This window comes from Peromyscus maniculatus, chromosome 21 (genome assembly GCF_049852395.1).
Source record: "Peromyscus maniculatus bairdii isolate BWxNUB_F1_BW_parent chromosome 21, HU_Pman_BW_mat_3.1, whole genome shotgun sequence".
Taxonomy (NCBI): domain Eukaryota; kingdom Metazoa; phylum Chordata; class Mammalia; order Rodentia; family Cricetidae; genus Peromyscus; species Peromyscus maniculatus.
The window spans coordinates 7,738,346-7,802,964 of record NC_134872.1 but is presented as its reverse complement, the minus strand read 5'-3'; the positions used below and the strand labels follow the sequence as shown (position 1 = coordinate 7,802,964).

General features: G+C 50.1%; 2 protein-coding genes across 4 annotated transcripts in view; both read right to left on the bottom strand.

The window, feature by feature from the left end:
• Positions 1 to 4,133: 4,133 nt before the first annotated feature.
• Positions 4,134 to 30,948, bottom strand: Rnf8 (ring finger protein 8). Of its 3 annotated transcripts, none has more exons than XM_006983078.4 (8): positions 30,666 to 30,948; positions 25,815 to 25,943; positions 19,035 to 19,754; positions 17,009 to 17,068; positions 13,996 to 14,085; positions 11,030 to 11,137; positions 10,385 to 10,589; positions 4,134 to 4,563 (listed from the first exon to the last, which is right to left on the bottom strand). In XM_006983078.4, exons 1-8 carry the CDS (start codon positions 30,774 to 30,776, stop codon positions 4,547 to 4,549), a joined length of 1,440 nt encoding a protein of 479 aa, XP_006983140.2. In that variant the 5' UTR covers positions 30,777 to 30,948; the 3' UTR covers positions 4,134 to 4,546. The 3 variants fall into 3 exon arrangements, with proteins under 3 accessions (XP_006983140.2, XP_042121590.2, XP_076414531.1); XM_042265656.2 differs by lacking the exon at positions 30,666 to 30,948 and adding an exon at positions 30,221 to 30,471; XM_076558416.1 differs by lacking the exon at positions 17,009 to 17,068 and having other exon boundaries at positions 30,666 to 30,926.
• Positions 30,949 to 43,790: 12,842 nt separating this feature from the next.
• Tbc1d22b (TBC1 domain family member 22B) overlaps positions 43,791 to 64,619 on the bottom strand; it is a 58,660-nt gene continuing 37,831 nt past the window's right edge. The window contains exons 9-13 of the mRNA XM_006983079.4: positions 54,874 to 54,980; positions 53,949 to 54,024; positions 51,440 to 51,567; positions 51,145 to 51,240; positions 43,791 to 45,976 (exon numbers count right to left, since the gene is read on the bottom strand). Of these exons, the coding sequence (XP_006983141.1) occupies positions 45,848 to 45,976; positions 51,145 to 51,240; positions 51,440 to 51,567; positions 53,949 to 54,024; positions 54,874 to 54,980 (536 nt within the window). The 3' untranslated portion in view covers positions 43,791 to 45,847. The remainder of the gene's footprint in view (positions 45,977 to 51,144; positions 51,241 to 51,439; positions 51,568 to 53,948; positions 54,025 to 54,873; positions 54,981 to 64,619) is intronic.

Below are 64,619 nucleotides of genomic sequence, written 5' to 3'. Positions count from 1 at the left end.
GAGAAGAATTTCATGAAGCAACAGAAAGCAGGCGAGACTACTTGCTACTTGAGCTCAGGTAGGCCATCACGGAGGGATGGCCTGTGGACAGTATCAACTCAGACACACCGTCTAGGTGTCTGCCGAGCATCTATCAGAAGCCCAGACTGTTGCTATGATCGGCAGGCTTTCCTGAACCCAAGAACTGGCTGAACAGGACAGTTCGTTATTTTTCACCCACAAACTTCTTCAGAGAAGCCACCCGGTCCTACTGCAACTCTCGTTTGCAAAATAAATAAAAGTAAAATTTAGCAAAGTAAGCTTTTAGGCCCTTACCTCCTATCCAGACTGTAGTCCCGGGGTAGGGGTTCCCAGTGTCTCCTCCTAACCAGACTGTAGTCCTGGGGTAGGGATTCCCAGTGTCTCCTCATCTTGGGTTCTTCTTAGATCAAGGTCACATTGGAAGTTAGAGATCCTCTTGATTTCTGGATCAAATGCAAATCCTGGCATTCATCAGGCGCCTGCTAGAATAGATGCCATCTGAGCACCCCTGGGGCACCCCACACTTCTGGCTTATCCCCAGATGAGGGGTGGACAGTCTAGTTGCAGATTAAAGCTATGAAAAGCAATCGAGCAGCTGGAGACAGCTGCCCTGTCTAAGCACCCCCGTAGTCATGGTGACCCCTGGGTCAGGGTGACTGGAGTTCTGTGACGGATGGTCATTCACAGAGGAGGAAAAGGTAGTGAAGAGCGAGGCTCCAACTAATGAGGGAGTTTGAGGGCTTTTTCTTTAACAACAGTGGCTTCCAATCAGAAAAACGGATGATGGACATCCAGCTCTTCCACCCACAAAGGGCAAAGTCTCCTGCCTGGACAGTCTGTTTGCTGGGGGGAGGCAAGCCTAAGGGGAGGGGGAGCCTTTCCCAGGCTAATGTAGCCAGATGGACATGGGACACCTGCCACTCAGGGCAGTGCACCTCACCCGGCGGGCTGCATTGTCTGCTTAGTGATTCCCGAATGTGAGACACGCCCTCTTCACCCAGTTTCTCAGCACCCAGGTGGAGTTTAAGTAGAGGGCTGCACAGCGGCTGCCTCCGCGAGGTCATGCCAGTGCCACGGGGCACAAGAGCTAGCCCGTCTCCTGAGCGAGCACCATGCAGGTGGTGGTTAGTATCCGCCTCTCCCCAGGGAAAGAACATTCTGGGACTCAAAAATGGAAGGTTAGGTGAATTTTTGCAACTTTAAAAAAGAGAACATTCTGTGGAGTGGAGTATGGCGCATGCTTTAATCCCAGCACTCGGGAGGCAGAGGCAGGCGGATCTCTGTTGAGTTCAAAGCCAGCCTGGGCTACAGAGTGAGTTCCAGGACAGTCAGTGCTGTGTACTGAAACATTGTTGCAAAACAAACAAAACCAAAACAAAAAAGAATACTCTGGTTTGTGAGCAGTGCAACCTGGGAGATAATTTAGGCCTCACTTTGTAATAATGTAGAGGTGGGGACCCACTTAGAGACCGACTACCAAGAGGTGGAAAAACATGTCCAAGGTTATACCGTTATAATCAGCAGGACTGGGATTCGAACCTAGCAGTCTGCCTTAAATTAGTTTTCATTAATTCTTTGTTTGCCACAGCTTGCTCCTGGAAACTGTAATTCGTGGTCAGTCTAGATTAGTCTCTGTAGATGGAACTCGTTCGAGTGGAGGTGTTGTTCAGGCCTTTCCTGGGACGATACATGCACAACAGTGTTGATTGGTTTAAGAGGTAGAGGTTTGGGGCTGTGTGGGAGCCCACAGAGGTCTCCTAATGAGATCTGAGCTTGCTTTACCAGCAGGGCTGCATAAGAGGATGAAGGGACCACGGACCTGGGTACCAAGTGTTTAGAAGGGTCTACACCTGGATGTATCTAGCAAGGGGGAGGTCTTTTCCCTTGCCCGGTGGCATTGTTACAAAAAGCCCTTTTGAATAAAGTTCTGGGACGCTGGGTCCTCCAGAAGCTATCCTGTGTTTCTGTCTTTCCTCTCATCAGCTTGGCCTATCATTCTACCTGATATTTTCTTATCCCTCTCTCCTCAAGAGTACCCAGGGAAAGGTGGGGGCAGGTCCCCCACAGGGCTGGAGAGGGGTCTCAGTGGTTAGGAGCACCATCTGCTCCTTCACAGGTGTCTTGTGGTTAGGAGCTCTATCTGCTCCTTCAGAGGCCCAGGGCTTGTATCACAGCACCACATGGCAGCTCACAACCACCTATTAACTCCAGATCCAGGGCATCTGGTGCCCTCTTCTGGCTTCTGTGGGCTCCTGCACACACATGGTGCACAGACATACACTCACACACACCCATAAAATATTTTTAAAAAGGAGATTTGAGACAACCTAGATTTCTACCAATAACAGCCAGAAGCTTGGCCTAGTGGTATACTCCATAAAATGTGTACCTATACTCTTTTTTTTTTTAAAGATTTATTTATTATGTATACGGAAGAGGGTGCCAGATCTCATTACATATGGCTGTGAGCCACCATGTGGGTGCTGGGAATTGAACTCAGGTCCTCTGGAAGAGCAGCCAGTGCTCTTAACCTCTGAGCCATCTCTCCAGCCCATGTACCTGTACTCTTAAAGGAGAATTACCATGCATAAAAAAAGACAGACTACAGAGGCTGGAGAGATGGCTTCGTGGTTAAAAGTATTGCTGCTCTTAGAGAGGACGGGGTTCGGTTCCCAGCACCCACAGCAGGTTGCTCACAACTGCCTGTAACTCCAGCTCCCGGGGATCCGAAGGCACCCGTGAGCTTGTGGTGCACAGACAGAAAGCAGGCACACACACGCACAGAAAAATGTAAAAGGACGGACTATGCGCTGCGCAGGGATGGTAACATAGCAATACTGGTTTTTCCGTTCTCCAATGTTCCAGAAATTTTGTGAGATGGTTCTTTTTCAAGTTCAGCCTTGCTTCTCGACTCTGCCAGTCTTTGTTTCTTCTGGTGCTGGATATCGAACCCAGGGCCTTACACAGCACGTGCTATCCAAGTGTCTGCCACTGTTCTTCTAAAAAGTTGTCCACAGTTCCCAACCATCAACAAGGAACAAACCTAAAGAGATGGATCGAGAACCCAGTCCATAAAGTATCCGCCATGCAAGCTTGAAGACCCACGTCTGAGCCCCCAAGTCACACTCAACTCCAGGCACGGTGGTACACGCATGCCTATGATCCCGGCACCGGGAGGCGGAGACAGCGAGCTCTCTGGGACTCACTGGCTAGCCAGGCCTGCTTGGCAAGCTCCAGGCTAATAAGACTCTGTCTCGAAAAACAACGTGGAGGCCACGCACTGCGGGACACACCTTTAATCCCAGTATTTGGGAGGCAGTGGGAGGTGGATCTCTCTGAGTTCAAGGCCAGCCTGGTCTACAGAGTGAGTCATGTACAGCGGGGTTACATAGAGAGACCTGGTCTCAAAACAACTTAAAAAAAAAAAACAAAGACAAGGGCCACTTGGGCTGCTGACCTCTGGAACACACATGCACTCTGACCTCCTACCCGAAGAGTTTTAAAAGAATGCTTCTCTGGGCAGAAGGGCGTCAAGTCACTACATGATGTAACAGTTTTGCATTCCTACTACAGGCACAGGGTCCCGGGCTCCCCTCTCAGCTAACACTGGTGGCACAGCTGTGACCCCAGCACTCAGGAGGCAGAGGTAGGAGTCGGCAAAGGGCAAGGTCTCCCTCAGTCACACACTGTTTGGGGCTAGCCTGAGCTATATGAAACAGTATCAAGGGGGTTAAAGAAAAAAGTGTGGAAAAAGATGGCAGGCAAAACCAACCAACCAAGAAACCCACAGCTTTTAAAGGAAGAGGAGAGATGTGTCAATTTCTCATTAAATCACCGCTTGTTCAGGAAAGAGAGCTGGAAGTAGCCCTGAATGGCATCTGAATGAAAATACCCCCCGAAAAAGGACAGCAGTGACACCCCAGAATGAAAACAGAATCCTGAGAGCCCAGCAGGCGCGGCCGTGAACTTGAGCTCCGGGGCTGACGTTGCTGGCAGTCTATCACGGACAGCCTCTCTCCCGGCTGCAGTCTATGAGCTGCCAGTGTTTACCTGGGAGACCATCTGGGAGCCAGAGGCAAAGGCAGGCAAACACACCGAAGCCCGCGAGCAACTGGCGGGTTTTACATTTTATTTCTAAGAAATGACATCTTGTTTTCACAAAGAAAGGTAAACCAGACTCCAAACGCACGCTGCCTTCAGGGCAGCCATAGGGTGCACCCAGCTGTCCAGGATGATGTCAACAGGGTGCATGAGGTACCAAAGTCAACCAACACATCCGGAAATGTACAACTCAACTCATTCATCATGTAGTGAAGCAGTCGGTGGGGGAGTCCCGTGGTCCCTTAGACGATGGTGTCGGTAGGGTTGGCAGATGGAAGGCCAGTGATACAGGCTTCCTAACTCAGTCTCTGCCACACGTGACCTCCCAGGTGATGTCCAGAGCAGCCTGAGGGAATCCAGGAATCCTCTAGGTCACTCCAAGACGCCTTCCCCTAGTGTCTCTCACATGTCCTTGGTGTGACCTTCATGACAGTCTCTTTGCTTTGGAGAGAAAGACAGACACATGAAGGAGGAGCCCATGTTCCATCCCCCACACCCCTCCTATCGTTTTTCCCTCTTCGCTTTTTCCCCACAACCACCAGAGTAAAGGGAGAAAGTGAGCCAGCTCGTGCCACGGCTTGAAGCTTGGTCCTGGTGGAAGCTGGGCTCTGGGCTGACGGCACTGCCCAAGCGCCTCCAGCAGCTAGAGGATCCCACCTGGCACAGCAAGCCGTCTTCACCTTCAAGACATGGCAGGCTCAGGAGCCACTGACTGCAGCGCGAGACCACGCGAGGTCTCTGTTTAAATGTGAGGTGGACAGGTATTCAAGGTCAGCCCAGGACCGCTACTGAGCACTGCGTGGCTCTCTCGAACACAGCTGTCTATGTGGCTGGGTGGATGGAAGAGGACTCAGGGCACTTGGGAAAGCCATCCTCTATCCCGGGTAGCCGCTTCTGGTGACAAGGCAAAGAGTCTCCTACAGAGCTAAGTCAGAACAGTGTCTGCAATCACAGGGACCACAGACTCGAGAAGTCGGAGGTGCCAGGACTCGGGGTCGCTACTTCATCCAGTCAACCCCAGAGCTGGCCACCACAATGGACAGTCCTTTCTCCCACAGTTCCCGTGATGCCACCGTCATCTCTCTGAACGGATGCATGCAGGGGAGCATCACGGCTGCGCATGTGAGTGGGGGGACAGCCGACCTTAGGGTCCCTCCTCGGCTGTCCACCCAGCTCTTTGAGACAGTCTCTCATTGCAACCTGAGGCCACTGAGGAAGCTCCCAGGGAGCCCCAAGAACATGCCTGTCCCCACTTCCCCAGCCCTGGGATTTTAGGAGCCTCCAGGCCCAGCTTTCTAAGTGGTTCAGGAATCACACTCAGGTCCTCACCCCACCTTTCCTGTTTTCTCAAACGGTATCGTGACTCATCAATCGAGGATGAAAAGGGAAACAGAGGAAACTTTCAATGACGAGGAAAGGAACAGAAGACCGGGAAAAGGGGCAGGAACGAAGAAATGCCTCTAGTAATGACTGTTCGTTGTCATCCTGTGATGATTTTACAAAACAGATTTTTAAAAATCAAAAACTTATAGCTAGGCATGGTGGAAGTAGGGAGGCAGAGGCAGGTGAATCTCTGAGTTTGAGCTTAGCTTGGTTGACACAGCAGACCCTGCCTCAATCAATCAATCAATCAATCAATCAATCAATCAATCAATCAAGTGTAGTTCTGCACATTCTGAGTGCAACCTTACCAAGCCATTTTCCTTAGGCAAACGGACAGACAGGAACTCCATGCTGTCTTCATGTAAATGACAGTCTCTGAGGACAGTGCTGAGTCACAGAAGTAGCTGCTGTCTAATGGTGATTTGCTAGGTATCACCTGGCTGCTAACCACCCCACCAAATACTTCTTTCAAGGCTGTCTTCTGAGAAAGGAGATGGGCAACATCAGAGAGGCTTCCAGGGGAGCAGACAGACCTCTTCAGAGTCAGGACCCTGCCAGCTTCTCTGGACCACTTCCTCTTAGCTAACTGAAGGGGCAGAAGTCACAGGCCAGATGGTTCTGAACAGCTCATGTCGTACAGACTCACAATGCCCTCTGCACCACACATGCTCATCAGAAGCTTCAATTCAGTGATACAGCAGGAAGGGGTTGGGAGGATGTGATCTGAAGAAACCAGAGCGGAAAGTAGTGTACCTCCAGCTGCTTGGGGTTTCTATACTGCCCGCCTCCGGAGCTGGGTGAGGATGCTCACCAGCCGGCTACATCTCTAGACCTGCTTCTTTCATTTAGGAAACTGTGGGGAAGCAGGGCGCAGTGCAAAGCCTAAGATCCTGACACTTGGGAGGGTCCCAAAGGACAGCTTCGAGTTCCAGCTTGTCCTACAGAGGAAGACTGTCTCAAACCCACCCCTAAACCACCACAGAACCAGGGAAAAAACTGCGGGGGAAACCAGAGCGTGAGCAACCTTGTCAGCTAATTCACTTAATTAAGAGAAGGAAAGGTGGAGAGGAAGTTTCTGGCAGAAGAATTTTCCTGACGGGGTTAGCAGCCCTCGCCTTTAGTCCCAGAGGCAGAGGCAGGTGGATCTTCAAAAAAAGAAAGGATGGGGCTGGAGAGATGGCTCAGCGGTTAAGAGCACTGGCTGCTCTTCCAGAGGTCCTGAGTTCAATTCCCAGCAACCACATGGTGGCTCACGACCACCTGTAATGAGATCTGGTGTCCTCTTCTGGCCTGCAGGTGTACATGCAGGCAGAACACTATACATAATAAATATATCTTTAAAAAAAAAAAGAGAGAGAGAGAGAAATCTTGTGTCAGGCATGGTGGTCCATGCCTTTCTTTAATCCCAGCAAACAGGAAGCAGAGGCAGGTGGATCTCTGAGAGTTTGAGGCCAGTTTGGTCTAAATACTGAGTTCCAGGACTGCCAGAGCCATACAGTAGAACCCTGTCTGAAAAAAAAAGTAAATAAATAAACAATAAAAAACAAATTAAGGGCTGGAGAGATGGCTCAGAGGTTAAGAGCACTCACTGGCTGCTCTTCCAGAGGTCCTGAGTTCAATTCCCAGCACCCACATGGTGGCTCACAACCATCTGTAATGAGATCTGGTGTCCTCTTCTGTGTACATAATAAATAAATAAATCTTAAAAAAAAAAAAAAAGGTGTGTGCCAATGTGCCCTGCTTGGTATTATTATTTAAAAAAAAAAATTAAAAAGAAATCTTTTAAAAAAAGAAAAAAAAAAGAAAGGAAAGTTCCCTCCCTCCCTTCACCAGCTCGGGCTGTGTCAACACTACACACAGCCACAGTGATCCCTGGTACAAATACCTGACCTAAATGTACGTTATCCACCCCAGCTTCAGGGCATGCTTCTTTAATTCTGGATCCAGCTTCCTCATACCCGCTCCTCTCCTCAGGCTTCTCAGTCAGGAGGTGCCTTTCCCCCTGAGAACCCGCCAGTGAGGGAGGCTGAGAAGGGCACTGCTCTCGGTGAGGTGAGAACACGGACATCTGCACGGGGAAACAACCCAACGCCTGCCATTTTCGGAGCCTAAGCTCTTTGGACTTGATTTGATTGATTGATTGATTGATTGATTGATTGATTGATTGATTGATGTGTATGGGCGTTTTATCTACATGTATCTACGTGCACCGTGTGCACACCTGGTGCCTGAGCTGTCGGATCCCCTGGAACTGGAGTTACCGTGAGCCACTATGTGGGTGCTGGGACTTGAACTCATGTCCTCTGGAAGAGCAGCAAGTGCACTAGACCACTGAACCATCTCTCCAGCCCCAGATCCTAAGTTCTTTTTTTAAAATTCCCATGCAAGCTGGAAGGTGGTGGTGCACACCTTTAATTCTAGCACTCGGGAGGCAGAGGCAGTGGATCTCTGAGTTTGAGGCCAGCCTGGTCTACAGAGCAAGTTCCAGAACAGCCAGAGCTACACAGAGAAACCCTGTCTTGAAAATCCAAAAAAAAAAAAAAAAAAAGAAAAAGAAAAAGAAAAAAAAAAAGAAAAAGAAAAAAATTCCCATGCACTAAGGATTAAACCAGCTTTCAAATGGCACCAGAACATTCAAAGAGAGCTGGCATTTTAAGTTAGAATTTTCTCTAGCCCCCACACTGCAGCCCAGCAGAGCTGCTGATGGCTCTGGACTGGAAGCTTCAGTCTGTCTAGAGACAAGCCCAGAGCTGCACTTGTGTGAGAACTGCAGACAGTGGGTGGACCCGGCTGCCAGAAGTGCATGCAGCAGAGATCTCTTCCCTGTGCCGTCACTCCCGTGGCCAGAGAGGCCCAGGTAGCCTCGTATCCTCTGCAGAGAATGGGAGAGGACTGGGGTATTTACTCTACACAAGCACCTCTACAGCAGAGGAGACAGAGATGGACGTGGGACGTGGGCTCTTCTGAAGTCATCAGCCGTGAGTGGACTCAGGAGAACATAGGCATGCCCTGGGCAAATCAAACTCTCATAGGTGCCCCACACTGACGCAGACAACACAGGCCAGCTCAAAGGTCATAACCTGACCCTGATCAAATCTGGCTCCCGGGCCAGGACCACTGTCCTCTCAGAAGGGAAGCAAGATGACAAAACGAACTTCTAGGCACCAGCAGACCCTCCCAGTCCTGGCTGTTCCGCAAGGTGAGTGCCATGTCCTCTGGCTGGAAAACGAGCATCCAGGAAGCCATGAAACTTGGCCCACACGTCACTTCCTTTAGAGGATCCTCTCACTGCCCCCTGCCCAGGCCAGCGTAAGCAGTCCTTCCTGTGATGCCGCCCAGCACCCTGCTGCGGAGTCCTGGCCGGTCTGTCCCCCAGCAGATGAGAAGAGCTGGGAGCACTCAGGGGAGGACGGGCATTGCTCTCCACCCAGGGCCAGTGTGTGCTCTTATGGAATGACAAGGCGGAAATGGCGAGAATGGGGAGAGCCACAGGCAGAGGTAACATCCGGGGGGCTCCACACTGGGCACACAATCCTCCAGCAGCTACCAGGGAAGCAACCAAGAACCCTCCCTTTCAAGCTTCGGACCACATTCCTCGAGAGCCACTGGCTAAGACACGCTTCCCACTCGGCTTCCACACCACCAGCTCTAGGAGGGGCCTGCTGCCTGCCCGGTTTCCCATCACAGCTGTGTGTGAGTCACAAGATTCCTGTCCCTACTTGAAACAGCTGCTACCTGTAGCAGGGCTGGGGGAGGAGAAAGCGACAAACAGAACACCCAATTCTTGTCAACAGCACTGGGCCCCGTAGGCTGCCCAGCATCTCCGGACTTAGGAGTACGACCACGGTGTGTGGCCAGCGGGCCGTTACGGCCAGCAGCTTCTGGTTAATTTCCAGTTCCCAGAGGGTAGTGACGGCACGACACAGCCATCCCCACTCTGCCTTTTGCACAACGGATCTCTACTCACCAACCAATACATCCTACCCAGGAGCTTCCTTGATTTGCTCTGAAAATCTGCAGTGCCACCACCAAGAGAAGTGGCCCTCTGCAGGCCTTAACACGGCAAGTCCCAGGTGGGCATGGTCACTTAAATCAGTGGTCCCAACCTGCAGGTCACAACCCCAAAAGACGATCGGAAAATACAGCTATTTACGTCATGGTTCGTAACAGCAGCAAAACTGCAGTTGTGAAGTAGCAATGAAAATAATTCCATCCTTGGGGGTCACCACAGCATGAGGAACTGTATTAGAGTCACAGCATTGGGAAGGTTGAGAACCGGACTTCAATGAACATTCTCTCCCCAATCTTTTCATCCAAAGTCTTCCGACTGGGAGACAGAACAGGTGCACGCATGTGGAATATCCATCCCTGGGGGCCGAACCCAGGGCCTTGTGCATACCAGGGAAGTACTGCTGAGCTAGGCCCGGCCATAAGCCACGGCTCTTACAAACAGAGCTCGTATGTTTCCCCAGGTACTCTCCACATCGTGAATCCGACTTAAACACATCTTATTTCTAATCTGTCAACCCAAGCTGCAGAACCAAGCTGTCTTCAGCAACAGCGCCATCTGGTGGTCCATATGGCAAACCATCTGCCTGTCTTCTGGTCACAGCTTTCCTTTACTGCCCTCCAAGGAAGGACCAGGACATACACAGTTAAGCTTCCCATCCCTTGGATGCTCAAATTACAGGTTAATTCTAATTCAGTCCTTTCCTACGTGGTTGTCTGAATTCCCTTTAACTCCCTTTTCTCCTGCCTGACCTTAATTAAAAAATCATTTACTAAACTCTATTCCCCACCTCCACCCCCAAAGAGTACTTGATGTGGTTCAGAAGTAATGAAGTCCTTTGATGATGAGGAGTTCTCAGAAGCCACTCACCTTTCCGTTCTCTAAGAAGGCTATTCCGTCTCTCTTTCACTTCTGAGCTCAGATTGTCCACCATCTTATTAATGCAATTGTCCAGAACCAGGGAGTGGGTTTTGGACTCAATGTCCTTCCGACAAATGGGACACTCGATTTTCCGTTTCATCCATTCACTGATACAGAAGGAGCAAAAACTGTGGGCACAGTTCAGGGTGACGGCCTACAATGTGAAAGGACACACAGCTAACACTCGCCACTCTTACTTTCTCCAAGGCCCACAGGAAAGTTCCCCAATCCCATCTTACAAAGACATTCTGAGATGCGGGGAGGTGGTGGCGCACATCTTTAATCCCAGCGCTCGGGAGGCAGAGGCAGGCGGATCTCTGTGAGTTCGAGGCCAGCCTGGTTTAGAGTGAGATCTGGGACAGGCACCAAAACTACACAGAGAAACCCTGTCTCAAAAACCCAAAAACAAACACAAAAGCAGGGTGAAGCCTGCACGATGTAATGAGAAGTGGCTGCCTTCAGACATCATCTTGAGCACATACAGCACTAGGTTGCTGAATAAATTCTTTCCAGTGATTCCTGCAGCAGCAGCAGCAGCAGCCGCCCGTGGGCTGGCGCACCCCGCGGGGTGGGGCGAGCACTGCGAGCACTTACCTCGATGAAGTACTCGGAGCAGATGATGCACTGAAGCTCGTTCTCCAGCACGTCATTCATGTGGCTGAGGACCTCCTCCTTCTGTGCTTGGACCTTCTCCTTTTCTTCCTGCAAAGACACAAGGCCACCTGTCACCCGGGGCAACAAACCAGAACGCAGGACAGGACGAGAGCAAGGTTAGCCGAGGGGAGCAGGATCCGGTGCAGCTCCCTGGGGTCACCCTTTCCCAGGGACGCTAGCTCCTGTCTCCCCTTCTCTCCCCGGCTGTTGTGGTCAGTTCCCACTGAACGCTGACCTGCAGTGGGACAGCATGAAGGGGGAGGCCCTTAGGTGGCTAGGACGGGCGGGCGGGACAGGAGTGGCCCAGGACAAAGCCTGCAGGAGCCGGCCCTGCTCTTCTCCCATGTGAAGACACGGAGACAAGGCATCATCTGTGAACCAAAACCGTGTCCTTGCCAGACTCCACGTCTGCCAGCACCTTCTTGGGACTTCCCAGCCTGCAGAACTTTGAAAAGTAGCCAGAGCGGAGGGGAGGGGGGCACTAAAATATTCTCTAGCAAGCTGCAGCCTGAGTAGTCAAGTGTCCCCTAAACTAAAACTTCACAGGACAGGATAGAAAGAGCACTCGAGAGGCAGGGGCTTGACTAAGGCGTTGTCGGCAGCCGTCTCTTGATGACCGAAGGATAACACCCTTCTTCCGGAGGCATGGCTGGAAAGACGGACTCCCCCGGGACTTTTAGGCGCTAAACTGTATGGAGCTTGCCGCCTCCCGCTTCTGCTCCCACGCTCTCCCCAAGGTCTGAGCACCTGTGGTGCTGTCCTTAGGAAGGACCTTCAGGATGCTCTTTGGAAATCCTAAGTTAGTTCTATCACCCCCAAACAGAAAGGAACAGGAGCCTAAGAAAGGGAGGAAAATCCACTCACAATAGATCTAAGCAGTCGGTTCATTGTTCCTCTTTTTCTTTTCTAATCAAAACAGACTATCAAATCACACAGGGGAAAAGGAGGATCCAGGCTCATTTCTCTGACAATTTTTTTTTTTTTAGATTTGTTTTATGTGTATGGGTGTTTTGTCTACATGCATGGCTATGCACCATGTATGTCCTGGTAACAGGTTGGTAACTCCCCCTGAAACTGGAGTTATAGATGGTTGTGAGTCACCATGTGGAGGGCTAGGGATTGAACCTGGGTCCCCTGAAAAGCAACAAGTGTTCTTAACCACTGAGCCACCTCACCAGCCTACTCTGAGGATTTTTAAATTCTTGGGTTTCAAAATATGTGGTAAAGCAAAGAGATAGCCACGGGAGTTAGAAAGGGAGGATCAAGAGTTTATGTGGAGGGGCTGGAGAGACGGCTCAGTGGTGAAGAGCATGGGCTGCTCTGCCAGATGACCCAGGTTCGATTCTTCGTACCCACAAGGAAGTTTACAACTGTCTGTAACGCCAGTTCCAGGGGATCCAACATCCCCTTCTGGCCTCTTCAGGCACTACACACATATGTGGTGCAAAGACATACAGGCAAATTACTTTTTTAAAAAATATTTATTATGTGTACAGTGTTCTGCCTGCATGTGTCCCTGCAGGCCAGAAGAGGGCACCAGATCTCATTACAGATGGTTGTGAGCCACCATGTGGTTGCTGAGAATTGAACTCAGGACCTCTGGAAGAGCAGCCAGTGCTCTTAACCCCTGAGCCATCCCTCCAGCGCTGGCAAATTACTTGTATGTTCAAAATAATAAAAAATATTTTAAGAGAGAAAATGAGTTCAAGGTCATTTTTGGCTACACAGTAAGTGTGAGGCCAGCCTGCACTATGAGACCCACCTCAAAAAAAACAAAAGAAAAGTTGTGGGAGCCCCATGTGGGTGGTGCCTGACAGCAGCGCTAGTATTGGCTAGGTAGAAGTAGATCACTGGCCAGCCTGGGGTACATAACTGGCCAGCCTAGGGTACACAGTGAAGTCCTGTCTCAGCAAACACAATGTACTTAGAGGCTGCCGCTCAGGACAGAGCAGGCGCAGGAAGCTGAGCACCAGGTCCATCCCTAGCACCCAGGACAGGGACATCAAATCTGCTGAGGGCACAGTCTCCTCCTTTTTGTCCAAAGCTCTAGTTCTGGAGTGGGGGAGGATGCAGCCTGACCCAGACACTCAGATTAGAAACTGCCTGTCGACTGGCCGCCCACAGCTCGGTTTAGCTTGGCCTTTATGATATTTAAAACACATACAAAATCTGAACTTGTACCTCTATTGAAAAACCGTATAATTTCTCATAAATGTGTACTTTTTGATTATAGAAACTTAAAAACAACTTGTTGACAATATTTGAAAATTGGGGTAATTCAAACATCTGGATTTCTGCTTACTATGAAGAAATCGGATCTGACAGACTGGGCTTGCGTTTCTGGGTGGCAAGTGCTGGGTAGAAAAGCGCGGCCTTCTGGGGAGGGGTTAGGAAGCAGCTCGGTCCTCCCAGCTCCTCCAGCGCCTCACGCCCAGGCCTCTTCCTCACTTTTATTACTGGTCTGGCCCTGGTAGGCATTTGTTTGTAACTTATAATTTAAGAGGTCTACTGGGCACTGGTGACACATGCCTTTAATCCCAGTAATTGGGAGGCAGAGGCAGGGGGACCTTTGTGAGTTCAAGGCCAGCCTGGTCTACAGAGTGAGTTTTGGGACAACCAGAGCTACAGGAAGAAACCATCTTGAAAAAAACAGACAAAACCAAAACAAAACAGACAACAGCAAAGAGTTCTATGGATTTAATGGGGGAGACACATCCTGAGAGAACCCCCAGACAGGCCAGGATGCAGGTCACCTCCTCCCAGCACAGAGCTTCTCAACCAGGCAGCAGCTTCTCTCTAGTGAGACCTTTACAGGGCATCTGTCTTTCCTCACCACAGCAACCGTGCATCCCTGGGAATGCCGGGCGTCGCGAGCTAACTAGATTCTAAGCCCCTCTGTCCAGTACCTTGGCCTGCTCCAGTTCTTTGTTCTTGGCTTGAATGATTTTCTCAAAGTCCTTCTTGCTGTGATTCAGCTCTTCCATCAGAGCTCGATGCTGCAGAAAGAGCAGGTAAGCCATCAGGACAGGCCGCGGAACCACCCTGGCTGGCCACACACCTCTGCTGCTTCCCTCGGGAGGCTCAGTGACTTTGGGTCAGGGACCAGTGGTGCCAATTTCAAAAGCAGCCTTCTTTCATTCAGGATGGACGGATCAGGACAGGGGGGTGGGCAGCAAATCTGTTAGTCCTTTTGAACTAACCTGGCTAACTAACCTGGCTAGGGTCTTCTACAAGCTGGCATGTCCAAGTGCCAACAGCTGATACACTGTGACTGACTCCTTACACCATATGTCCACAGGTTCTCCAGCCACGCAACATAATTTATGGACTGGGATATGACCCAGTCATAGACCCTATACTTAGTGTGCGTGAGGGTCTAGGCTTGATATCGGGCAAGCAAAGGAAAGAACACAGAAGGATCTGAGGAACGGAGGGAGGGAGGGAGGGAGGGAGGGAGAGAAAGCAGAAAAAAAGGAAGAAAACTGAGTCCCCCTGTGCATAAGTACAGCTCACACTTAAGACTCTCACCTTGAATGCTCTTTAAAGAAGGTAGAATAAAGGTGTTTCTTTGCAGATAATTTCAAGAAACGAATCTAGGGGCTGCAGAGACAGCTCAGCATTTATTGGAGAGCAGCATGCTGTTAAGTATGTGGGCCCGAGGCCGGTTCCCAGCACCCACGTCGGACAGGTCAATCTCCTGTAACTCTAGCTTCATGGGATTTGATGCCCCTGGTCTCCAAGGGCACCTGAACTCATACACCATACCTTCATACACAAACACATATAAAAAATTAAACAAATCTTTTTTTAAAAAAAGTTGAAAAAAGAAACAAATGCATCAGTGTGTGGTTACCTGAAGGTCTAGGTCTTCATCTTAACCACTAATTATGTTCATGTTCCTTAACTATCTCATCTATAAAATGGGAAAACATGTCACCCTCCCACAAGTGTTGATAAGAAGATACCGAATGCAACAAGCATTCTGAAAAGGTTATGAAAACCCTGTGTAAAGGCCAGTTCTTCTACCAGTCTGGAAGGAGAACACCAGATCAACAGTGTCATCTGGCAGTGGCACGTCCCTCACGCACGATGGCCAAGTATGACCTGAAACCACGCTGACTGATGACTGCATGACGAAGCACCTCATGACATACATGTTCTCCTGTGTTAGAGCAGGTGAGCTGCCGGAGCCACCAGGGAGCCGGTGACATACCAGACCTTCTGCACGGCAAACGCTGAGTCCTCTAGCCGGCTCCAAACATCTAACACTAGTTTAAGCCCTCCACAGGACAGTGAGATGGCTCGGCAGGGAAAGGCATCTGCAGTGGGAACCCGGATGACCAAGCTGGAGTCCCGAATCCACACGGAGGAGAGGACCCACTCCTGAAAGCTGTCCTCACACACACTGTGGCACGTGAGCACCCAGACACGACTTTTTTTAATGTGCTGATTTATCTCTAAAGGTGTTTTTTTTTTTTTTTTTTTTTTTTTTTTTTTTTGGTTTTTTCGAGACAGGGTTTCTCTGTGTAGCTTTGCGCCTTTCCTGGAGCTCACTTGGTAGTCCAGGCTGGCCTCGAACTCACAGAGATCCGCCTGCCTCTGCCTCCCAAGTGCTGGGATTAAAGGCGTGCGCCACCACGCCCAGCACGGTGTTTTTGTTTTTATGTTAGTGTGTTTGTATGAGTTTAAGCTACCTGTGTACAGGTACCCTGGGAGGCCAAAAGAGGGTGTCCAGTCTCTTGGAGCTGGAGTTACAAGAGGTTGTAAGCTGTCTAATATGCATGCTGGCAACCAAACTCAGGTCTCCAGCCCCACACGTGAGTGCCTGTGTACTTTCACACACTAAGTAAAGAATAAAAACAAACAAAATGTAAGTACTCAAATGGGAACAATGCCTAACCTTTCACCCTATAAAGCAGATAAGCTCAAAAAATAAAATTTCAAAGATATAATTTTCACCTAATTATTTCCAAAGCTATTTGTGCACCTCCCCACAAGGAAATCAAGACAGGCTCCTTCTCACATAACTGTTAGCAGCGACAAGGCTGAGGCACAGGTCTGCAATAAACAAATAGAAAGATGACCCTGAGCAGGTTTACAGGCAAAGCTGCTGCTCACTGTGCGCAAGGGGGGCTAACCATCTCATAACCTTGACTAAACTTGGACCAAACTGCTGGTCATAATCAAAGCCCAAAGACAAGCAAGGGTGTTCTGTTGATGATGTTGTTTGCTTTTGAGACAGGGTCTCACTCTGTAGACCAGACTGTCCTGGAATTCAGAGATCGGACTGCCTCTGCCTCCAGGTGTTGGAATTAAAGGTGTGCACTGCTACATCCAGCTGGAAGATGTTTTAAAGATATACAAGAGCAAACAAAAGGCAGCCACGTAAAAACAGCCATAGGATTCGATGACACAAACCACAAGCCGTCTTTTAGGTGACGGATGCCCTGAGTGTCACTCTTGTAGGTGGCTGCTTTTGCTTTAGACTGTACATCCTCAAACTGGCCTAGAATGCTTGACGGGAACCTTCTTGAATGGTTTCTGGATGCCACAGTGCAGGGATGGTGAGGTACAAAGGCCCTCAGGCCCAAGCCCTAGCTAACATCTCCCCTCTGCTGCCTTTACTATTCTGGAAGTAGAGCCCCTATTCCAGGGAGCTTCCAAACTTCCTACAGGCTGTTTCGTCATCAGCAGGGTGGCTTCTACTTGATGAAGACCTAAGTTTCCATGTGAGATCTGGTGTGTATCTGTGAGGCTGCCAACCTCCAACCTGTGTGTGAGCATCTGCCACCTGCTCTGTTCGCAGACTGGAGATCACAGAGCGGTGGGCCCGAGGCGGAGGCAGCTAGTGGCCCGTGATGCCTGGCTGTTCCCCACTCCCAACTTCCACGGCCTCTGAAGTGGGGGAGACTGGGTTACCTCCTGCAGGGCCTGGACCAGCTGTTGCTTCAGATCCTCGTCCTGCTCTTTCTCCAAACCCTGAAAAGCCAAAACAAAAGGAAGGTTTCCCTGCAGTCCAGGGGGAGGGGACAAGATCCTGAACAAGCAGGTGTGACAGGACAGCATGGGGCAGGGAGCAGACAGAACCCATTTCACTTCAGGCTGTTGTCGGCAAGGATCTGAACTGTTCTCGGCTCTACCACCGCACACCCGGGGCTGTCAGCCTCAAGCCGGCAGCTGAGCGGCTCTGCAAACAGGGTGGACAGCCTAGGCTTCTTCCATCACCTGACGCCATGTCCTCAAATGGCTAAGACCGGGAAGTGAGGCACGGACACAAACCCCAGCCCCACCCCCCACGCTGACCACCCTCTACAAGCCACTCTGCCCTCGCCTGGGCCTCTGCTGCCTTTTCCCTCCAGCAGCCATTGAAACCGTCACTCATCTGCGGCCCGCTTTGTCCACACAGCCTGTGTTCTTGCTGCCTTAAGAATTACCTACAGGTGGGGGATTTTGAATCGTTCTTAATTGAATGGGCAACCCTGAAAATCATTCTTCCAGTGTGCTAACGGGCAGCACATCTTGTCTCAACAAGATAAATTACTTAATGATTAAAAACAACACTAAGCATTTTAATACCAAGCAGAATTCTGAATACAGCGTCAGGCAATATGGTGTTCCGAACACCAAGCATGAGGCCGGGGGCAACAGCTTCTGGAGCGGTGGCAGGCCAGGCTAGCCCGGGGGCAGAGAGAGACGCAGCTAACACAAAGAGCTGGATATGCTTCCTGAAGTCACGCACACGTGACGTGAAGAAATCCTCGCTGAGCCAGTCTCTTGTCTTTCCCCTTCTGCCCAGAGGAAGGACTCTGCAGCTCTCTCTTCAGCACACGGAGTAGCCTCGCGTGGTAATCCCAGGCGGGCTCGATGGTTTCTGAACACACGGTCCTTTAGAGAACTCTGCTCAGCGGAGGTGTGATACCCTCAACAGCAGCAGATTCCCACCCTCTGTTAACTTCAGTTGTCTGGGCTGGACACGGGAAGCAGAAGCTATGCACACCCACCATGCATGCCCTGAAGGCGCCTAGGTAAGCCATGGCTTTTGCTATTCCTACCCGCTCGAGGAGACAGCAGAGATTAGAATGAAATTTATAAATTCTTCAGAAATAAGCCAACACCACTACAGACTGTTCCTCGCCCAGAGAGACCCAAGCAAGATAAAAACACCTTTCACCTCAGCTGTGACTGGTCCTTCCGGGTTCTAAGTCAACAACAGGGGGTTCTTGACATTCACCGTTACCTGAACGACTAGGGTAGGATTAACAAGGTTCCTGCCATCTGGGAACTGACATTTTAAGCAGGGACAGGACAGCTCCAGCCTGAAGCTTTGGCAAGAGCCTGTCATCTAAGCCGACGATCTGGAGACCAGGACATGCTTGGGCCTACCTCCAGACTACTCAGATACTTCTTTTATCTTCTAGTAAAGGATGTGGCTTATCACAGCCAGCTGTGTGCCCTTCCATGGCATTCTGATTGATCAAGATAGGAACAAAACCGTCATCTCCGCCTCCACAACCCTGTTAGCTAGAGTTAACCTCACAGCCAACAAGCTGTCATGTACAAGGACAGTCAGCTCTGGGCTGTGACTTGGTTCTGGGCACACAGAGCAAAGAAATGAGTCCCAAGGACATTACGGTCTGTGGTACCCTAGCCCTTACCCGGCTTCTCCCTGAATTTATCTTGGATCTCAAACACCTGAGGTTTCGATCAGAGATCAGTCACATCCCAGCCGGCTTCTGCGTCACCTTACTCATCTTGGCGCCCTAACTGGCTCCTGACCCCATCAGTGTGCTGAAACCTTGATCTTTCCAAAACTTCACCTTGGCTTTCTGCTCCCATCCTGTCTCCTATGCTTAGCATCTGGGCTGGCTTCAGAGACAACTCTAGCCAGAAGTTCACCAAGTGCCTGCCCAGCCCAGGGCACCTCTGCCTGCCAGCTCTGTGGTACCTGGAGGTGCTGCTGCTCCTCCTGGAAAGTCTTCTCCAGCTGCTCCACCCGCGCCTGCTGCTGAGCCTGCTCTGCATACAGCTGAGACTGTAGAGCTTGCAGCTCCTTCTCCATCCTCACGACCTTCTTCGAGCTCCCCTTCCGGGTCTGCCTCTTCACATTCAGAACAGCGATCTGCTTTTCCTGCATCTGGGTTTTCAGCTTCAGAATCCGGGACATGGTCACCTTAAACAGCTCTAAGCTGCTCTGGGATGCTGAAGGGTTGGAGCCCTTCTGTTTCTTAGGGTAAAGTTCGATGACCTTTGGAAGAGCAGAGCAAGCGTGAGCCTCCAGAGAAGTCAGCTTAGGACACGAGCATCCCAAGGGCTGACTCGCTGCTTCACCTTTGACTTGTAACTTCACCGGCTCAAGAGCTTTGCAGGACAGTGCAGTGACTCTGCATTTGAGATCCGAGGGACCGTCAGCTGCGGGACTCTCTAGTCCATCCAAACTCAACTTCCTTTTAGTTCTCAAGTCTTTATTTTTTTCCCCCGTCTGCTCATTCTTTGGGGCCAGGCAGGGACACAGTCTCTCCCAGTCTTCCTCGATAACTTCGTATTCATACTCCGCATTCTCCTTATTTTCCAGTGGCACTCCAAGCTGGATATGGTCTCCCTTCTGGATGCAATAAACCTGTAATGGTGCCAGACGCTCTCTGTTCAGCCAAACACCATTCAGACTCTAGGGAAAAGAAAAGAAAAACAAAATAAGCTCATGATTTTCCTCCTCTTAATGGAATTTCTCTCTTGTTGCGACAAAACCTTCTGCCTTTTCAGAAGGAAAACCCTTGAGAACAAATGGAAATGAAAGGTTCATAAAGCACCATCTTTGGAAAGAGCACGGTGCACACAGCGCTTTGGCTTTCTACCTATATTTCACATTCATGCCTCCGCAGAGAACTGCCTGTGTAACAGGCAAGAATCACCTTCCTCAAAACACGCAGCGCACTAAAGAACAGCAACTCAATCACTCTTATTGACCTCAACTCCAGGCAATGACTCCAGGATGGAAAGAATACAAACCCCAGGCAGGCTTAGCCAGGAGTCACCCATGTTCCCACGTGGGCCCTCAACACACTCAACAAGCACGGCACTTCCCAGTGCACAAAAGCCAAGACTTTGTGCTGGGGGAGTCAGACTGTGGGTGGGACCTGAGCCAGGGAACGCAGGCGGCTGCTGGTCTACGCTACGGGTACTATAGCGTAGCAAACAGAGCTGGAGCTCCGACCTCAGCTCACAGACCGACTTCAACACCTTGGACTTATCAGTTACGTGCCTTCAGCAACCCGACGTCACACCTCTGTGTCTCAGCCTTGTCTATAAGGTGGGGAAGTCTAGACTCTATCCCACACTGTAAAATGCACAGCATGACACTCAAGTAGCATACATCTTGGCTGCTCAGCTTCTTGTCTTAATGAAGCTACACTGTTAAGAGCATGGAGAGGGAGGGGGTGGAGCTCTGGGGTAAAAGCACATGAAGACCCAGTTCAATCCCAACACTGAAGATGAAAACGAACAGCAATCTTGGTCAGACTGCATGGGTTTGCAATGTGTCTCCATCACCTAACAGCTGAGTGACCCGGGGCAGGCTCATCTGCTTTGGGGTTAGTTACTGTGTCTGTAAAGATGATAATCTTTCTGGTGATCCTGTGTGAATTTAACATGTTAATGTACTTAGGGCAGTACCGGGCACAACTGATAGTCACTTCATTCTGTGCTCAACCTCTTACTAGGTAAAGACACCTAGGACAGAACAGACGAGAACAGTCTTAGCAGCTGTTTGTGGGAAGGGCAATGCAAGGCCACAACTAAGTACAGACTCGTAGGGCACAGCCTATAAAGGTGCCAGTGGAGACGGGATGCTAAGTGGAGATGACAATCCTAACATTAGCCAGAGCTCTAACATCACTGGCGAGGCTCTTAACTCTGGGGGAGAGGCCAGAGATTCAACTCACTTCTGAACTGAGACTAAAACTGACATTTATACCGTGTTTCTTAGTTTAGCAATCTGAAAAATGTATTGGTCAATATTCTAAATGTCTCTAACGAAACACAATAAATGGATAAATCAAAAACGTACAGCTAGATGAATAATCACAACGCGAACACCTCAGTGCTATTTACGACATGGCTTTAAAAAGCACATCAAAGAATCCAAGAAACCAACCAGTCTCTCCTTCCCTCATAAGGGGACTAGTGCCCTGACGTAATAATTTCACCAGGTTCTGAACGTTATTTAAATGGCATCATATAAAACATACTCTCGCGTCTAACTTTCCTGCTGTCGTGTGTGTCTGTGTGTATGCATGTGTGTGTATGTATGTGTGTGTGTATGTATGTGTGTATGCACGTGTGTATGAGGCCAGAGAGCAGCACTGGTGTTGCACAGATGTTCTCCACCATACCAGATGTGTGTTTATTCTGTCTATATGTCTGTCTGTGTGCCACGTGTATGCCTGGTGCCTATGGAGGTCAGAAGAGAGCAACAGACTCCTAGAACCAGAGCTGCAGATATGAGCCACCATGTGGATGCTGGAAACTGAACCTGGGTCCCCCCAAGGACAGCCAGTGCTCTCCGCCACTGAGTCATCTCTCCAGCTCCAGTCCACCTTATTGTTATTTTTGTTTCGCTTTTTTGAGACAGGGTCTCACTGTGCAGCTCTGGCTGGCTTGGAACTTGCTTTGTAGACCAGGCAGGGCTGAAGTTCACAGAGATCTGGATGCCAGTGCTAGAATTAAAAGTATGCACTACCACACCTGGCTTCCTCACTTTTTAAGAAAGATTTATTATTTTAAAGTGTGTGTGTGTGTGTGTGTGTGCGCGCGCGCGCGCGCGCACACGCGCATTTGAGGGCCAAGTACCCACAGAAGTCAGGGGACCCGGAGAGCTGGAGTCACAGGTGGTTATGAAGCGCCTGAGGTGGGTCCTCTACAAGAGCAAGGTCTCTGATTGCTCAGAGCTCAGCAATCAGGCTAGACTGATGGGCCAGTGAGCTCTAGGAACTCCACCTCTGCCCACCTCCTCCCCAGCTCTGGAACTACTGCCACCACTGCCACCACTGCCACCCACTGCCACCCACAGCTTCTTCCATGGAGATCCCAAGTCAGGGCCTCAGGCCTGCCTGGCCATCTCCCAGCCCACACTCTGTTTCTTTGGGATAGTCGGCTACATAGCCAGGTTGGCATGGAATCTCCTATCCTAGCCTCCCAAGTTCTGGGCTGTGGGCATACACATGCCTGGCGAGTTGCTGTGGAGCGTTTTTACTCGGCATCATGTCAATACGGCGTTCTATGTGGGTGGGCATTACAGACATCCCCTAGAGACATTTGTTACTATACATGTGTTCAACTGAATGAGCTAGGTATTTTCAAAGTGGTTGTGTCAGGTGACCTTCCCTCTAGAGCAGAAAGACACTGCACTTGTCCCTTGTCCTTGCCGGAGTAGTCAGTCCCTTGTGGTTTGGATTTGCATCTCCCTGATCATTGAGTTTGAACAACTTCCATGGATAGTGAGTAGAATGTGTACACTCATTTGTGATGTACCTGTCTTTAATCTAGAAACTGGGTTATATCTGTCTTTTGAAAAACCCGATTTGAAGCTCTGTACATACACAGGTGTACTTCACCAGTTAGGTGCACAGCAATTGCGTCCACTAGGGCTTGTCCTTTTCTTAACGAGAAACCCTTAATTTATACTACCATCCAATATGTTTACCAACTGCCCTCCCCTTTGGTGAGAGCGGATTTCATGGCTGCTGTTCTGGGGACTCTCCATGGCTGCCTGTCAACCTGCTGTGGGAGCCCAGGGATTACAGACACTCAGTACCTCGGATGGCTTTCCAGGGGTTCAAGTCTTCGTGCTTGTGTGGTAAATGCTTTACCTACTGAACCATGTCCTTGGCCTGTCATCAGAATTTTTAAGAAGTATGCCAGAGCTGGAGAGATGGCTCGGTGGTTAAGGGCACTAGTTGCTCTGGCAGAGGACCAGGTTCAATTCCCAGCACCTACAAGGAGGTTCACAACCATCCGTAATTCCAGTTCCAGGGAACTGATGCCCTCTCTGGCTTTCCCCAGGTACTGCATGCATGTAGTACACAGACATACACATAAAACAAAAACCAAGTACGCCAGATAAGGGCTAGAACAGCAAACACAACTCAGGGGCACTCTAATGATGCTGATGCTCCCAGACCAAAGAACTCCAAGCACAGAGACTTAGCCATGTAAAATACTCACAGGACTTGGGATGCCAGATTCTACATCACAAAGGCAGAAATCACCACCTAGCAGGTGAGTGTGAGGCTGGCCTGCACTACATAAATAAGACCCCATCTTAAAAACCTCCCCACTCCAGGGTCTACCTCCATTCAATCCTGGGGGCTCGTATCTTTGCACTTTTGGTGCTTTCTAATCCCTGGACTTCGTTACTTCCCACTAGACAGGTGACTTTAAGCTTTATTTAAAGGGAACTAAAGGACGGGTCAGCAGTCCAGACACCTGCTCCTTTTCCAGAGAACCCTAATGCGAGTTCCAGCACCCACACGGGCATCTCACAACTGCCTGGAACTCCAGTTCTGGAGAACACAAACCTCTCTTCTGGCCTCAAGCACCTGTACATAAATGTGTATACAATATACACAGACACACATACATGTAAGTAACACAATAAAATAAATCTAAAAAAATATTTAAAGTGGAAAAACCCTTTATTCAAAGTAAAATGTTTGTGAGAACACCAATAGCTAAGCAGGATTTTTTGTTTTGTTTTAATTCATTTTCTTTTTAAAAGATTTATTTATTTATTTTGTATACATTGTTCTGTCTTCATATATTCCTGCAGGCCAGAGGAGGGCACCAGATCTCATTACAAGTGGTTGTGAGCCACCACGTGGTTGCTGGGAATTGAACTCAGGTCCTCTGGAAGAACAGCCAGTGCTCTTAACCTCTGAGCCATCTCTCCAGCCCTTGTCTTAATTTATTTACTTTAATTTTATGAGCATTAGTGTTTTGTCTGTGTGTGTGTGCCTGTGTGAGGGCACTGGGTCCCCTGGAATTGGAGTTACAGACAGCTGTGAGCTGCCATGTAGGTGCTGGGAATTGAACCTGGGTCCTCTTGAAGAGCAGTTGGTGCTCCTAACTGCTAAGTCATCTCTCCAGTCCCAAGCAGGTTTATTTTAAAGGTGTGTGTGCATATGTATGTGTGCGTGTGAGTTTATGAAGGGATGTGTGTGGAGGGGTTGTGGGTATATGTGGCGGTGAGTGTATAAGGGTGAGTGTGTATGTATAGGTGTGTATGTATGTGTGTAGGGGTGCGTGTGTAGGTATGTATGTGTGTGTAGATGAGTGTATACGTGTGTATATGCGTGTATAGATGAGTGTGTGTGTGTAGATGAGTGTGTGTGTGTAGGTGAGTGTGTGTGTAGGTGAGTGTGTGTGTATGTGTGTAGATGAGTGTGTATGTGTGTGTGTATGTGTGTGTAGGTGAGTGTGTGTGTGTGTGTGTGTAGGTGAGTGTGTGTGTGTGTGTGTAGATGAGTGTGTGTGTAGATGAGTGTGTGTGTGTAGGTGAGTGTGTGTGTGTAGATGAGTGAGTGTGTGTGTAGATGAGTGTGTGTGTAGATGTGTGTATGTGTGTGTAGATGTGTGTATGTGTGTGTGTGTGTAGATGTGTGTGTGTGTAGGTGAGAGTGTGTGTGTGTGTGTGTGTATGAGTGTGTGTGTGTGTAGATGTGTGTGTGTAGGTGAGTGTGTGTGTATATGTGTGTGTAGGGCTTGCTCAAGGGAAGGAGCAGTGCAGCAGCTCTCTCTCACTCGCTCTCTCTCTCTCTCTCTCTCTCTCTCTCTCTCTCTCTCTCTCTCTCTGCCTCAGGTCTCCTGCCCTCCAGAAGCTTCGGCAGATTCCCAGGACCTCTGTCGCCTTCCAAAGGGGCCAGTTTCCCCGGAAATATGGTCCAGTTTTGGAAAAGGAGCCACCGCTGCACTCCAGACACTCCCTCAGAAGCAGCGTTCACTCCAGGCCATCAGCAATCCTCTCGCACAGCCTAACTTCCCACAGCACACGGAAGCGCTGCACCTTGGAAAGGGAACAGGGCATGGCTACACTTGTGAATATTAGACAACAACTATCGGGTGCTAAGAAAAGGAACTTTTCTGGGATTAAAGGTATGTGCCTTTAATCCCAGCACTGGGGAGGCAGAGGCAAGTGGATCTCTGTGAGTTCGAGGCCAGCCTGGTCTACAGAGCTAGTTCTGGAACACCCAGAGCTACACAGAGAAACCCTATCTCGAGAAACAAAAAAAAGGAAAGAAAAGGAAATTTAAAAATATCTAGCAGGGCTGGAGAGATGGCTCTGGGTTAAGAGCTTCCCATATACGGCTCAGTTCCCAGCACCCACACCGAGTGGTCACAACTGCCAGGGCCAGAGAGATCTGGCTGGCCTCTGCGGGCACCTGCACTCACATTCACATACTGTCCCCTACCAAAGCCACACAAGTTACAATAGTAATATAATGTTTAAAAACACATAAAACTCAGCCAGGCATTGGCGGCACACACCTTTAATCCCAGCACTCGGGAGGCAGAGGCAGGCAGATCTCTGAGTTCGAGGCCAGCCTGATCTACATACAGAGTGAGTTCCAGGACAGCCAAAGCTACACAGAAAACCCTGTCTCAAAAAATCAAATAAATAAATAAAATGCATAAAACTCAATAGAAATCATTAGGCTTGTATGAGCTCATGTACCTTGTTGTCCATAATTGTCCACTGTCCCTCGGGATTCTGCTTCAAAACACAGTGGTTTCGAGAAATCATCAGAGGGCACACCTTTGATATCAGCTGGTAAGTGACACCAAATCCTCGACCAATCGTTACCTGAAAGACAGAGGCAATGTAAGACACAGTCACTGTGCTAAAAGGGGGTTCTTTACAATCTTACCAACCAGCAGCATACACAGGTCCTGGCTTAGGAAAGCAGACACCTACGGAACCTCAATTTCTCATCTGCTGTCTGCGCCCCCCCCCCCAAGCTGTCTCAGGGAGCCACCAGGGAGACAAAGGCAAGAAGCTGTGGTAAGAGGAGAGCACTGAACCATGCAGGGTGGGAGAGATGGCTCAGTCTCTTCCAGAAAACCAGGTTTGTCTTCCCAGCAGCCACATGGTGGCTCATAACCATCCATAATCCCAGCTGCAGAGGATCTGATCCCCTCTTTTGGTAAACATCACCTCTCGCCCCGCCCCCCAGGCACCAGGCATGTATGCGTTGCACAGACACACATGCAATCAAAACAATCATACACATAAAGTAATAACTTCAAAAGATAAAGGAGTTAATATGAACTCTCAGGCTAGCACAACCCTGAATGGTCACCAGTGAGACATCATTTCTTCCCTCACATTCCCGTTAATTCATCTTCCACACTGCCTTTATACATACTAAGACAGGCCTTGGACTTGGAAATGGCCAACTTAGCATCCTTTTCTCTATAAATTCTTCCAGCTGGCCCTGGGTCTGCCCTGGGTACATCAGGAAATCTCCAATCTCCTTCTACACATAGCTGCGAAGTGTCTCCCAAGTCACCATTCCTGGCCCTCTGTGTCCCAGCCACTTTACCTTACCTCCCTGAGTTTGAGTTTGTCATCAACAGTCTATGAGAGAACTCCTCGTTCGTTCGTTGTTATAGCTGTTATTTAAGAAAAACAAATTCAAGTTCTACGAAGTCAAGTCACGTATCGTTTTCCCAGCTCTAGGCATGGCTACTGTGTGGGACACAGCTTTCACAGAGCTCGAAGACACTGCCGAGGTATCCTCGGCCTGAGAAATGATTACATTTCTCCCTCCTCCCTTCTCCAAGATTACTATGCTGTCTCTCTACCTGACTAGTTGGCTAATGTGGATCCCAATGCAGGACCTGACGCCGATTTCTGGTCATTTCCATCTTGTTAGTTCAGCCTAGCACACTGCCTTGTTAAGACTTTAACTTTTTAATCTGACAGACAGACAGACAGACAGACACAACCTTCCTTCTAGCGTTAGTCTTTATGAAACTGATATGGTAGCTAATGTTGTACCTTCAGTCAAGACATAAAGTAAAATAAAATGGGGATTAGAGAGATGCTCAAAAGAGCTCATAACTCCAAATCCAGATTCAATGCCCTCTTCTGGCCCCTGCAGGCACCCATACACACATGCAGTGTACACTACAAGTCTACCAAACAAATTCCTTGAGTCCTAGGCCCACTTACCCACAAGAACAGATTGAGTTTCTGTAGAAGACAGAAACAAAGCTCAGATGCCCACACATCACAATTCCTGGTGACCTAATCATAAACACGTGAGGGCAAGAAGTGACGCTCTTCTGAGATCCAGGTCTTAAGTTTCCTGATTCTTTTCTAAGTATCTCTTAACTGGGCCCACCTGGGAGAAGAGGACTCCCTGAAGTTGTCCTGACCTCTACAAATACCCCACGGCATACAGACAACCATTCACATACACACATTTTTTGAAATGGAGAATGTCCAGGTCTGAGGACTAGCGTGGTGATGGGGGACATTTAGGAATTGTCTACCATCTATATCCAGGTTTGGTAGCTGTTTTAGAGAAAGTATTCCATATTCTATCTGAGGGGAAACAGCCTGGCTGCCATCAGGGGAAACAGTACAGAAGACCAGAAGAGCACCTTGTTCTGGAACTGTCCCTGACTCTGTCACCCCCTTCACTGCCCAGTCCTAGAGTCCACAATGGCTCTATTTCAGCACCACTGGTTGGTCACCTAAGAACTCTCCTGGGCACTGCTCCATTTACAACCCTGGAGCACACTGTCATCAATGTAGACGATCCCTTGTTCCTGTCCAGCTTCACTAGCACCGACCTCCTCTGCAAGGCTCCGTCTCTGAAATAACCAGGAAGTACTCCAACCACTCCTTCCCCTTCCCAGCCCCCAGATTCAAGAACACCAAGAGGAGAAAAACAAGGCAAAGGCACAGCTTTCCTTTGCAGGTCTGAAGTAGCTCGCCTGCAATAAATCTACTCATCTGTGCTTACACCAAAATCTCTAGACTGGTTTACCAAGTTTAAAGACATTAATATATATAATGAGTTTTTATCTGAATCTCTCAAATGTTAATGGACTAGACATCATTAATGTAATTTTTGGCTGTATATATTGTATATACTTATTGGATAGTTTTTCTTGTATTAGTTATAAGCTTTCTTTAATTTTAGACAAAAAGAGAGGAAATGTGGTGGTATTGTGTTCCCCAAAATATTGTGTACCTTAATAAACTTATAATTTATTAAGATAATCTACTAAAGGACTCCCTTCAACACATATGAGGATCCACCCATGTTCTTTGATTTTATCCGTGAAAGCTGAACTTTGAGGGGAACTGGAAAGGCAGGGAACTGTCCTGCCTCAGCTGTATTAGACGACGCCAGCACACCTCCCCAGACCTGCTGCACACCCACGTGCACCATCATCTGAGAACCTCATCCTGGCTCCCACTCAAACTCTCTCTCCACTCTGCAGGCTGTGGTCCACATTCTGCCGACAGGCCGACTCTGGGCATCACCAGGCAGGCTCCTCTTACACAGAGGCCCCCGAGGAGGGTCTCCAGCTCCTCCTGGTGTGCATGGGTCTCTCCCCACAGCTGTGATCCCACACAAGTCTGTGGCACGGTACAGAAGGTGTGGAGGAGTGAGTGCTCTCCAGTCCTCTCGCCCCTGCTACCCCACAGCTGCCAAGCGTTTCAGAAGTGATGGACGAGTTCACCAAGCTGAGTCTCAGTGAGGGAGTCAACACTTGATTACGTTTCCCAACAGGGTCGAGAGAGACTAGTGAATGAACGTTCAGGGGTCAGATGAAGTAAAGCAGATGAAAAAATAAGCAGCTCTCCAATGCCCGCTAATTTAAAGCCGGACCTGCTCTGGAATATTGCTAAATAAGCCACACCTTGGCCAACCCAGAAAGACATCCTTCATTCTATAAATTCTCTTTCCCTGGTTCCAAGCCATAAACTCCCAGAGCAGAAACTATGTTTGTCCCTCAATTGAGAATATACAGCTTATCAAAAAAAATAAATAAATAAATTCAACCCTACCAATTCAATGAGCTTAATTTACACTATGTCTTAGTTAGGATTACTATTATTTCGATGAAACACCATGACCAAAAAGCAAGTTGGGGAGGAATGGGTTTATTCAGCTTACATGTCCAGGTCACACTGTTCATCATCAAAGGAAGTCAGGACAGGAACTCAAACAGGAACCTGGAGGCAGGAGCTGATGCAGAGGCCACGGAGGGGTGCTGCTTACTGGCCGGCTCAGCCTGCTTTCTTATAGAACCCAGGACCACCAGCCCAGGGATGGCATCACCCACAGTGGGCTGTGTCCTCCCCCATCAATCACTAACTAAGAAAATGACCTCCAGGCTTGCCTACAGCAGGATCTTTTTTTTTTTTTTTTAATGGTTTTTCGAGACAGGGTTTCTCTGTGTAGTTTTGGAGCCTGTTCTGGATCTCACTCTGTAGACCAAGCTGACCTCGAACTCACAGAGATCCGCCTGCCTCTGCCTCCCAAGTGCTGGGATTAAAGGCATGCACCACTACCGTCCCGCTTACAGCGGGATCTTATACGTTGGCATTTTCTCAATTAAGATGCCCTCCTTTCATATAACTCGTTTGTGTGTCAAGTTGCCATAAGATCAGCCAGCACACATGACGACCAACACTCGGTACCGCGCTTTCCAAAGCCCAAGGGGCTCTGACCCAGTTCTCCTTCCAGAGCGGACTGCAAGGAGACGGCCCACCCTTGGCTTTTCCGGGACCAAATCCTAGCACCTCCTCTCCACTTATAACTGTGCCTCCCTTTTTTGTTTTTTAGTTTTGCATTGATGGAGCTGAACTCTACAGATCAGCTGGCAAAGTGCTTGCCTTCCGGGTACGAGGCCCTGGGTTCGAGCCCCAGCACCAGCCCTTTAAGCCTGCATTATGTAAACACTGTAAGCAGTTTCTGGCGAGAATCGCTGACTGTCCCTGACCCACGTCGAGGGTGCGTGCAATCGTGGCTCACCCCAACGCGCCACTTCTCGGGGATGGAATGGAAGACTTTTATTTTTTTTCGGATTAAAGTTGGAGGATGTTAGGTGAGCCACCTTTTTAAACTCGTGATCACACTCAAAGATCAACTCCAGAGAGCACAGGCCCTCCGCGGCCATCCGGACCGGTGCGCCATTCTCGGGGTCAGTGGGGACGCCTCGGCCTCAGTTTCCCCGTGTGACCTGGGTCATCGCAAGGCTCTGAGAGACCCTAACGGGGACCGTGCCTACTCTCGGAGGGCCCCGCGTCCGTTACGGCGGCTCTGGCACGGGGCCTCGCTCCCGCGCAGCCACCCACCCACCAGCCCGGGGCCTCTCAAGCCACGGCCTCGCCTGGCCTCGCGGCCCGGTCCCGCCAGCCCCTGAGGCGGCCCAACCCCGCGGCCGCCCCGGGTGCCTCCCCGCAAGCCGGGTCGGCGGGGCGCCGCTCCTCCCAGCCTCCCCGATCCCGCAGCTCCCGCAGCTCCCGCAGCCCCCTCACCCCCAGGCCGCACGCCCTCACCTCACTCGCAGCCTCCAGCTGCAACCACTCGCGGTCCATCCCCAGCCGCCGCAAGCACCAGCTCCGGCCGGCCGCGAGCTGCCCCGAGACCAAGGGGTCGGGCTCGCCCATAGCCCGCTCGGCACCGACCGGGGCGGCGCTCAGCAGCGAGCCGCACTCCAGCCCGGGTGCCAGCCGCCTCCGGGGGTCCCGTCCCGCACCATAACTCAACAACAGACAGAAGCAATCGCCGGGGGAACCGAGTCGACGCGAACGCCCCGCCCGCCGCTGGGCTGGGAGGGCGGGCAGTGCGCGTGCGCAGCGGGAAGTCAGGGGCCGCGGGCGGGAAGGGCGGAGGTGTGGGGCGGGGAGAGCGGACCCAACGCCCCTTGGCGGATCCGGTCCGGTCAGTGGTCGGAGAGGGAGGTCAGGGATGGAAAGTTCCAGGCCAGTCCGAAACCTTGCGAAGTAAATAATAATAGGGCTCGGAGGATGGCCCCGCGAGCAAAGTCGCCTGCAGCCAAGCCCGGCGACTTCACGAGTCCGATCCTCAGGCTTCACCGACCTGGTGGATGGAGAGAAATCGGACCCTTCAGATTGGCCCCTGACCGCCACTTGCGCACCCTGGCGGCTTTGTGTGTACACACAAATACTTAAAGACTATAGTAAATGATGCAAATAAGAAACACTACCGCTTTCCTTCGGTTCGTGAGTCTAACGAGACTGTCTCCCACAGCCTAAAACTTCCCTTCCTTGCTCTCCAAAGCCACCCCCCCAGGTCTAGCAGCTACGAACCGGAACCTCTTATTTCCACCCCACCCTTTTTTCTTTAGCACGGTGTGGTGGAGGTAGAAACAGAAAGAATTCCAGGCCAGCCTTGGCTACACAGTACGTTCAAGGCCAGCCTGGGATAGGGGTGCCCTACACACACACACACACACACACACACACACACACACACACACACAAACCAACCAAACAAACAAACAAACATTCCTTTATAACTACATTCTGATAAAGCCTACTTTGGGTTTGGGGTGAAGATAGAACCCAGGGCCAAGAGGATGACAAGGATGTACTCTGTAGCTAAATTATCCCTCTGCCCCTTACAGCCCGCTTTGGAGTAACTTTTAAAACTCTGTTCATTTTAAAGTTGGTTCGGTCTGTTCCTATTTAGCATCTGTTTTTTGCATGACCTCCTTTTGTTACTGAGTTTTTAAAATTTATAGCAGGCAAATCGACAGAGACAGCACGCAGGTACCTGGGGCTACACGTGTGAGAGGGCAGATTGAATGCAAATGGACCTGAAGGAGCTGGGGAGAGGCTGCTATTTAAAATGTTCTAAAAGTAGATTGCAGTCAAATCGAGAGCTACACAAGCGTGCATATTTACTAGTGTTGTGGAACAATCTTTTTGTACACTGTGGAGGCGTGTCACTCTGATTGGTTTAATAAAAAGCTGCACAGCCAATAGCTAGGCAGGATTTTCAGGCCCAGAGGATGCTGGGAAGAGGGAGGTGGAAATGCCCGGAGACACAGAGCAAGCTGGATGGTCAGTACAGAGATGAGGTAATAAACGCACGAGGCGGAAAGTAAATGAACAGGAATGGGTTACTTAAAATACAAGTGCTATGGTTGGAGAGATGGCTCAGAGGTTAAGAGCACTAGCTGCTCTTCCAGAGGTCCTGAGTTCAATTCCCAGCAATCACATGGTGGCTCACAACCATCTGTAATGAGATCTGGTGCCCTCTTCTGGTGTGTAGGCATATTTGCAGGCAGAACAGTGTATATGTAATAAATAAGTCTTTTAAATAAATAAATAAAAGAGCTAGTTAGAAACAAACTTAAACTCTCAGCTGAGCTTTCATAATTCATAATAAGTAATTGTTATTATATTATTATAAGTAAATAATAAGATAAATAATAATTTATCGAGGAGCCTATGGTCCCATTGGAAAATCCAGCTACATTAAAGGTTGTTGACATGCACACTTCCGTCCGATGACTTCAGCAGTATGGAAATTATCCTCAAAGTGATTAACAGTTAAGAGTGCTAGCTGCTCTTCCAGAGGACCAGAGTTACATTCCCAGCATCCACTTTGGGCAGCTCACAACCTGGGACTCCAGCTCCAGGGAATCTGGCACCCTCTTCAGGACTCTAAGAGTACCTGCACTCAAGTGTATAAAGACACAGTCAGCCAACCATGGTGGCTGGTGGCACATGCCTTTTAATCCCAGCACTTGGGTGGCGGAGGCAGGCAGATCTCTGTGAGTTCAAGGCTAGTCTGCTCTACAAAGTGAGTTCCAGGACAGTCAGGGCTGTTACACAGAGAAATTCTGTCTCAAACAAAAAAGATACACAGGCACACATATACATATAATTTAAAATACAATCTTTAAAATCTCATTTTTTTTTTAAAGCAGTGATTTCCAGCTCTGGTCTTTTCCAACTCCATCCCCTGATCCCTTGCTGGAATGCCGGAATACGAAATTGAAGCTATTCCTGACAGTGTGTGTACCATGGCCTTCAGGGGTGCGTGGCTGTAGAGCACAGCCATGGGTGATCGAGGTATCTGTGAAGGCTGGCTCAGGATGCCCTTCAGATAGATACCAAGCTCCATGTGTGCTGAAGGTCCCTGTGTAAACTGCAGAACTGGTGCTGGGGTCCAGCTGAGTGGGTAAAGGCGTGTGCCGCAGAAGTGTGAGGACCTGAGACTGAACCCCTAGAACTCTTGTGAAAGCCTTGTTCCTGTGGAGACGGGAACCCCTGGAAGCTCGAGGAGGTCGACAAGAAAAGGTCTCACGGTGGACAGGTGAGGAGTGACACCAGAGGTTGTCCTCTGATCTCCTCACGCATTGGCGCCCCCCCCAACACACACAAATAAATTAACAGCAGAGCCAGAAATGGTGGCTTTAATGCCAGCATTTGGGAAGCTGAAAGGAACCCTTTTTCAAAAAAAAAAATATATATATATATATATATATCTCCTCACTAAAGGCCCAGACACAGTTCCTCCAGAAACCTAAAAAAGCTGAAGGAAGAGATATCTTAAAAATAGGGGCTGGAGAAATGGCTCAGAGGTTAAGAGCACTGACTGCTCTTCCAGAGGTCCTGAGTTCAATTCCCAGCAACCACATGGTGGCTCACAACCATCTGTAATGGCGCCCTCTTCTGTATACATGATAAATAAATAAATCTTTAAAAAAATAAATAAATAAATAAACAGAACTGCATCAGTTCCCCCTTCCTGGAGAAGGTGAAGTCAGGTGTTTTCAAAAGAACAAAGTCAGGATGTCTGGTGGTGACCGATTAACCACGAGATGCCCCTCTCCAGAGATAACATGACCAGACCCCGGAGATGGGTTGTAAAACTCCTGACAAAGCAAACAGATAAGCTAGAATAAGACAAAGTCCAGGCCCGGGGAAAACTGGACCAATCAAGGATGGACTCGTACTAACCCCCCCCTAAGAAATTTTGTGGGTTTTGCCTATAAAAACTAACTGTCCCAAGAAAGAGTAACTCCTTCTTGCCTCACTGCACTGAGGCCAGTGAGTGCTTGAGATGAGTTCCCTGTCTTGACTTGTAACGGAAATAAACCTTGCTATTGCATTCTGGACATCTTCAGTCTCCAGTGGTCTCTTTGGGGGGTCCTAATCTGGGCAGAACAATATATATATATATAGTTTTATATATATAAAATGGGACCTGCCAGATGGGTCAGCAGGTGAATGCCACCCAGCCTGATGACCTAAGTTTGACCCCCAGGATGAACATAAGAGAGAACTCCTGCAAACTGTCCTCTGACCTCCACACTCATGCCCCCCCCATATAGACATAATTAATAAATAAATGTAAAGTGTTTCATGAATAAAATAAATAAATTGTAGTATATTTACATATAGCACACCTTATGCATATTCTCTCCTATACACTCATTACGCGTATTTATTATTATTTCTTTGTGTGTAGGGACACATGTAGACACCAGAGAACGACTAACGGGATGTGTGTTCCAGGGACTGAGCTCAGGCCATCAGCTTTGATGGAAAGCACCTTTACCTCTCCTGTACTCTAAACCAGTGCTTCTCAGCCTTCCTAATGCTTGGACCAGACCCAGTTCCTCGTGTTGTGGTGACCCCAACCAAAAAATTATTTTTGTTGCTACTTTGTAACTGTCATTTTGCTACTGTTATAAATCTGAATGTAAATATCTATATTTTCCAATGGTCTTAGGTGACCCCTGTAAAAGGTTAGGAGCTGCGGCTCTAATCCATTGCTCTACAATCCCTAATACAACGTATGCTATGTAAGTTCTAACTACATGGTTGAGGGAACAAGGACTAGGAAAAAGTGTACGTGTTCCATGTAAGCGCAGTTTGGTTTTCAAGTTTTCAATCAGTGGTTGGCTAGATCCACAGGTTGAAAGGACTGAGCAGATGCCATAACAGGCTGTTCAGTCTTCTCTCAGAGATCAGGCCTCAATTTCAGTTTCCTGAGACTTGAGCAAGCAGTCTCTGGGAGGGCCATGAACAAAAGACATAGTCCTTGCAGTAGCTCCCTTTCTGCACGTACTCTGACTGCTCAAAGTTCAGCCAGATGTTTACTGTCTGGGACCCCTCACCAACTTAGAGTTATGTGCCTGGACCACTGAGTCAGCCCCCACAGTCAGTACGTGCTTGGCCAGCCAGCCCCCATGGCGGCTCAAGGACAAAGCCTGGGACTTGTCCCGGACAGCCCCCAAAATGATAATTGTAACCCCCAACCAGTAAATTCAAAGGTTACATTCCATCACCCAATTAAAAGAGAACAGAGATAAAAGTAAACCAATCCGAGTTGCACCCGTGCAAAACCCCCCAACCCCCCTGAAGGGCTTGTGGTTTTTGCCTTTAAAAAGCTAGCCTCACAAAGAAAGAGCAACTCCTCCCTGCCTCACTCTATTGGGTGTAGGAATGAGTTCCCTGTCTAGACTTGTATCTACAGAATAAACCTTGCTTTTGCATTCTAGACATCCAAGGTCTTCAGTGGTCTCTTTGGGGTCACAATCTGCACATAACAAGGTGAGAACACACCCATAGAGAAGGCCAACTGTTTGTTTGTGGCAGGACTCCTGGTTGGTGGACAAGGAGAGGAAAAGTATCAGCTCAGGACCCCCAAGACCAAGCTCTCAGCACAAAGATTTATCTGCCCTTGTATTTTCAAGACAAGCCATGAGACCCAAGTTGCCAATGCCCCACCTCCCCTACTGATTGCTTGATCCCTTTAACCATTGAAGTCCCCCATTGGTAACCAAAGCTAAGTTTTCTCAACCTGTCCAAAGCAACCCTCAAAACCTGTTACAGTTTGCCAAGAGCCTTTCCAATCATCCATGTTCCTAAAATACCTCAATTTCAGAACCCACCTAAACACCCCAGGGAAAACTATTCTGATGTAACGGAAGCCTCTCAAATTCTCCCCAACACAACCAGAGTCTGCTTTCAGATAACAGTTGTTCCCCCAATTAACCCGATATAGCCAATCTAAATGTTCCTGGCTCCTCTCAAGAACTCTCAAACAGACTTCAGATAAGTTCTCCTGCCAACCAACAGCCTAAGTTTTCCTGGCTACTGCCTATTGCTAAGGGTGGGCTCTCTCCCCCTTCCACTGGTTCCCATTTCTCTAGTCTTGGCACTCTTTCCTACTCCAGGACCATGAACCTAACAGTTTCAAATGTAATCCAAGATAAAATATTTTCTTCTAAACAGCTTCACTTCACATCTGTCCCAACAGATTTCAAATCAACTACAGACGGCGCCAGTAACTCCAGCGCCAGCCTCAGCTGTCCTCTTGGAATCTACATCCTGGTCCAGCCTCACAGACAACACTTCCCTAGCCTCAGATGGACATCAACGGACACAGACAGCATGTTCTTCCTGGCCTTGATCAACAACTCAGCCTCCTTGGGTCCCCTAACAACAACACTCCAGTGCCAGCAGGAAGTAGCCAGAGAGAATGACACCCACTTACCCAACACCCAGACCCCCAATAATAAAACAAAAAGGTGGGAATGAAGGGACACTAGCCCACTCCAGCATGTGGCTGTGGCAGGCCTCGCCCTCCGTGGCCCCCACCCCCATTCCCTCGGCCTTGGTAAAAACCGTTAGATCGCCGGGCGGTGGTGGCGCACGCCTTTAATCCCAGCACTTGGGAGGCAGAGCCAGGTGGATCTCTGTGAGTTCGAGGCCAGCCTGGACTACCAAGTGAGTGCCAGGAAAGGCGCAAAGCTACACAGAGAAACCCTGTCTCGAAAAACCAAAAAAAAAAAAAAAAAAAAAAAAGTTAGATCACATTCCTAAAGCTAGCCACCAAGGTCTGTTTCCTTATTTGGCCACTTCCTCCTCCTGATGCTGACTGCCAAGGTCCAGCTATCAAAGTACTGAAATCCAGCATCAAAAGCCCCCTTTGGCTCAACTAATTAACATGCCCAATTAACGTTAAGCACCTGTCCTAACACAGGGTTTTCCCTTGTACCTTTATAAACTACCATTTTCCTTGTACCTTTATAAACTGCCATTTTCCTGTGTGGCCTGTCTGTGTGTCTCCTCTCTATTCCAGGACAGGTACCCTGCCCCGTCTCCCTTGTCCCTCCCCTTCTTCCTCATCCTCTGTCTCCGGTCTTGGTCTCTTATTCCCCGCCCTCCATCTCTCAGTGGCAAATAAATCTCCTTTGTGCTGAGAACTTGGCCTTGGGTGTCCTGAGCCAATGTTTCCTTTCAGATAACCTTCCCTTAAGCCAAACCCCAACTACTTCCTGTATCCTTCACAGGGCTCAGTGGACTCTTCTGTAGCCAGAATGTAAACCTGGGGAGGATGCAGAAGACACACCACACCATCCCCAAAGTGGTAGGCATTCCTGCTGTTCATATTTCTTAAGATTTATTTTATTATTTATTTATGTGTGTGCATGTGTGCAGGTACCTACCGAGGCCAGAAGAAGGTGTCAGATCCTCTGGAGCTGGAGTTATAATCGGTTGTGAGCCACCCCAACATGGATGCTGGGAAAGGAAGTCAAGCCATCTTCAAAAGCAGTATGTGCCCTTAACCACTAGCCAGCTGCCAGAGCTCTTTAAAGTAAGTTTTATTATTATTATTATTATTTTTTAAAGATTTATTATGTACACAGTGTTCTATCTGCATGCACCCCTGCCCGCCAGAAGAGGGCACCAGATCTCACTACAGATGGTTGTGAGTCACCATGTGGTTGCTGGGAATTGAACTCAGGACCTCTGGAAGAACACTGGAAGAAGAGCCAGTGCTCTTAAGCTCTGAGCCATCTCTCCAGCCCTAAAGTAAGTTTTTATGGTTATTTCTTGTGTGTGTGCACATGCGCTCATGCTACAGGATGCAGGAGGAAGTCAGGAGTCGTTCTCTCCCTCCACTGTGGCGATTCCAGGGATCAGGATTGGCAGCAGGCACCTTGACCTCACCAACCCCTCTCTCCAGCCTGAAGCTGCTGTTGTTGTTTATGTGGATGTGTGTTTTGCCTGCATGTATGTCTGTGCACCAAGTGCATGCCTGATGCCCTCTGAAGCCAGAAGAGGTCCTTAGATCCCCTGGAACTGGAGTTCCAGGGTCGTGAGCCATCATGTGGGTGCTGGGAACCAAACCCAGGTCCTCTGGAGGATCAGCCAGTGCTCTTATTTGATGAGCCATCTCTCCAGCCCGCTGAAGTTGGTTTTTGTTTTTCTTTTTATCTCTGTGTAGGTAGAGAGGTGGTTTCTGCGTGACCAGCTCCCTGGACTGCAGCAGAGTGAGGTATACTTAATGCAGAGCCAGGCTGCGTGAGTTCAGATCCTAACCCTGCCATTTACTGGAAGAGCTGAGGAAGCTATTTGCCTGCTCCAAGCCTCAGTTTCCCCGATGTAAGAGGAGAGTGACGCTAACAATAGCACTCGCTTATGGAGTGTTTGGAAGAGAAATTCTTGTCAGACAGATGCTACTGGTCCTGGGTGAATATCTGGTCATATTTGATTGATATGATCATCATATCTGATCATCAATACTGTTGAGGGAGACGACTGGAGTCTCAGCTTCTGCAGTGACCACTTCCCATTCCCATGCTGTATTTTCACTTTTGTTTTATTTATACTAAATTGTTGTTGTTGTTATTGTTGTTGCTGAGGATGAACCCAGAGTCTTGTGCACTCTAGCCAGGTCTTGGCCACTGAGCCACACCCCAAACCCCCACCTATGATATTTCTTCCCTCTGTTATCCAAGAGACATAAAAATAAGGTGCTTCTCTCTCTTTAAGTTGGTAACATTAGAAAGAAGAGATTCCTTCAGCTTTAGACTTTTATCCGTAAGCCATGTCCAAGCAAGCATGCCTTTGAAACAGATAAAGCAAACAGCTCCCTTTGTGAGCAGGAGCTGGTCATGTTGGGCTGCAGCCCCGCTAATGATGGGAAGTGTGGTTTCCCTGCATGGGGTTCAGGGGAGCTGAGACACAGGCTTTTTCCGTCTTGAAAGACTGAGCTGGGCAGAAAGGAGTCTTGATGTAGCGTGTGAAGCCGAGTCCTGCTGTCCTCCCAGTCCCTCCTCTCCCACAGGCCAGCTTGACAAGGCAAGACTGCATTCACCTATCCTAGAGCTAGAGCTTTGTGGAGACTGCAGGGTGACTCAGGGCGAGGTCCTCCTCTGGCCCCCAGGATGAGCCAGCATAGTGTGTCTGGTGGGAGCAGAGGCTGGGACTGGGGGCCCTACACTCTAGGGGGTTCTACCTTTCATATAACTCCTTTATTCATCCACTCTTATGCGCCCTACCCCCAAATGTAAGCTGAAATGTAAGAAATACAATCTGATGGTTCTTTTCTAAGGCTCCCCCAACCCGCTACAATTTGAATAGAAAACACCAGACCCCTGTGAATGCTTGCTAGTCCAGCTGTTCCTCTACTGAAACTCTGCTAAGCCAGACTCCCCTGCCCCTGACTCCACCCAAACCGGAAGCCTGGAGTGGAAAACGACCAACAGCCAGGCTCGCCTACGAGGTCACGTTCCCGACAAGCTTGAAAACGAACAGGAGGCAAGACGCGGAGATGAACCCACTCACAATTGCTGCTGAGAAAAAGAAAAAAAAAAACTGTAAGTGACAACAGTTAGGGCCTGAATGACACAAAAGATTGTCCCTCCTGCTTCCTCAGTTATGGGAGGAGGGAAGGAGGGCTCAGTGCTCAGTGCTCAGCAGTACACCTGCCGCTCTGTAGGGACACCCCGCAAAGTCAGGCTGAACTGCCTGCTCTGTCTACACTCCATCTCTGGTGCTCTTACTATGAGGGAAGGATCCATGCTTCTCAGATGGGAGGAGTCAGGAAAGGATGCTCTGGTTTCAAGAGGGAAGTGGTTTGTTTATTTATTTACTTACTTTGAGACTGCGATCAGAGTCTCAGGTAACTCAAGCTTGCCTTCAATCTCTGCATGTAGCTGAGGATAGATGGCCTTGAACTTCAATCTCCGTATGTAGCTGAGGATAGCCTTGAACTTCTGACCTTCCAGCCTCCTTCCTGAGTGCTAGGATTACAGGTGTGCACCACCACATCTGGTTTATACAGTGCTGGGGTTTGTGCATGGTAGGTAGGCATTCTACCAACCGAGCCTCGAGAGGAAAATGCCTTAGGAAACCGGAGGTAGAGGGGGGTGGCGGGTGGGGCGGTGCGCATCTGCTTCGGACAACTTGTGTACTAAATGCTGTTTTATGTAAACAGAGCTGTATGATATTTCTGACTCCTTTAATCAAGCTTATTTTGTAAGTACTTATAATGAGTCATCAAGTATCTTACATTCTGGAGGTATCTGTGATCAGTAATTAAGGTGGATATTTTGGAAGTACTCAAAATCAGTTCAGTAGATTACCCCATTTCTTTTCCATCTGGAGCCTGGCTGACACATCCATCGGCTTGCCAAGGATCAACTTCAAGCTCAAGTATTTATTGCACATCTGATTTTATTAAGGAAGCAAGGGATGGGGAGCAGTGGGAACCCAAAATCAGCAATACCGCCTTGTTTTCCTCTCCTTTGGTGTGAGTTTCTGGCTGTTTATTTTGCAAGTGATACAGAGTTATGGATGTCAAATGTAGACCTGGGATGATTTATGATAGTTGGCTATTTGGGGACTATAGAAATCACGGGGGGGGGGGGGGGGGGACAGGGGGAGGGTGTTTATGCAGCATGGACAAATCCTTGGGTTTGATCCCCAGTACTAAGATGGGAGGCTAGAGAGGAGGAAAGAAGGAAAAGAGAAAATAGAGGCTGGGGAAGGAAGGAAGGAAGGAAGGAAGGAAGGAAGGAAGGAAGGAAGGAAGGAAGGAAGGAAGGAAGGAAGGAAGGAAGGAAGGAAAGAAAAAAAAGAAGTATGACTGTAAGTAATGGTGCACCTTTAATCCCAGCACTCGGGAGGCAGAGAAAGACAGAGCTCTGTGAGTTTGAGGCCAGCCTGGTCTACACAGAGAGTCTCAGGCCAGGCAGGGCTACATAGTGAGACGCCGTCTCAAGAAAACAAAGAGAGGAGGCTGGAGAGTGGCCTGGCACCTCCTTCCCATGGGTGGAAGGAGAAAAGAGAGGAGGAAAGAGCAGAGAGCCGTACAAGGTTAGTACAGAGCCAGGGAAGAGAAACTGCAGGCCTTGGCTGCCACAAGAGTTCCAGAGCCTTCAAGGTCAAGTATCCCAGGGTCCAGGGCAAGGGCTGTAACACTGGCTGCTGCTATTCCAATATCGGAGGCCTACAAAGGGCTGTTATATTAGAGAGTGCTTCCGGAGACCAAAAAAGGGTGCCAGATCCCCTGGAGCTGGAATTACAGGCAGTTATGAGCTGCCCGATGTGGGTCCTGGGAATGAAACACACTGGTCCTCCAAGATAAGCAAGTACTCTTTTTTTTGTTGTTGTTGTTGTTTTTTCGAGACAGGGTTTCTCTGTGTAGCTTTGTGCCTTTCCTGGGACTCACTTGGTAGCCCAGGCTGGTCTCGAACTCACAGAGATCCACCTGGCTCTGCCTCCCGAGTGCTGGGATTAAAGGCGTGTGCCACCACCGCCCGGCTAAGCAAGTACTCTTAACAGACTCAACTATGTGCCATCTTGACTATGAAGACAGAGCAGGAGTAATTCTTCCGATCAACTTCAGAACAGGATGCCGTAAGCCCTGAGCAATCAACTTCAGAACAGGATGCCGTAAGCCCTGAGCTACCCACTTGGGGATGCTATGTGAGGCAGGAAATGCTCATCTTGCACAAGCCGCTCATTTTGGCTCCTTTCACACAGAGACAAATTTATTCATAACACAGAGCTCCTAATGACAGCAACGAACTCTCAAGTGGCGTCTAGGTCGGCATCTGGGGTAGAGACATAATTCCAGTGTGTCCTTTGTGGATGAAAACACAGGCGGAGAACTCGCCGGAGATTATTTCACAGTGACGACCCCAAGAACAAAGCAACACAGAGCTGGAGAGGTGGCTCTGGGGGTTAAGAGTGCTTATTGCAGCTGGTGGTGGTGGTGGTGCACGCTTTTAATCCCAGCACTCGGGAGGTAAAGACTGGCGGATCTCTGTGAGTTCGAGGCCAGCCTGGTCTACAGAGCGAGATCCAGGACAGCCAGGACTACACAGAGAAACTGTCTCAAAAAACAAACAAACAGCCGGGCGGTGGTGGCGCACGCCTTTAATCCCAGCACTCGGGAGGCAGAGGCAGGCGGATCTCTGAGTTCTAGGCCAGCCTGGGCTACCAAGTGAGTTCCAGGAAAGGCACAAAGCTACACAGAGAAACCCTGTCTCGAAAAACCAAAACAAACAAACAAACAAACAAACAAAGAGTGCTCATTGCTCTTCCACTGGACCCAAGTTCACCTCCCAGCACCCACCCTGGAAGGCTCCGAAGTGCCTGTAATCTCTGCTCCAGGGGATCCAATGCCCTTTTTTGGCCTCAGAGGGCACTTTATATATGTGGCGCACAGGCACATAAAAGTGAATACAAATTTACAAGAGTGAAGCAATGGCCCATTACCAAGAAGTTTTAATGAATGGCCGTCAGCGGTCAGTGAGGGACAGTGTCGGTCCCACACACCTCCATCTCCACAGTGTCTTAGAGACACTAACCAGGCAAACCAGGAGGAAGCCTGACCCGGCTGCTGTTGCCCTTGGTTCTGGGCTAGTTTCCTCTATGAACAATGATGCTGTCAGCTGGGCCTGGACACATTTGGGATGCTGAGACAGGAGGATCAGGAGTTCAAAGCCATCCTCAGCTAGTTAGTGGGTTTGAGGCCAGGCTGGGTTACAAAAGACCCTGTCTCAGCCAAAACCGAGCGATGAAGGTATTAAGCCACTCTTTCCAACCATTACTAGCCAGGCCTGCCCCTGCTCAGCGGCTCCGATCAGATGGGATCGAGTGAGTTCAGGGCCGTAGGCTCACCCTGGCTCTCCCCAGCCTTTCCTCCAGCAGGAAGTCCTAGTTCATTCTCTTAGCTCCTTTCCGACGTGTGCTCCTTCGGACATGAGAAATAATCCACGTAAGGGCGTTGTCACGGTGCTGGCACATGAGAAATCATCCATGTAAGGGCGTTGTCACGTGACCATCGTGAGACCAGGAGCTAGGCCAGACACCAGCTGAGGAAACAGGTTACTCACTTTGCAGCCTCTTGCCCAGAGTAGGGGCTCAGCCTTTGCTGATGTCCTCTGGGAATGCTGCTGGTCCTATACGAGGCTCAAGCCCATTTCTTTGTAAAGACTGTGTGTACGTGTGTGTGTTTGTGTGTGTGTGTACGTGTGTGTGGTGTGTGTGCGTGTGCGTATGTGTGCATGCGTGTGCGTGTGTGTGTGTACGTGTGTGTGGTGTGTGCGTGTATGTGTGTGTGTGTGTGTGTGTGTGTGTGTGTGTGTGTGTGTGTGGACATGAGGACAGTGCCTGCAGAAGACAGAGGGAGTGACAGGCCCCCGGGGGCTGGAGTGACAGGCAGCTGTCAGTCACCTGAGGTGGGTGTTGGGAAGAGCAGTGGGCACTCTTAACCACTGACCACTTCTCTAGCCCTTGACCCCCTCCCACCCCATCTACAAACACCAGCAAGAAAGACCCAGGAAAAAAGGACACTTCATTCCAGGTTACATGAACTCATGAGACAAAAGCTCATGGTGGAGGAGGAGGAAACACCATTTATTTACAGTCCATTCACTTTATCCACAATTTCCCATACAAACATAAAACTAAAAAAATAAACCCACCACTTGGGAACACAAGTGTCTCTTTAATTAGTCGGAGGGAGGCCACGGGTCCTCTCATCTGTGGAGGAGTCCGAGGCACACCAAGGGGAGGGCGGGGCACAGGGAAGAACGCCTGAGAAACAGCTTGGGCGAGGGACCGAACTCGGGGAAGGAAGGACACGGGCGAGTGAGCTTTAGGGGTGTCACCCCAGGAGCGCTGCCCGGCTGCCCGGCGGGTGGACCGCTACTGGCCTGCATCCTCCTTTCTCCACTACCAGACGCCACAACCTGAGCATGGGTCCGCCACCTCGGGACTGTGGGGAGTGTGATGGTGACAGGGGACACCTGATGCCGCTCTCTGGGAGGAGGCCCCCACCTTGGCGACACACGGGGATCCCGATTCTCTTGGCACTGACTTGTCGGCCAGCTTCTGTCCTGACCACAGTGCTGACTTCCACGGGTGAAGAGGCTGGGAACACAGAACCTGAGGGAGGGCGTCTGCCTCTGGGGTCCTTCCCGGGGAGGCTGCTGGGGTGAGCGGGGGGCTGCTGGGGTGAGTGGGGGGAGGCTCTGCAGTGGAAAAGGGGAGGCCCGGCTAGGTGTTCACAGAGGCCCTAGGAGGGACGGCGAGGCGGGACGGGGAAGGGCGGAGGCTGAAACATGGACGCGCAGCTTGTCGCTGGCCACAGGCTGCTCCAGATGGCTCCAGGCCCCAGGCCCCTTCCCTGAAGCTGCCCACCCAGCAGCTTCATCTCATGACCTGGATTGCGTTCATGTGTCAATGCACACTATAAATATAAAATCATATCTGCTACAAAGAGGACATAGATTTGTACACCTTTACCCATATACATAATAACACAATTTATACATAATATCTTGGAGTGGTTCACCCTGGAAAAGGGGTTTGAAGAGGTGGTTAAAAAAAAAAGAAGAAAGAAGGGGGGTGGGGGAAAAAAAAGAAAAAAAAAACCCAAAAACCAAAACCACTCTTTCTCCCTCCCCTGCCCTGGTCCCTCTCAAGGGACCACAGATGCTTGGTCCCTCAGGTCCTTCCCAACTGTTTCTGATGGGTTAGTCTGAACACAAATTCAGACGGGACAAAATGCCGATGGGCTCGTACACACAGACACACACACACACACATGTGCGCATGCATGCACTCCTGCACACACACACACACACACACACACACACACACACACACACACACGCACTCCTGCACACACACACACACACACGCACGCACGCACGCACGCACGCACGCACGCACGCACACATGCACTCCTGCACACACACTCACACACACTCACACACACACACACATGCACACCAAATGTAAGATTCATAGAGGAGGAACGGGAAAACGCAATTCCTAGCCCTTGAGTGTAGGCCTCTCCTCAGGGTTATGAGGATGGTGTCTCCTCCACCTGAGAAGGAAGGGCTCACTCCTGTGTCCTGGCTCAGCGGGGGGCAGGAGGAGGTGAGGGCGGGGCAGCAGGGTCTTCTGAAAACATAGTGTCTCTGACCTGTGAGTCACAAACATCGACGGCCCGAGAGCCTAATACCCTGTGCCTCGGGCATGGAAATGTAGAAAAAAGAAAGAAAAATAAAACCACCCGCTGGGTCCTGGGCAGAGCCAGCAGGTGCACATATGGACAGTGTGGGGCAGACCTGGAGCCCCCTCCTTTTGTCCAGTGTCTCCCGAAGGGAAAGACAATCGTCGCCTCCTCTGCCTCTCCCAGAGTCGGGCCCATCCACAGGGCACAGAATACTGACAGTGGTCCCAGACACACATCCTGAGACACAACGTGGCGGATGCTGTGAAGTGAAGACCTGGGCGGTGGCGGCAGCGGCGGCGGCGGCAGAGGGTGAGCTTTGTACAGCAGGAGTGATTCCTGGCCGGGGCCCACGGCTTGCACAGTGGCCACAGTGATGAAATCGCCATCAGAGATGGGGCAGTCCGGTCCCCGGGCGGGGAGACAGCACCTATCGGCGGTAGTGGTTGGGGGCGTCCGCAAACATGTACTTGAGTCTGTAGGCCTCGGCCAGCAGCAGCCCGATCTCCTCGTTGCCCCAGTGGATGGTCGGCAGGTTCTGCAGCAGCATGAGGAGGCCCTGCAAGGGAAGGGAGGCCTTTGTCTCTGCAGTCTATGGCCAAGGCCCAGAAGACCCTCTGTTACAGGACCTGGAGTGGGGCCTTCCTCCTGGGCCACATGACCCCCAGGGTCCAGCCTTCTGCCTCCTGAACATCATGCAGTCCTGGGCCCCTTGCTCAGTCCAGGAAGTTCAAACCCCTGCCCTGAGTCTCTGACACACTAACACCCGCCTCTTCAAAATACTATGAGCAGAGAATAACCACAATAAAGATGGTAGAAAGAGCTGGGCGGTGGTGGTGCACACCTTTAATCCCATAACTCGGGAGGCAGAGCCAGGCGGATCTCTGTGAGTTCGAGGCCAGCTTGGTCTACAGAACAAGATCCAGGACAGGCACCAAAACTACACAGAGAAACCCTGTCTTGAAAAACCAAACCAACCAAACAAACAAACAAAACCACTGCTTCCAACTGCACATGCCTACTCTGGGGGTAATCCTTCAGTCGATTTCATATATCTAGCTGTTTCTTAATTGTACTTTGGATTTTTTTTTTTCAGATTTTATTTTATTTTTGGTTTTTTGAGACAGGGTTTCTCTGTGTAGCTTTGAGCTCTGTGTAGTTTTGAGCCACTATGTGGGTGCTGGGAATTGAACTCAGGAGCTCAGGAAGAACAGCCAGTGCTCTCAACTACTGAGCCACCTCTCCAGCCCCCAGATTTTAGTTTTAATTGTGTGTGTATATATCTGTGTATGTACATGTGAGTGTAGATTCCCATGGCGGCCACAAGAGGGCACCAGACCCTGTGGAGCTGGAGTTACAGTAGGCTGTAGGCTCCCTGACACAGGTTTGAGGAGTCATCCTCTGCAAGAGCAGTACCTGCTCTAAACTGCTGAACATTTCTCCAGCCCCTACTCTGTCTTTTAAGACAAGGCCTTGTGTATCCTAGACTTATCTTAAGCTTTTTATATAGCCAAGGATGACTCTGAACTTCTGATCCTCCTGCCTCCACCTCCCAAGCTGGAATTACAGATGAATGTTCCATGTCCAGATTCCTTTTTACAAGTTTTCATTGCAATGTTTTCATATAGTAAGCTATTTTTTCTCCAGTGCTGGAAACTGAACTCAGGGCTTCATACAGCAAGTGCTTTAATCACTTTTTAAAAGCATAATCTGGGGCTGGAGAGATGGCTCAGAGGTTAGGAGCACTGGCTGTTCTTCCAGAGGTCCTGAGTTCAATTCCCAGCAACCACTTGGTGGCTCACAACCATCTGTAATGAGATCTGGTACCCTCTTCTGGCCTGCAATCATGCATGTAGGCAGAACACTGTATACATAATAAGTAAATAAATGTTTAAAAAAAAAAAGTATAATCTGGCCGGGCAGTAGTGGCACACGCCTTTAATCCCAGCACTCGAGAGACAGAGGCAGGCGGATCTCTGTGAGTTCCGGGCCAGCCTGGTCTACAGAGTGAGCTCCGGGATAGCCAGGGCTACACAAAGAAACCCTGTCTCAACAAAACAAAACAAAAAACAAAAACAACCAAACAAACCAAACCAAAGTATAGTCTTTTCTCAGCATGGTGGCTCACACCTGTAATTCCAGCACTTGGAAGGCTGAGGCAGGAAGATGGCTGCAAGTTCCAAGCCAGCCTGGACCGCAGAGCACAGCTGTCTGAGAGCACAGCTGTCTGTCTCAGAGCACAGCTGTCTGTCTCAGAGCAATCTCACAAATGGTGACCTTTGTGTTTGCTTCTGTAGCACTTACACTAAAACTGAAGCAATACAAAGAAAACTAGCGTGGCCCCTGGTGGGATCTGTGGGGGGCGGGGGGACGGTGTGTGTGTGTGTGTGTGTGTGTGTGTGTGTGTGTGTGTGTGTGTGTGTGAGAGAGATAATCCTCATGGTTTTCCACTCAGCCTTCGCAAATGAGTATTTCAAAGGAAGCAGGCCATCACATGGCTACATGCTCATTTATCTACCTATTTTCCTTTTGTTAGATCCTTAATTGGGTTCTTCATTCAAAATCATTCCTGTTGAGACTGCAGAGCGCAGCCCCTGCATTTAACACCTCCCTAATCTCACCGGCAACTGACAGAAGCATTTACCTGCTGCCAGCACACCAAAGCACAGCACCTGGTCCAAAATGTGAGCCCCAGTTCTCAGCCTCTCTGTCCAGCTACTGCCTACTGCTCCCTCTGCACACACATCCACTGTAGAGCATAAGACTCTTAATCTCAGGGTCGTGGGTTCGAGCCCCACGTTGGGCACCATTTGTAGCTGGAGTTTTTCTGTCTGGCCTCGGTCAAGACCAATCTCTCTCACCCGTCAGTCCCATAGCCGCTCAGAACCAACCAAGGAAACAAGTATGGCTGAGGCAGGCTTCTTGCTAACTGTTCTTATATCTTAAATTAACCCATTTCTATTAATCTATAAGTTGCCACGTGGCTCGTAGCTTACCGGTATCTTAACATCTTCTCATGGCGGCGGCTGGCAGCGTCTCTCTGCCTCAGCCTTCCACTTCCCAGAATTCTCTTTTCTGTTTGTCCTTCCTATACTTCCTGCCTGGCTACTGGCCATCAGCATTTTATTTATACAGAGCGATCCACCCGGCCAAATCCACCTGTACTATGCTCATCACGCCCCACTGTTCCCGTCACTGTCACTGGGGACACTCTCTTTTCTCCTCCACCTGGCAACCACTACTTGGCTTCAGCCCTGGCCCCACAAACAACTCCATGCAAGTAGCCCTTAAAGGGATGGGGGTAGCCCTTAAAGGGATGGGGGTAGCCCTTAAAGGGATGGGGGTAGCCCTTAAAGGGATGGGGGTAGCCCTTAAAGGGATGGAGGTAGCCCTTAAAGGGAAGGTATCAAAATGACAGTGAACATGAGACTTTAGCCATCGGATTGCTGTTGCTGCTGTTCAGGTCCTATCTGTCTCCTTCTGTGGACGAGCGTTTTGTCTGTGTGTCTGTCTGTGTACTACGTGTGTGCCTGGTGCCTGTTGGGGGCCAGAAGAGGATCCCCTAGACCTGGAGTTACATGGTTTTAAGTCACCATGTGGGTCCTGGGGGTAAAGTGCTCCCCTCAGAAGCAGGAGACCTGAGTTTGATCCCAGCACCGGGGGAAGCTTGTGTCTACACTCCCAGCACTGCAGGCAGTATAGACAGAGGGCAGTGGGGCTGGGGGCCAAGCAGCCCAAATGGCGAGCCCCAGCTCTCAGTGAAAGGTGAGCTGGAGAGCTGCCTCAGAGACACTTGCTGTCCTCCCAGAAGAGCTGGGTTCGATTCCCAGGACCCACAAAGTGGCTTAAAACCATGTAACCCGCCGGGCGGTGGTGGCGCACGCCTTTAATCCCAGCACTTGGGAGGCAGAGCCAGGTGGATCTCTGTGAGTTCGAGGCCAGCCTGGGCTACCAAGTGAGTTCCAGGAGAGGCACCAAAACTACACAGAGAAACCCTGTCTCGGAAAAAAAAAAAAAAAAAAACAAAAAACCATGTAACTCCAGTTCCAGGGGATCTTCTTCTGGCCTCTAACAGGAACCAGGCACACATGTAGTATGCAGACAGACACGCAGGCCAACATTCACACATATGAAATAATAAATTTTAAAAATCAGAAATTAAACCAAGTGTGGTGGTACATGCCTTAATCCCCGCAGGCAGATCTCTGTGAGTTTCAGGCCAGTCTAGTCTACACAGCGAGTTCCATAGCAAGTTCCAGGACAGCCAAGGCTACATAAAGAGACCCTGTCTCAAAAACTTCCTTTAGATTTGTTTATACTGAGCGGATGTATGCTCGTGTGATACATGCTCTGTAGAGAGCAGGTCAGAGGACCACCGTCAGGAATAGGCTCTCTTCCTCTGCTGTGTGGACTCCAGAGTCTGGACTCAGTCAGCCCTGCCGGCAGGCACCTTTACCCACTGAGCCATCTCACTGGCTTCCTCTACACCCCTCTTACTGGACATTTCTAGTATTTCCATAATGATTCCACGCTTTTATGTAACTTGCAAACAAAACTAACCAACATGAAGTGGTGCTCAGGAGAAGGGTGCAATTTCTGGGAGGGGAGCCACCTTTGAGTTCTAACTCTAGCTTTAGTAGAAGCTTTCTAGAAACTTCTGAATAAATCCTATCCCTGGTCAAGTGCTCACACAAAGAGGATTAGCTGTAAGGAGCCACTCTGCCACCTGGTGGCAACGCTTGGAACTGCAGCTTTCTTTCCACCTCTCCCTGTTCCTCACCCCACTGCAGCTTAGCGTAACGTTACAAAAAGTGGAAAACAGTCTTCAGATAAAGATGCAGAGGCTGAATAACCACAGCCAAGGGGCAGAGGTGCTGGTCACAAGTCAGGTGCTCTTAGCCTGGGTGACAGAGAGGCCTTGCCAGAGTTGGACTGAAGATTTTCTACCCAGCAGTTCCTCAGGAGCCACAAGCAGGGTGACTAGCGCGGGGTGGGCCGGTCTGTAGAGCACTCGCCGCCGGAGGGAAGCCGGCAACTGCCTTTCAGAGAGAGCGCCAGCTCAGGCACCTTCCCGAGGTCTCTGACCTGACCGCACTCCGCTCTTCACTGGCCACCACGCTCCAGGCCTCGCTCCACAACCCTTCAATGTCCAGACCTGCAGCCGATCCAAAGCTCCTCACTGGCCACTGCCTCCACCCTAGTGGCCGCACGGCTTGCTCCCTTACCTCCTCAAGCCTTTGCTTAAATGTTACCTTCTCGGTGAGCTTATCCTGACTCTTCATTTGAATCTGTGGTCTCCCTTCTACCACTAAGGACGCCTGTTGGACCGTGCAGGACCCTGAAGCAATGCCCACTGATCACTGGGCACCTCTAAGCCTCCAGAGCCGTCAGCTGCCTGTCTTCCCTCAGCACGTGGGCTGTGAGAACAACCCCCTGCCTGCTTCTCTTCCCAGGATGCCCTGGGTCTCAATGGTGACTCTCAGGACAGGTCTGGAATCAACCCTTGTCAATGAATGAATGAGGGATTTCTCTCTCGGGCCTGGGCAGCCACTCTCCAGCCTTCTGGGGACAACGATCCTTCTTACTGGGAAGACCTCAGGCCCCAAGGACGCCTTGCCCACTGGAGGGCAGCCTCCCCTGAGCACCCCTCCCTCCCACCCCCAGGCAAGCATCTGCAGCAGCACCTTCTGCCCTCACAGGCCAAGGACTCACTCCCCCGCCACGCACCTGGAAGTCTTCCTCATCCAAAATCTCCTTCCGCCACTTGATCAGGAAGGCCGCGCACACGTAGAGGTGGAAATGCGAGAACCCTTCGGGCTCAGACTGGGGGAGAGAGGAAGAGTCAGGCAGGGCTCAGAGCCCCCAACAGGAGCCCACGGTGGGGCCCTCACGTCCGAGCCATCGAGGTGGGACACCCCGCCCAGCAGACATAGAACTGAAGGCGGATGGATGGAGACTTTCAAGCCACCACACTTGGCAGGGAGCTGGCCACAGGGACTGGGGAGCAAGGGTCCCTCGGTACCTGGTAGGTGTCCCACAGGCGGATGGTGCAGCGCAGAGGAAGCTCCCGCATCAGCAGGTTGTTCATCCACCGGAAGGCGAACTGCAGGTACTCCACCTCGTACCTCCTGAAGTGACTGTGTACCTGCTCTGGAAGGGACACGAGTCAGGAGCTGCTCTGGCCATGACGCGAGAGACAGGAGGGGAACTTGGCTGCCGGGCCTCATTACACCCCAGGGCAGGGCCAGGCCGGTAGGGAACCCTGGAGCCCATCTTGGCCGTTTCCCTTTGGCTTCCCGGAGAGATGGCCAACAAAGGTGGAGACAGGCTTTCTCTGTGTAGTTTTGCGCCTTTCCTGGGACTCACTCTGTAGCCCAGGCTGGCCTCGAACTCACAGAGATCCGCCCGGCTCTGCCTCTGACTGCTGGGATTAAAGGCGTGCACCACCACACCTGATTATTTCTTTTCTTTTTTGGGAGGGGGGAGATTCTTCTGCACACTTAGTAGAAACCAGCCGCCATCTGCACTTTGTTCCTGCCCCTGAGCCTGTACAGTACCCTGAGCAAATTGAACAAGCTGGTCCCTATTCTGCATGGCGGCTTTGTGAATAATGCTGGGTGGTCGGGGTTTCCGGTATTTACTTGTATTGTTTTTAGTCATGTAGGCATGTGTCTGCGTGTGGGTCTGTGCACATGAGTGCAGTCAGACATCAGATTCCTGGAGTTATTAACAGTGTGAGCCACCTCAGGTGGGTGCTCAGAACTGAACATGGGTCCTCCTGAACAGCAGCAAGTGCTCATAACCAATGAGCCATCTCTCCAGCCCCCTTGACGGCTGGTTTTAAATCACCATCTTCTCATTTATAAAATGGGACGGTGAGGGGCCAGCAAGGTGACTCCAGGAGTAAAGGCACCCACAGCTTGTGGGGTTTGCTGCTGCTGCAGTCTTAAAGTTTTTATAATGAGAAAGTACACAAGAAACAAGGAGGTGGTGCACATTTACTTAGTGTGTGTGTGGTTGGGGTGTGTGTGTGTGTGTGTGTGTGTGTGTGTGTGTGTGTGTGTGTGTGGTTGATGTGTGGGTGTGTCTGTGTATGTGTGTCTCTGTGTGTGTGGTCTTGCAGGGGTCAGAGGATAACTTGAAGGAATCAGTTCTCTTCTACCATGAGGACCAGGCTTGGCAGAAAGTTTAACAGAGTAAACCAGCTCCTGGCCCAGTGTTCCAATATTTTTAAGTTCCATGCCTTTATTGACCTGGGCCATGGGGGGATAAAAAAGATACAAAGCAGCAGAAACCACTCATTTTACCCGCTGATATCCAATTGATGGCTAACCCGGGAAGCCACTCAGCCCCTCAAAAGAGGCCAGCATGCGCCCCATACAAAGCTCAGGCAAGCGATGGGCCTCTGTGGAAGCTGGCAGCTGGGGCCGAGCGGTGAGACTCAAGGGAAAAGCACTCCATTCACAACACTACTGTGAGAACACGTGAAGGTGAGAGCCTAGGCCACGGGAAGACGGAGAGCAAGACAAACCAAGACTGTTTCCACAGCAAGAGAACCTGGGAGGGCAGTGAGAAGGCAAGGAGGGAGCCTCTGCTGGGGGAGCAGAAAGTCCCGCAGGACAGAGGTCTGCAGCGACCAGCAGGCTTTAAGAAGCCACCACAGGCGGAGGGGGGGGGGACGCCCCTTTATCCCAGCACTCAGGAGGCAGAGGCAGGCGGATCTCTGTGAGTTCCAGGGCAGCCTGGTCTCCTGGCCAGAGAGCTGCAGGACAGCCAGGGCTACACAGAGAAACCCTGTGTTGAAAAACAAAACAAAACAAACAGAGGAGGAGGAGGAGGAGGAGGAAGCAGAAGCCACTCCAAGCTCACTGGTCTAAGAGACCTCAGGTCACAGGTCCCCTGCCAGGTCCACAATGCAGGGAACATCCCCCCCCCCCCCCCCATCTCTCTGGCCACTGAACCCTTGACCACCTGCTCCTCCCAGATCCCTGCCTGGGTGGGTGGGGGCTGGGTTTGTACTGAGGTTCCCAGAGGAGTGTGGGAGGTCCCACTGGGGGGTCAGCCAGATTTGGGGAGCCTGCATCAAGCCTGGGATGCTGTATGTCCCTGAATGACAGACAAGGTCAGCCCCAAAGCTGGGGGCTAAAGGCAATGGAAGCCACTGGTGCTTCCAATCGGGAGAGGGGCAGAGCCAGAGCACCGCTCTAGAAAACCAGCCCATGACGACGACGGTTTGAAAGAGGACCAAGAGAATGTAAGTCTTTCTAGGAGGAGGTAGAGACAGCAAACGGCCTGGGCCAGGGCTGTGGACTAAGGGGAGGGGGTGACTAGGGCAGAGCTGCGGGGGAACTGAGAGCCTGGTGACAGAAACGAGGGAGGCCGGACGGACCTTGGGACAGCAGAGCTCATAGCCTTCCTGCTGAGCCCCAATCAGTGCTGCAAAGACTGGGTCACGGCAAGGACAGGCTGGGAGGGGTTCGGGGAGGGCCACCCCGGGCAACTGCTGGAGAAGTCTGCGCCTCTCAACCTACCATCGATCCGGCTGACAAGCTCCTCCAGTGCCTTGACCTTCTTCTGGATCCCTGGCTGTGCAAAGGTGTAATTATCCTGCAAAGGACACAGAGCCTGGGGTAAGAGTGTCCAAACTGGCTGCCTACCACACACAGCGGGAGATCATGCCGACACAGGCTGCTCTGCTGCCGTGGCTGATCTGGGGGGGTGTGCACGCATGTGTGCATGTGTGTGTGTTTGCACATGTTACACAGGCCAGGGTAATCTCAAGTATCACTCCTCATCTTGTCTTTTGAGATAGGGTCTCACTGAGACTGGAGCTCACGGAGGAGGGTGGTACCTCTCCAGTGCCAGGGGTTAGGCTCAGGTTCCCTTTATTAACTGAGCCATCTCCCCAGTCCCTGAAGCACATAAGTATGCCAGGGGCTGGAGAGAAGGCTCGGTGGTCAAGAGTGCACACCCTCTTCCCGAGGACCCACTGCGGTTCCTCGCACTCACAGCCAGTGGTCACAGCAGCCACCTCAAACTGCAGATCCCAGTGACCTAGCCCCTCTGGCCTCCACGAACACCTGCACTCATTCGCACATACCCACACACAGACACACGATTAAAAACAGAATGAACATGTTTTAAAATTCACCAGTGCTAACAGCTCGTGACAGGTTTTAGAAAACAAAGGGATTCATAAAACTGCGGCACGTGGTGGAAGGCGGATGGAGCCCGGCATTGTGGTTGACCACAGGATCTGGGGACAGAGTAGAGAGCAAGGGCCCTCTCTGAGGACAGCTAGTGTAGCATGGTGGTCTCCTCAGATCACCATGAAGCTAACAGTGAAGCTAAGAGGAGGGGCAGAGGAGCACTGGCAGGGGATGGCCCTGCCGGACACAGAAGAGCCGTAACGACGCAGAAAGCTAAGAGAGCCCTGAACCTGGCTGGGCCGCTCACCTGGATCCCGTCCAGCAGCTTGCTCATACACCAAAAGCTGTCTGCTTCAATGCTTCGCAGCATGTCCTGAGACAAGTTGGTCACGTCAAAATTCTCCACATCCTCTTCTGTAAAACAGAAGGGGAAGAAAATCCAGAGCCTTATGTAAAAACCTACTGTGGTCCATGGAGTGCCTCGCAGTTCCCAGGGATCCCATCCTAACGCTGACCGGGCCATTTCTCACTCCAGCCCAGCACACCTTACTCTTCCTTGGCATTTCTCACTTAGATTTTTAAGAAAATGACCACTCAGGACTTTTGCTCAATGAGCTACACCGAGCTCAACCCAAGGAATGGTCTGGAAAAATTCTTTGATTACAGACGTTCAGTGAGCTGTCTACCACGCTCACAGGACAGCTGGGTAGGAGCCCTTGTTCAACATAGGGATGGACTCCCTGAATGCTGGCATTAGACTCAGCCCAATGTGGGAGCCTCTGGGACTTAATTCCATCATGCTGGTATTTCTCACTGATACAGGATACACACACACACACACACACACACACACACACACACACACACACACGAGTTTTGTAGACAAATGAGAAACACTGTATTTCTATTATCACCATCTTGGAGACTCAGCAAGACCATAATATCCATAGCATACAAAAGGATACCAAGAGTTACAAGAAAGAGTCCGTTAAGCTTGAGCACAGGGCCTCTCTTAGAGGACTACTAACTTAAAAGTGTGTGTGCGTGAGTGGGTGTGTGTACCTGTTCATGTGCACATGTTTATATGCCATGTATGTGTAGGGACATGCAGAGGCCAGAGAGCATGTCAGATCCCTGGATGGAGTTATAGGCAGGGCGGTTGTGGGTACTGGAACTGAACTCGGGTCCTCTGGAAGAGCAGGAAGCTGTCTTAACCACTGAGTCATCCCTGCAGTCCAAATGTCTACCAACTCCTCTCGGAGATTCCAGTTAGTAGCAGGGATGAGAGGCTGTCTGCTCCGAGGCCCAGGCAGAGGAGATTAAGAAACTCAACGGGGAAGGCCAAGGGTGTCCCCTTTGTGGGCATCGTTAACCAGCGCTCCCTGCCTACGCCCCTCAGCTCTGCACGAGAGGCAGCTTTCCCCTCAGACCCATCAGCACTGTTTAAAAAGTGTCCATTGCATGCATTCCCTTGTGCCAGGGAGACGCGGTCAGCTGACTGACAAAACACATTCAGAATCCCATCCTTGCATCCGTGGGAATTACAGAGACCTTTATCCACAAGGCTCACAACATTTAACAGTTCCTGGAGTCCCGTTCTGCCTGTATCATGACACAGCACGTATGTGGAGGTCACAGGGAAACTTGTGGAAGCCAGTTCTCTCCTAGCACATAGGTCCAGGGATTGAACTCGGGTCCTCAGACTTGACAGCACACCCCTTTACCCGATGAGCCATCTCACCTGCCCAAGAACTGTTCTGTTGTAGCTTTTATGAACATCAAGGGCTACTTAGGGATAGCAGAGACAGAGACAGAGGGGGATGCTGCTGGAGACAGTGGACTACTCGTCAGGAAAGCTAAGATGGCCAGAGTTGACATCTGTAAAGTGATAACCTCCATGCCTTGCACACGGCAGGCACACAGATTACATGAGATGAGGTTTTCCAGGAATGATGAGCTGCATTTATAATGCAGTGTGATGCAGGAGGCATGCCATGGCTTTAACGGGAGAGCAAGGAGTAACATTGTTCACGGGAGACTCCCAACTGCTGCCCACGCGGCATCCGAGCGTGCTTCCCGAGCAGAGGCAGAACAGAACACACCTCTGCCCTACTGTGCCGGCTCCCCAGGTGCTGGGAAGAAAGGATTTCATTCTTTAAGTTCTCCTGGACTTTAAAAAATTGCTAAGGATGCGGGGTGGTAGTGGTGCACACCTTTAATCCCAACACTTGAGAGGCAGAGGCAGGCAGATCTATGAGTCTGAGGCCAGCCAAGTCCATAGAGAGAGATCCAGGACAGGCTCCAAAGCTACCCAGAGAAACCCTGTCTCAGAAAAAAAAAAAAAGAAAAAGAAAAAGAAAAAAAGCTAAGGTTAGCATAATTTTAGAGTAGCCCAAATGTACACTGTTTTTGAGGGGGAGCCACATTGACCTTTTATCACCAAAAATCAACAAAAATTTTGTAAAACAATACTAACCTTACAGAAATGAAGAATCAGATACTATACAAAGATCCAACAGAGAAATTAAAATAAAAAAACTTCTAAGAAATATCATTTCTCTAAGGTAAGAACTCTTATGCAGTAGTTTTGGAAGGCCGTATGTGTTATTCAGCCGACTCCACACGCTCCTCCTGATAAGGAAGACCATTATGTTCCGAGGGGCCCCAGGCTTCTGTGCGGACCTCTAGCTCACTCCTGCTCAGCCGGCCTCCACTCATCGGGATTCCTCGAGGGGTGAGAACCCAGTCTGCCTCCACCGCTCACAATCACAAACACTGCCCGGAGAACGGCTCCAGGGCCCGGGCCCTGGCAGCTCCTTCCTCGCCAGTGGGCACAGGACTCACTAACCCATCCTTGGCGACAGCTCCCCAGGTATGAGACAGGGGTGCAAGGTTCAGACAAGACCACACCCCCTCTCCTCACACATTTCCCAAAGGAAAATACAGAGCTTCATAATCATTTATTTTTGATTTTTTTAACCCTTATTTAAAAAAAAGTTTAGATTTTCTTACTTTATACATATGAATATATATATATGTGCACCATGTGCATGCCTGGTGCCCAGCTGCCAGAAATGGCACAGAATCTTTAGGACGTGAGTTATGGGGGGTTGTGAGTCACCATCTAGGTGGTGGGAACTGAACCCGGGTCTCTGCAAGAGCAAAAATGCTCTAATGTGGCTGAGTCATCGTCGACCCTTAATCCACCTTTATTTTGTGGGCATCTGGCCTGCATGTGCGCCTGTGCACCACGTGGATCCCCGGGGACCGTGGTTACAGACGGTTGTGAGCTGATCCAGGGACCTCTGGACGTGCAGCCACACTGCTGAGATCTCTTTCCAGGGCTGTTCTGATTTCTAGCTGTGTGCCCATGTGGGGGACATGGCCGTGGCAGACAGAGAGCACTTTTCAGGAGTCCACCCTGCTGAGGGGAGGTCTCTCCTGTTCCCGCCTGTTGCATATTCCAGGTGATTCTCCTGTCTCTGCCTTCCCATCCCACTGAAGGCATGCTGGATTGCAGACACACGCCACCACATCTGGCATCTTCCATGGGTTCTGGGGATCTGAACTCAGGTGGCTGGGCTTGCTCAGCAAGTGTTTTCATCTGCTGGTCATCTCGCCAGGTCAATGATTTTTTTTTTAAGATTTATTTATTTATTTATTATGTATACAATGTTCTGCCTGAATGTGTGCCTGCAGGCCAGAAGAGGGTACCAGATCTCATTACAGATGGTTGTGAGCCACTGTGTGGGTGCTGGGAACTGAACTCAGAACCTTTGGAAGAACAGCCAGTGCTCTTAACCTCTGAGCCATCTCTCCAGCCCCAATAATTTCTTAAAATTCTATAATTTTGATATTTTTATTATTTATTATTATTTTGTGATAGCATTTTGTTACACCATCAAGGCTGTGTCCTCAAACCTACGATCCTCCTGCCTCTGCCTCCTAAGGGCTGGGATTACAGATGTGTGCCACTGTGTCCAACCTTCTAGTAACCTGGGGTCCTTCAACCTGGTCGCTTTAGCGTCCTAGCACACTACAAGCGGGGCCGGCAAGCACACAGAGCAGAGCCACAGAGACAGTGGAGGGCCCGGAGACAACGGGGTGGGGCTGCCTCGCCAGACCTGCCGCCTGCCGTGTGCTGTGGATATTGCTCTATATAAATAAAACACTGGAGCCGGGCGTTGGTGGCGCACGCCTTTAATCCCAGCACTCGGGAGGCAGAGCCAGGCGGATCTCTGTGAGTTCGAGGCCAGCCTGGGCTACCAAGTGAGCTCCAGGAAAGGCGCAAAGCTACACAGAGAAACCCTGTCTCGAAAAATCAAAAAAAAAAATAAATAAATAAATAAAACACTGATGGCCAGTGACCAGACAGGAAGTATAGGCGGGACAAGGAGAGAGGAAAATTGGGGAAACAGGAAGAAGGAGGGAGACATTGCAGCCACCGCCAGGACAAGCAGCATGTAAAGACGCTGGTAAGCCACCAGCCACGTGGCAAGGTATAGATTTATAGAAATGGGTTAATTTAAGATATAAGAACAGTTAGCAAGAAGCCTGCCAAGGCCATACAGTTTATAAGTGATATAAGCGTCTGAGTGATTATTTTATATGTGAATTGTGGGGCTGCGGGGCTTGGTGGAACCTGGAGAGAAGCCCTCCAGCAACAGGCGTGCTTTGTGGTGAAGGGTTCCCTCTGAAGCCAGGCTGCAGAACTCAGTCTGGGCTGTGCCTCTCACTGTCTCGGTCACTCTGGACATAGCACCGCTTTCTGTCCCTCAGCTCATCATCTGTTAATGAGCAGTGACACCAGTGCCAGCCCGGGGACGAGGCGAGGACAGTTAAATGCGCGGTGCTAACCGCTGCTGACCGGGATTCTACGGTCATCACTAGGGAAGGACAAACACACCACTGTCTGGTTGGAGCCACTGACGTCTGCTCTCTATTATCTGAAGCCACACTGAATCTGAGAGACAAACCCACCACCCCAAAGTATACCTAAAAAGTAAGTCAAAACCAGGTGGTGATGGCGCATGCCTTTAATCCCAGCACTCATAGGCTGAGGGAGGTGGATCTCTGTGAGTTCAAGGCCAACCTGGCCTACAGAGTGAGTTCCAGAACAGCCTACACAAAGAAACCTTGTCTTGGGGAACAAAGGAAAAAAATCAAATTTCAAAGTTTGTTTTTCATTTTAATTTATTTGTGTGTATGTGGTGTGTGCATGCACACACCTATCGTGTGTGTGTGTGTGTGTGTGTGTGTGTGTGTGTGTGTGTGTGTGTGCGCGCGCGCGCGCGCCCATGCACAGCAGTACCACAATGCTCCTGTGGAGGTCAGAGGACAACCTGGGGGAGTTGGTCCTCTCCGTCTACCGTATGGATTCCAGGATTGAACTCAGGTCCTAAGGCTGGTGGCAACCTCCTCACCTGAGGGGCCCCCTCACCTGAGGAGCCCCCTCACCGGCCCTATTTCCCAGCTTTCTGCTCCTATCTTTCGGTTTTAAGTAGGAAAAATCACATTTAACAAGGAGTCACAAGTTGACAAGGTGCTCACTCAGTAACTGCACCATCTCCAAACCTTCAGCTATGCGGAGGCGGGGAGGGACTACAGATGAAGTGAACCCCGTCTGGGGGCCTCAGGTTGGGGGGCTGTGGTCAGCCATGTGCCCTTGGCATTCACTGGTGGTGGGATAGCTCACTGCACTTCCGGGGGTGGGGAGTGGGATAGCTTACTGCACTTCCTGGGGGTGGGCGTGCATAGCTCTTTCTCTGCCTACTGGGAAAAGCGCTGGAAAGGGAGGAGGGGACCCTGAAGGGCTTCATTCAGCATAAACAATCTGTTCAGAAGGATCATTAAGCGTCCACTTGAGGAAACTCCACACATAATTGGAGCTCAACAGGAAAGCTCGCCAGCCTCTCTGCCTCAGGCGAGGGCCTGTCTGGTTGTCATGCATGTTATGGCAGCAGGGAGTGAGTTTAAGGGGTTTTTATGGCTATTTTAAGAGGAATGCATCCAAAGGAGGACACCAAACAGCTCTTTATGAAAACAAAACTGCCCTCTCTGGGCTGGACGAGAACATGGCTATTGACCGGCTGGTAAAATGCACTGGAGCGGTGGCTCCAGTCAACGCTGATTGCACTCAGAACTCTTACCCAGATCAATTGGTGCAACAGGAGCCTCACTAACAGGCTAGTTAGAAACGGCTAGTTCTCCTCAGAGCTGGCGGCTCACTGCTCCAGGCACTTCCAGAGCCCTGGGAGGTCCCAGGGCAATCCCAGCTCTGTGATCAGAAGGGGCTCAGACACTCAAAGCCATCAACTGCAGAGGGCCTCACTGGTTCTCAGTCCCTCCGTCCCTCCTTCCCTCCTTCCTTCCTTCCTTCCTTTCTTTTCTTTTGAAACTAGACTCATAAGAATCCCTTGAATAAACTGAGCATGGTGGCGAACACCTTTAATCCCAGCACTTGGGAGGCAGAGGCAGGTGGATCTCTGTGAGTTCCAGGACAGCCAGGGATACACAGAGAAACCCTGTCTCAAAAACCAAAGGATCCTTGCACAGTATTTTCTGATCACAGTGCACTGGGGCTGAGGCCAGGAGGATAAAGCACCTGCCATGAAAGCATAAGGGTCTGAGGCTGGACCGCAGCAGCTGTCTAGAAGTCAGACCCTCAACAGTGAGCATGCTCAACAAGGAGCATCAACAGTGAGCATTCTCCATAGTGAGCATGCTCAATAGTGAGCATCATCATCCCAACACTGCAGTGGAGATGGGGATTTCTGAAGCTCACTGGCCAGTCATTTTTTTTTTTTTTTTTGGAGGGGGTGTTGTTTTTGAGACAAGGTCTCTCACTGGATCCAGAGCTCATCAATTCAGCCAGGCTGGCCTTGAATTCACAGAGATCTGCCTGGCTCTGCCCCCCAAATGCTGGGATTAAAGGCGTGCACCATCACCGCCTGCCCTTCTAAGACTTTCTAATGATTGCCAGGGACAGGTGGCGCTCACTGCTTGGAGAGAAAGCTAGGTCTGATATACCCTGACTTGACAGGCCATACCTGCCACTGGAACACTCACCCCCTCGGTGACAGGAAACCCAGCAGTGGACCCTCAGGGAGCACTCACCCCCTCGGTGACAGGAAACCCAGCAGTGGACCCTCAGGGAACACTCCCACACAGGGATACCACTCAGTTCAGCACTCCAGCAGTTTTCACATGGCAGGGAGGACTTCACACACTCCCTGTCTGCCTGTCATACCTGAAGCTGCTTCTTCCAAGGAGCAGCTTTAAGAGCGAGCTAGGGTCCCGGGTGGGGCCCATGTCTGCTGCGGGCCGCAGGAATATATCATAAGAACTCAGCTGGTTATGGCAAAGTCACTACCTGGAGGGATCAGGGAATTCCTCCAGAGGAAGCCAAATTCCAAGGAGTTTTTGGTGTTATTTGGCTTGTTATATATCAGCTGTCTTCTGTTATGAAAATCATGTGTGCCTTCATAGTTTTCCCAATTGACTTTTCCCTAAGAAGGGCTAACAGTGTAGACTGATCACTCTCTGGACATACACATTCCAGGTATTTGGAGAACAGCCTCAGGAAAGGCTTTCTCTGGAATCAGATATCTCCTTTGGCCACTTTCAAGGACTAGCAGTAATAACAGTCCACATGCAAGTCTCCTGATTTAAGGTAAATTCCATAAGGAGACACCACCTAGGTCAGGTGGACGTTAAGTAATAGCTTTACACAATTTAGATCGGACCCTCCTTTCTTACAGCCTTACTAACTTTACAGACCTCTAACTCCCTACCTAACCACTTCTAGGAATATTTAGATAACATTCTGCACTGACAGCTATGCTCAGCCAGAACCCCAGTTCAAGCCTCCCTGTAATTATCATTGGCAGCATCCAGCCAGGTCCATCCCCAGATGGAGGAAAGTACTTTATCAGAGATACCTCTGTACTCTCTAAGAACAGACTTAAGCATCCAGGCTACCTGTTTGAGAAGGCCTGGCAGATGTGCCAATTAAGCTTAACTTCCTCCTTTTCCAAACCTCCCTTTAACTATCCAGATCTCCCTTTAACTATCACCAGAGGCATCTAGCTGTGCACAGGTTGCCTAGCGACCAAGCACACTTTCTCCCACCCTGCAGAAAAATGGCAGATAGCTTGGGCAGGTATGAGCCACAGGAAAAAAGAAGACAGTTTTATTTTTTCCCATTGACCTACCAACTTATAGATTCTTAACATTTTCTACCAATCACATTTAAGATTATAGTTGAGCACATAAGATCCCTCTTCTTAGATATTACCTGAATTTAGCCTTTAGTTAATCCATTTCCCCATTAGTCACTTCCCTTTGGGGTTGCACATGATAATTAACGGTTATTGCCTCCCTATGTGATTCTTATCACCCCTCCGTTTGACCCTGGAAGCCTGGCTTTGCACTGCCAAGGGATTACTGCTTGTAAGTGTATATATACCGGAACTCCCTGGGCACAAGAGGACGGAGAAGAGAAAAGAAAATGGAAGAACTAGATGGGTAAGAACTTGAGAGGAACAAATTGAGATGGGGAAGAACTAGATTGAAGGGCTAGAAGAGAGTACTAGAGGAACGAGATGGAAGATGAGGAAGAGCCAGATGGGGAAGAACAAGATGAGGAAGAACAAGACGAGAGAGAAGGAGATGGGAGAGGAGCTGATATGGGAAAGAACTAGATGGATGAGAACCTAGAAGAGACAGAACTAGATGAAGGAATAAAGATAAAACCTAGAGGGGACAGCAGATTAATGTAAAGAGATATTGGGCAAGAAAGGAGCTAAATATGAGAGCAGAGTATAAGCTTGTAACTGACACAGAATAATGAAGTATATGGACTAAGGTATTTCATGTACATAGATTCATTTCTTTTCATCAAAGATTAATTATCAGCTGGTTGTAGATTCTTCCCAGACCCTGGGAGGGGACTATGGAGGGGCTGGACCCCCACAGTCCCAGATACATGTCCTCAGAGTGTCAGTCACTCCTCATGCCACTGACTACAGGAATCACAGCTCTTCTCCGTGGGACTCAGCTGTTCAGCAGTGGCCACGGAAGCCAGGTGTTGGAAGTCAGCGTGGATCTGTCTTGCGTCCACACTATTTGGATGAAACAGACCTGGGGCCTCCCTCCTTCCTTATTAACTTCCAACTGCCTCACTCTCTCTCCAGACGCAGCTCCGCCACCATCTCCTCATCATCTCCTCACTGCCTTCGGCTCTGGGGACCAGCCAGCAGCATCTCTTGGTCTCTTGACAGTTAGCTCTGCTTTGCTGGTCAGAATTACTCCACCGAGGTGGAAGCTGCCGAGGCTGCGGTAAAGCACCTGGTCACTGCACCTACGGTATCCGACACCTCCCTCCCTCCGGGCTACTATCCTGACCCGGATGGTGTGGCCACTTCTTCCAAAAACCGGCCAAGAGGCCTGAGGGCATTTTGTCCTTACCACACAAAACAGGCTCAGACAGACAACACTTCACAGAACCTAGTAAGCACTTGCCCATCTTTTCCAACTTAGCATCTGTCTCTCCCAACCATATATATAAATACAGGTCTTTTTGTTTGTTTGTTTTCACTCTAGGTCAGTGGTTCTCAACCCTCCTAACACTGTGACCCTTTAAATACAGTTCCTTGTGTTGTGGTGGCCCCAACCATACAATTATTTTCACTGCTACTTCATAACTGCAATTTTGCCACTGTTACGATTATACATATTCTAGGAGATAGAGGCTTGGCAAGGGGGTCACGGCCCACAGGTTGAGAACCAGCGCTAGGACAATTTTCTCAGCCTTTAAGAGAGAAGTAAGAGGAGCAAACTGCAAATCCCAGCGGCTTCCAGGAGAAAGGAGATGGAGAAGACAAGAGCCAGCCACTCTGCCTGCGGTGGGGTCCGCCAGGCAGCCGTGGCACAGGACAGGGGCCTCAGAGAAAGGCTGAAGGAGCCCCCACCAGTTCAGACGCTAGGAGGAGAGCTCTCTGAAGGAACACTGTCCACACAAACCTGCACAAACATACACACATGCCCAGGTCT

Coding starts and splice junctions, on each gene's coding strand:
- Rnf8 (XM_006983078.4), bottom strand. CDS start 30,776: ATGGGCGAGCCCGACCCCTTGGTCTCGGGGCAGCTCGCGGCCGGCCGG. Junction 25,944..30,665: donor AGCTGGAGGCTGCGAGTGAG/GTGAGGGCGTGC, acceptor TCTGTCTTTCAG/GTAACGATTGGTCGAGGATT. Junction 17,069..19,034: donor AGGAGCAGCAGCACCTCCAG/GTACCACAGAGC, acceptor TTGGCTTTTCAG/GGTTTGGAGAAAGAGCAGGA.